Here is a 66924-nt window from a genome sequence, read left to right on the forward strand (position 1 = left end):
ATTTTCTTCCAGACAAAAAAATGTGAACCATATGGGGCTGGACCCAGCCAAGTGATATTACATAAGTTGTCTTTAAGCAGATGTGGTGGAAAATACAAGCATGTGGACTCTAGTCTTCTAAGAAAAATAAATATAAAACTTTTATGGTTTTGGAAGGACTAGATCAATGGTAAAGAGACAAGGTTCCTTCCCTCGTTGAATCAGTGTCATCTGCTAATAATCCAGACTGCTTATTTGACTAGTCACACTTTGTACGGTGCAAAAGTATAGTAGAAAATCTTGCATCATGACTTTTGTATAATCAATGGGTTGAAGAACTTATTTTAGAAACTATTTTTTGGATGTTTCTATTTTTTGGATATCCCAGTCCAAGAGTAGCCCCATCAAGTATAACGGGTTGTTGTACATCAAGTAAGTGGAAACTCTATTTGAATTGTCCAATCAATCGATCTGAACTGTTCATTAAATTCAAAACACATTTTATCAGCTAACATTTAAATTTAAATTATTTAAAAAAAAAAAAAGACACTGATTTGACGATCCAATACATCCTTGATTTGGCCTTTTTTTTTATAGCCATCTATGAAATCTGTTTTTTTTTAAATGATCCATCCATGATTGAATCATAAGTTAGATGGTCCAAATTATCAAATAACCATTGTCCATATCCAATTTAATGGCTGCATGTGTGCTCCACCAAACACCTATGTATCGTTCCCAACATGCTTACAGAGACGGGCGTGACTCGTGGCGTGAATAGGAGCAGGAGAATCGACTACCGTTGAAGCAGAGGGAACGGCTTATAAACGTGAGATCCAATCCGTCCATCATCGTGAGTTCCAGTCCAACAGTATACAAGGGTCACTTAACAAAGCAATTATGATGACTTGAAAGATCAGACCAATCCATGATGTGAAGTTGGAGAATTTTGATTTTCAGCAATAACAGATTGGGAGTGCGGCGGTTCCCCTTTGAAACATCCTGGGCATTTGTTTTATAAGCGGTTAATGAGATTGTTAGTATAATATATGAGGAGTATACGGAATCTTTATTAAAGTTTTCTTAAAATGAATCCATGATTGATAGCAAGAAATCTTTAAAATGTCACTTTCTTTCGTTTAAGCTGTGGATGACATGCTTTCCATACACATGGTAAACGGGCACAAAACTTGAAACTCAAAATAAAATCATATCAACGTGTTCTCACTTTGGATAATGAGCTCGTAAGATTAGTTGGTCCTTACTCTTGCTCCGTTGGTATACTCTTTAAGGAGTTTCAACACTAGGTCAAGGGTTCCAGTATTCATAGGTGGTGAAATCCCACTATTATGTGAGTGTGTGGGGTGTGTGTGCATGTGTAAAAAATAAAAAAATAAAAATAAAAGCTCATAAGATTAGTCTCACACTTTTTTGTGACACGTAGTCCTTTCAAAACTAAAATATCCAGACAAGCTTTACCTCTCGGAAGTGATCCGGCCCAACCCTTCCAGTATGATGTGGATCAGGTACTACCCCACCTGTCTCTAGTTAGGATCAGATTAGGGCTCTGTGAGGCCACTGTGATGTATGGGTTTTATTCTCACCATTCATCCAAAAATGAGGTATATCCAAGGCTTAAGTGGACCACACCACAGGAAGCAGCAGTGATAGTGGCAATCATCATGATAATTGATTACCATCTTACCTGTTTGTTCATAAGACTACATTATAGACCTGGATGAAAAGAAAATAAAAATATCAGCTTGATCCAAAACTCTCTAGCTCCCAAAAAGTTTTGGAGCATTGGAATTAACTAATGTTTATGTATTCTATATCCACTGGGGTCACTCGTTTTTCCAGATTATTTTATGGTTTAAGACCAAAAATGAAACATATATAAATCTCAAGTGGAGTACTATATCATATGAAGCAATGGTAATTGGCTCTTAAAATCTTCTCATGGAATATAGAAGTTTGAATCAATCTGATACTTATTTATTTATTTTCTTATGATCAACAAGTTGGATGGCAAATAAACATTACAAAAAATTTATGGTTGTCCTAGGAAGTTTTAATGGTGAAACATTCAATCACCACAATTTCCTATAGTATGGTCTACCTGAGATTTAGATCTGCTTCATTATTGGACTCATGTCCTAAAATGATCTGGCTAAACAGATCAACAACATCAATATAAAATACATACATCAAGGTGGGCCCTATGTTAAGGGCCACACTATCTTTGCTCCCCTTGTATTGCATATAAACTTCAAATTTTAAATATGTATTAGTTACCACCATTTTAAAGTTCTAGTGAATAATTATTGTAATCTTGACATGGAAGTGGTGAAAATAATTGTAGTGAGAGTGAAAGTTTAATTTCACACTATTTGTAATTTCTACCATACTCTATTCAAATGAACGGTCTACTTTCCAAAATCAATGTCGGCATTCACATAGGTATAATTAGAGGTGTACATGATCTGAGCTAGCTCGCTCGACTCGATTCGACTTGGTTCGAAGCTAAGTTCGAGCCGAGTCGAGCTGATTTTTTGAGCTCGAAAATGAGTTCGAGCCAAGTTCGAGCTGGCCCCAGCTTGACTCGACTCGGATCAAACCAAGTTCGAATTGAACTCGGAACAAACCAGTTCGGTGGCTCTGTTACTTTGATATTGATGTTGCTCACCAAGTGTTTGATGAAATGACTCAAAAAAGTGTGGCTGATGGCAAGGAAGGTATGTATATGAAACCAACACCCTTTTTTCTTGATTTCTATTTTTCTTAAAAGGTGTTTGATAAAATACCTGTAAAACCATTGTTGCTATCTCAAATACAATGAGATTTTGAAGGTGCAGGTGTTTGTGAAAATGTTGCAATGGAGAACTCGGCTTGAACTGGCCCGAGCTGCTGACCGAACCGAGCCGAGCTAGCCAGCTAGGCTTGAGGACCGAGCTGAGCCAAGTTCGAGCTAAGGTCAACTAGTGGCCGAGCTGAGTCGCGGTTCAACTCGATGTACACCCCTAGGTATAATCCAATTACTTGAATGAGAAGCATGCAATTTCTAAGGTCCAGCGCATATCAACCATCACCATCTGCCAGAGTATTAAAGTTTTCTTCCAGACAAATAAATGTGAACCATATGGGGCTGGCCCACCCTAGTGATAACACGTGAGATATCTTTAATTTAAACAGAAGTGGTGGTTTCCACAGGGAATTACAAGCCGTGTACTACAATCTTCTACGAAAAACGGTTTTCATATTAGGTGAAAATTGGTTTTGATAACAGGTGAGTTGTCTTTTAGCGAAGTGTTGGTTTCCACAAGGACTAACAAGCCGTGTTCTAGTGTCTTCTACGAGAAATATAATTTTGATAGTACATGAGTTGTCTTTAAGCAGGAGCAGTGGTTTTCACAAGGACCTACAAGCCGTGGACTAAAGTCTTCTATGAACAAAATGGTTTTAAAGAGCTGGATCAATGACCAAGACACGAGACTCCTTCCCCATTGAATCTACGTCATCTTCCAATAATCCAAACCGTTCATTTGAGTAGTCTCACTTTGTATGGTGGAAAGGCAGCGGAGAAAATCTTGCAGTTGGATAATTTTAACGCTTTGATAATTTAATTACTTTAAACATGAACAGCCATCATTACATTTGTATAATCAATGAGTTGAAGTACTTATTCTAAAAACTATTTTGTGGAGATATCCAATCCAAGGGTAGCCCGTCAAGTAACGGGTTATTATCCATCAAGTACATGATAGCTCTATATGAATTGTCTAATCAATGATCTGAACCATCCATTAAGCTCAAAACACATTTTATCAGCTAACGTTAAAAAATCACACTGATTTGACTATCCAATACATCCTTGATTCGGCTTTATTTTTTATAGCTGTCCTTGAATAGCGTGCATCATTTAACACTGGTTACTTGCTCACAACGCGACGTTTGCCAGATGTGACTGAAATCTTCTTCTTCTTTTTTAGTGATCCATCCATGATTGAATCATAAGTTGAATGGTCTAAATTATAAAACAACCATCGGCCATGGCCAATTTAATAGCTGTGTATACTCCACCAAACACCTAAATATAGTTACACGTATTGGACGGTTAAAACTGAAAAACTTCTGACAGTTTTATTTCAAGAAACAGTTTCCATGAATCACAGGTTGGGGTTACTAAACCAATCCGATTTTTACAAGGTAACTTAGGGCCTGTTTGGGCAGTGGGATTAGAAGGGATTAGGTGGGATGGGATTCATCCGGTCGTGTGCCAATTCCACTCCATGTTTGGGAAGAATGGAATTAGATTAGGCCGGACCAAAAGGCCAATCTCTGTCCAAGCCCAGCTTGCATTGTTGACAAAAGAGCTCATTTCATGTGTGCCGAAGCCCATGCTGAATATTTCTTAGGCAGATCACAGGCTACAAATAAATAAGTGATACTCAACATGGTAAATAAATATTTTTACATATTGTGCATATTACAAAATTGTCTTTAAAAACTCTAATGGGCTAGGCGGGCTGATAGGTACATAATCCAAGCACAATACAATTAAAAAGCAGGCCTAAATTTTAAGCTTGAACCTTGCCCTCAAGCTTGATACTTCAGCAGAACCCGGGCTCCAGGGGGCAGTTCATAAAGCCCATCGGGCCAGGGTGGCCCAATGATAGTCGTAGCCAAAGCTGAGACAATAAGTGGCTGCTTCTGAGCGACAGATGAGAGAAGCCGATTTGAGGGGAATATTTTCCAAACTTGCAGTATAAGATCTGAGATTTGTTTCATATACTCTGGAAGAGTATGACTTTGATACTCAGGCACTCAAAAGTTGTACACCTGGCATACATTAACTCAAATTAAACCAAGTAAATTTTTTAACACTTGTTAGTAGATACAAAACCATTGAATTTTTTTATTTTTAACGGTCTAACAAATGACAGCCAATCAAAAATCGGATAATTAATTATAACTTTTGAATCCAGATGCATCCAAAAAAAGACCTGTAAATTGGACAGTTTAATTTGAATTACTTGAACGTTAGGAATGCAATTTCTTGAGTCCTTACTCTTGCCCGGGTGGCAGACTCTCAGGAGTTTCAACTCCCGGTCAAGGGTTCGAGTACCCATAGGTGGTGAAATTCCACCAGCGTAAGTGTGTGGGGTGTGTGTGCGTGTGTTAAAAAAAAAAAAAAAACGTATGCAATTCCTAAGTGCACACGTATCATCCATCACAATTTGCCTCAGTAATAAAGTTTCCCTCTTTAAAATTAGCGGACCAAAGAATAAAAGATAAATAAAATTTGCCTCAGTAATAAAGTTTCCCTCTTTAAAATTAGCGGACCAAAGAATAAAAGATAAATAAGTATGAACCGTATGTGGTTGGGGCCCACCCAAATGACATCAGGCAGGTGGTACCATAGTAGAGGGGGTGAGAAGGAAAGACCACAAGCAACTATTAAAGAATATAAGACTTTCATGATTTCTAAAAGACCGAGTCAAGAACGAAAACACACAGTTCCCACATCCGGATTTGATGTTAGACTTTGAATATAGGTCATCTTTGGTTGACTTAACTGTTTTTACACAGGCACACACACCCACGCCGCAGTGGGATTTCATTGCCTATGGATACTTGAACTTTGACCGGGTGTTGAAACTCCCGTGAGCCTGCCACACCAGAGCAAGAACATGATAATTTGCTTAGTTTCCTTAGAACATGAATAGTCACCATAATCTTTTATAATATGAGTCAAAGTACTTAATCTAAGAATTTATTTTGAGCATCCCTCATCCAACAGTAGCCAAATCAAATAGATGGTTGGCACCTGGAAATGGTTCAAATCCAATAGTTGAATATCCAAGCAAACCTAGTATTTGAAAAAAGATAAAGGAAGAGAAAAACTTCGGAGTGTGATGGATGATGCACAGGCTTAGAAATTACATTAAAATCACATACTTGGCATGCAAGTAAGTCAAAATAAAGTGCCAAATTTATAATTGGATGCATTATAAATAAAATATTGAGCTTCTTTAATTATTTGACTATTAGATTGACAGGGAAGGATGTGATGAGGTCGATCACCATCTATGTCAAGCGATAAACACCTTGAATTTATAAGACACTTGAATCCACATGAGTTTCTCAAAACTGCAGGAGAAACTAAGAGTTCCTTGATAAGTTTATTAATTGAATGATAATTGCTTTTAAAAATTAAAAATAAATTTTTTTTTTTAAAAAAAAAAACAAGTTTAACATTCTTAAATAATTCTAAACAAACTCTAAAATACAATTAAAAAAGTCATAATCAAATAAGAAAATAAATTCTAAAAAATGGGCATATGTTTGCATTTATCAATTTATCGAAATGGCCCAAAAATGTTCAATGACTCGAACTAAAATTTTGTAAATTTCAACTTATTAATACATTTGTCAACTTGTTGAAGAGTATTTTGACCTGTCGACAAATCTATCACCCTGTCTAAGGTGTTTGTTTTCTTATTTACGACTGGAATTAGAAGTAAATAAATCATCATTATTTCCCATGAAAAATACAGCGCAGCTGCCCATACACAATGACATTTGATTTGACTCGACACTACTACCAAGGAAAAAGTTCAAAAATTTATCGAGCCCACCATAATATATATATGTCTGATCCAAGCCATCCATTCATTTAAATAGCTCATTTTAGGACATAAATTGAAAATCGAGGCAAATCCAAAGTACAAGTGGACCACAACACAAGAAACATGGGAATTAAACACCCACCATTGAAAACCTCTTGTGGGCCATAGGAGTTCTGTATCAAGCTGATATTTGTGTTTTCCCTTCATCTGTATCTGTGTGATCATATAAACAAGTTAGATCATAGATACACATCAGTGTGGGACCCACAAATGGCTTCATATTTCAATAATGGACATCAATATTCCCTTGTCTATTGCGGCGTGGTCCACCTGAGCTTATAATCTACCTAAATTTTTTGTAGAAAGCCCTAAAATAATCTAATAAAATAGATAGACGGTGTGGATTGATCACATACATCACAATGTGATCCACAAATATCACTCAGTCATTCCCACCCGTTTTTTCAAAAAGTAAATTTAAAAAATCGATGCTTAATTATCCTTTGTATTTCCTTTCTTCCAAACAACGAGAATAGGTGATAATTACCTATTTACCTCCATTTACAATGGTTTTACAATGGTGAATAGGAAAACAAACACCCTATAAACGGGATTCGACGTTTCAACCACATCTATCAACCCGTTGAAATTATACTGAATTTTGTCGATTTTTTACACATACACACACACCCCTACACACTCATGCCATAGAGGGATTTCACCACCTATGGATACTCAAACCCTTGACCGGGTGTTGAAACTCCTGAGAGTCGATCACAAACAAGTGACTTGAAATGGAAGTTAGTATATATTTCAACTAACAAGCCATGAATAGGATGTGGGGATAATTGAAACAATCGTTTTTCGAGACTGAGTCAGCAAGCAGAGGTGTGTTCCACAATTTAATTGTTTTAAGTTGAGTTTATATATGCCACGCGTACAATTTCTCATGCCCGCATATCAAGCGTCACGTGATACCTGAGTATCGTGTAACTCCCCATGAAGGATTACCCAGTTGTCATGTGGACGTATAAGTTACGGTGCTCTTACTTTCATTGTGACCCTTGGACTGTTGAAATTGACCCGTGAGGACTGTCCATCTGGTCCGGTAAAAATTACAGGGGCCACCTTGCAAATTTTAGACTGATGGATGATTGGATGATCTAATCCATACGTAAGTTGTATTGCTTGGAATCCTGATCAAAAACTTTTGTGACCTATGAGAAGATTTTCAATGGTTGATTACCACTTGTTTCCTGTTTTATGGTTCGCCTGATATTTGGATCAACTTCATTTTTGAGATCATACCCTAAAATGAGTTTTTAAAACAAATGTGCGGGGTGGACATATGGCACATACATCAAGATGGCCCCACGGATCAGCAGATCTACCGAAGCCGCGCCCGGAAGACACGAGTTTCGGAAACGAATTGGCTACTCCCCTGCCACCAGCCAATGGCTGTGGTCGGTTCTCTGTGGGCCCCAACATGATGTATGTGTTTCATCCATGCTGTCCATCTATTTTTCTAGATCATTTTATAAAATAAGACCAAAAAATGAGTTATATCACTATGTCAAGTAGACCACATTACAGGAAACAGTGTTGATTGATGTTCGACCATTAAAAACTTTTTGAGGGCCATAAAAGTTTTGGATCAAGCTGATCTTGTTTTTTCCCTTCATCTAGGTGAAGGTCTGTATGACCTAATCAACAGATTGGATGTCAAATAAACAATACAGTGGGCCACATGAGGATTTTAATGGTGTATATCCAATCATTATTATTTTCCTGTGGTATGTTCCACCTAAGATTTATATCCCTCTCGTTTTTGGGATTAAGCTTAAAATAATACGTAAAAATGGATGAACGGCACATACATCATTGGGAGCTCACGGAGCACCGACCACAGCCACCGGGCTAGTGGCAGGGAAAGTAGCGAATCCGTTTCGCGAGGTTGCTGCCCGTATCGGAAGGGGATTGCGTGGTGTGCAATGCGCAAGGTACCGCCGACATTAGTGGTGTGCTAACAAGTTCTCGTAGGCACCGCCCCGTTGTTTGTGCCATATCCACACCGTCCATCTATTTTTCGACGTCACTCATGTTTTTTTTTTTTTTTTAAATTTCCTTCTAAGAAAAATAGTTAGAAGTCTTTGCTTGGTATTCTCATCCAAGGGTAGCCCTTTCAAATGACCCGTTTTTATTCGATCAAATAGATGGTAGTCCCATCTGAATTGTCCAGCCAATCAATCTGAACTGTTCATTAAGTTCAAAACACATTTTATCAGTTAACATGAAAAAAAAAAAAAAAAAAGCACGTGATCCAATGCATCCTTAATTTGGCCTCATTTTTCATAGCCGTCCATAAGTAATCCACGTTGTTTAACACCGGATATTCACAGCACCACGTCATTGAGAGAGGAGTGAAATCTGTTTTTTTTTCTTTTTTTATAAATGATGCATCCATGATTGAATCGTGAGTTGGATGGTCCAAATTATAAAAACAAGTATCGGACGTGTCCAATTTAATGACTGCATGTGTATTAACCATCACACTACACCAAACACCTAAATATCCCAGTTTTGGAAATCCCATCATCATAATTGTGTGGCTCACAAACATCACGGTGGGCCCCACCTGAGTTTCCAGCGCAGGAACTTGCGCAAGGCGAAAGGCTTATGCAGGATACCGGCGTCCTAATTTCGTGATCAGCCTCGACTGCGTAGAGACAACACATTCGACCGCACCATAGAAAGCAACGATCAGCAATTATTACCGACGCCTGCTGAATGTGTGGGCCCCACGTACGCATGCACGAATGGACGCGGATTGCATCCTACCCCGCCCGTCTCCAGCTGGGAATGGGCAGGAGCTTCGAGTGGCCACCTTGATTTATGGGTCTTATCCTCACCGTTCATTCATTTTTTTCATATTATTTTAGGGTTTAATCTCAAAATTGAGGCGGATGCCAGGCTCAAGTGGACCACACCACAGGAAGCATAGGTGATAATGACTCTCTCCTTTGAAACTTTTCTAAGCGCCCACTGTGGTGTTTATTTGCCATTCAACCTATTCATGAAGTTCGGTATACCTGGATGAATAAAAAACACAAATATCTGCTCCATTCAAAACTTCCGTGGCCCTCAAGAAGTTTTCAACGGTAAGAGTTTAATCCCCATTTTGTATTCACCCTGCATGTGTGCCACGTGTAAAAAGATATAAGTTGGTGCAACCTTCATAGTTGTGCCAGACGTGCATTGGATACCCGCTTCCTCGTTCTCGTTCTCGGCGGATGATATGATAGGAAACGGATTGGCTACTCCCCCTGACACCAGCCCTGGAGCTGGTGGTCGGTGCTCTGTGGGCCCATCATGATGTATGTGTTTCATCCATTCCGTCTATCTATTTTTCTAGATCAATTTATGGTAATACACAAAAAATGAGATATATCCCAATCTCAAGTGGACCACATTACAGGAAACAGTGTTGAATGAACTTCGACCGTTAAAAAATTTTTGGGGGCCATAAAAGTATTGGATCAAGTTGATCTTTGTTTTCTCCCTTCATCTGGGTCTTTATGACCTAATAAACGGATTGGATTTCAAATAAACAGTACATTAGGCCTTAGGAGGATTTAAATGATGGATATCCAATCACTATTTTTTTCCTGTGGTGTGATCCATTTGAGATTAAAATCCCTCTAATTTTTGGGATAAAGACATAAAATGATATTTTAAAATGGATGAACGGAATGGATGAAACACATACATCATTGTGGGGCCCACAGAGCACCGACCACCAGCTCCGAGGCTGGTGTCAGGGGAGTAGCCAATCCGTTTCCGCTCAGATTGCTCCTGCACGAATGCGATTTCACGTGAGCTAGCGGGGGACACGGACGCTGATTTCCTTCAAAAGTCTTTAGCAGGAAGTTCCTGCGCTGATGACCTAAGTGGGGCCCACTGTAATGCCTGTAAGAAATCGATGCCGTCCATCCGTTTTGTGAGCTCATTTTAGGACGTAAGGCCAAAAACAAGCCGGATCCAATACACAAGTGAGCTGAAATCGTGACGATTGCATGTCCACAGTTGAAATATTCGTGTGGCCACTTGAGTATTTGATCTGCTCACTTTTCGCCTCAAGTCCTAAAATGTGCTCACAAAACAGATGGACGAGTGTATTTCTCACAAACATCACGATGGTCCCACCTGGGTTTCTAGCGCCGCAATTAGAAGGAAATCGGCGTCCGGGGAACACGTCAGCAAATAGGATTTGCTACGAAAGCGTTTCGCACTGAGTTGCTGCGCCAGGATGTTAGGTGGGGCCACCTTAATGTTTTTGAGAAATCAACCCCGTCCATCCACTTTGATAGATCATTTTAGTATATGTGGATGAAAATGAGGGGATCCAAAACCCAAGTGGACCATATGAGAGGGAAAATTGGAGAAAGAGTTTTCTACTGTTGAAACTTTCCTGGGCTCAACTTTGATGTTTATATTCCATCCAAACCATTTATAAAGTAATTCCCACAGGGATTAAGTAAAAACACGAAGAAATTAGTCTCATACGAAACTTTTGTGGCCATAAAAATGCTTCAACGATGCTCACTGAATCCCAACTGTGTCCTCTCGTGCGGTCCACATGAGTGTTGTATCCACCTCATTTTTGGTCACATGTACTGAAATGATCTCTCAAAGCGGATGGACGGGGTGGATTTCTCACCAACATCACCTTGGCCCACCTAGCAACCCAGCGCAGGAACTTACTGCGAAAAGGCTTTCGCAGGAAATCCGCGTCCCTTCCGTTTGCAAGGAAGCACGCAAAAGGAAATTGCCGGTCGGAAAACTTGCCTATATATAGAGAGGACTCATGATTCTAGCAGCCAAGAAAACACAAAACCTAGGGAAGCTGATAAGAGAGCATGATGATGGAGTATCTGTGGCCAGGGATGGGGTCCACTCTAGCCAGCCTCATGATCTTCTGGGCCGTCGTCCGCCAGTACCTGCCGCATGGGCTCGATGACCACTTGATGAAATACGCCAACACTTTGTTTGCATATTTCTACCCCTACATTCAGATCAATATCCCTGAGTACACCAGCCATCGCATGAAGCGCAGCGAGGTCTACATTGCAATCCAGACGTACCTGGCATCCACCACCACCGGGTCGGCCAAGAGGCTCAAGGTCCAGATGGGCAAGAACACCAAAAACCTTACCTACAGCATGGACGACTACGAGCAAGTCACTGACAATTTCCGTGGAGCCAAGCTTTGGTGGTCATCCAACAAGTCGGTCCCACAGTCGACGAGCATATCTTGGTACCCCGCACAAGAGGAACCACGGTACTACACCCTCACATTCCATCGGCGCCACCGGCAACTCATCATGGATTACTACATGAGTCATGTTATGGAAGAAGGGAAGACAATCGGGGTGAGAAATCGACAGAGAAAGCTGTATACCAATGACCCCAGTTGCAACTGGGATAGCTATAGGAAGACTGTGTGGAACCATGTCGTGTTCGAGCACCCAGCAACGTTCGATACACTGGCCATGGACCCAGAGAAGAAGCGGGAGATCATGGAGGACCTTGAGGCGTTCCGAGAGGCAAAGGATTACTATGTAAAGATCGGCAAGGCATGGAAGCGAGGATATCTCCTTTACGGCCCACCTGGCACTGGAAAATCCACGATGATTGTCGCCATGGCCAATTTCCTGGATTACGATGTGTACGACCTCGAATTGACGGCTGTGAAGGACAACACAGAGCTGAGGAAGCTCCTGATCGACACCACCAGCAAATCCATCATGGTCATCGAAGACATCGACTGTTCTTTAGATCTGTCCGGTAAGCGGAAAAGGAAGTCTAAGAAATCAGACGATGACACAGATGAGAAGAAACTTCCACCTGGGGCAGACGAGGATGAGAATACTAGCAAAGTTACTCTCTCAGGGCTACTCAATTTCATCGACGGACTATGGTCAGCTTGCGGAGGAGAACGGATCATTGTCTTCACCACAAACCATGTGGAGAAGCTGGACCCAGCTCTTATACGGAGAGGTCGGATGGACAAGCACATTGAGCTATCATAATGCAGCTTTGAGGCTTTTAAAGTGCTCGCAAAGAACTATCTCAACCTCGACTCGCACCCTCTATTCGAGACTGTCCAGCAACTGATAGAAGAGATTAACATCACCCCAGCCGATGTAGCTGAGAACCTGATGCCCAAGTCATCCAAAGCCACTGCGGCCGATAAGGCAAACACCTGCCTTGAAAACCTGATTCAAGCTCTCCACGAGACCAGGGAAGAAATGAAATCCAAGGAAGCTGCAGTTCTGTTGGAGGAGAATGGCAGTGGGGAGAAGGCGAAAATCGACGAAGATGATTCTAGCAGTGAAAGCGATTCTGGCAGTGAAAACGATTCTGTAGAGATTAAATGCCACGACTGGTATAACAATGCGGTCATATTTCAGACTACAATAAACAATTTTGGTTTTCAGCAACAATAGATTGGGAACATCTGCACTTACCCTTTGGAATTCTTAGGCATTTGTTTTGTAAGGGTTAGTGAGATCATTAGAACAATGTACGGGAAAGCATGGAATCTCTAGCAAAAGTTTATTTGAAATTTTTATTTTTAGAAATTAGGATTTAGAAGAGTTTTATTAGAATTAGGATTTTTGTTAGAGTTCGAATTTTATTCTTTTTGGTAATTATGAATTTGGGTTTAATTTTTTTCTTCATTAATGTTGTAATAGAGACAATTATCAATGAATTTATTTTCGAATTTGTTAGAATTTATTTCTAGTTTCCTATATTCCCTCATGGATTCGAGTAATCTCTGTAGGAGTCCATAAAAGCTCTGTGGATTTGGAGTAACTATCCCCTTTGAGGAAGACTGTACCCACCTCATCATGTCCATCCCTCCATTAGAATTTATGTGGAAAAACCCTTGCAGGTAAAAATCACAACCTAAAGAGGGACTGCACTATGAATAACAAAGATACAAGAGATGGAATCTTACCGATCAGAGCTCTAAGAAGAAAACCTACCTCTCTCTCCAAAATCCTCTCAACCTTTAAGCACATTTTCCTCCTTATCCTAATTTGCACTCTCTTATTTAAGTAAAAATGTAAATATAAACAATATGAATTTTTGTTTGCGCTTCTCCTTCGGAATTCTTAGGCATTTGTTTTGTAAGCGGTTAGCGAGATCATTAGTACAATGTATGGGAATTGAATGCATGATCAATATCAAGAAATCCAAATAAATGCCACTTTCTTTCTGTTAGTGACCTGCTTTCCATACACATGGCAATCAGATACTAGATCTGAAACAATCATTAAGAGAAAGCCCATCCCTCACTTGCCTTTTTATGCCCCCATGTTTCCACATGGGAGGGAGAGAGACCCTATCAACTTGTGCCGACTTGTTATAATAAGCCCACAGGCTTGGTCTTGCTTTATTGTAGAAAAACGAAAGAGGACTTCTATCTCGAGGCTTAGCTCAAACCCAAACGTGTAACTCTCTTCTTTGGGGGGCGAAGTCATGTAAAAACCAGAATACTCAACAAGCATTAACTCTCCTTGAAGAGGATGATCCGGCCACACCAGTCACTAGCCCTGCCTTTGACATCCACGGCCCTCCTTGCTATGCTGCTTTGCATACGCATGGCAAGCGGGTTCAAGATCTGAACCGATCAGCAGGTAGGTCCAACCTACAATGACCCATATCCAAAATTCACACAGACTCATAGACCCTTTCTGATAAAAAGTTCCCATCAAAGGAATTCATTCAACGAACTAATCTTTAAAATCATCCATTTTCTTTTGCCCAAATCCTCCAAACAATTTCAGATCAGTGTGATTTTTGGGTTTTATGATCAATTCCAAGTATAGACTACCTGATGATTAGTTAGGGGTCTAGTACACTTTTGCGACATGTAGAGAAGCAAGTCATTGACAAGTCATGCTAAAGAAGGTCACAACCGTCACAATATAGCCGATCCATAGCCAAAACAGTCTTTTATGTTAGGTTTACAGCCATTTCTAGTGAAGAATCACCTCATTTATGAAGACCACAAAAAATTTTCTCATCAAACTAATTGTCACAACATGGAAATGCAACAGAAGCACTGCACAAGCAATTTCAACATATGCACCTCTTTCCGTATGATATGTTGTTATCACAGTTTAACTGGACGACAGAAATTTCAGACTGCAAAGTTAAATGAATCTAACAATGCTGTTGTTGCTATCGAATAAAAGAGACACAGTTTACCTCTCTAGGGGGGGCTGGATACACTTCCATGAGAACAAGCAATTGGGTCTCGCCATTCTACTTCCCCCAAAGCATCTTAGGAAGCAGACCAATGCAAAGCACCCAACAGATAAAACTAATTCGCACATTTGAAATGCCACATTCCATATCAGATTGTATGGGGTATTGTACATTGGTTAAGCAAGAACATACCGGTAGAGGGACTCCCTATGACTTGCCATCCACTAACGGATTGTTGACCATGGTAAAACATCAATGTGAAGACTACCCTATCTTTACATTCACAAACCCCATTGAAATCGGATTGCGTACTGAGTTACTCAGTACGCTCTCAGTAAGCTCTTATCGTACAGGGTAAACTCAGTTGGGCCCACCGTGAATGTATTTGCCTTATCCACTCCGTCCATCCGTTGTTTCAGATCATTTTAGTGGTTGAGCCCAAATTTTAGGTATATCCAAAGCTCAAGTGGACCATACCACATGAAATAGTGGGAATACTGATTTCCACCGTTGAAAACTTTCTATGGCTCAAAGTGATGTTTATTTGTCATCCAACCTGTTCATAATATCACAAAAACATGTATGAAGTGAAAAACAAATATCAGATTGATCTAAAACTTATGTGGCCCCCACGAAATTTTCAATGGTAGGTGATCAATTCACACTGTTTCCTGTGGTGTGGCCCATTTGAGGTTTGGATATGCTTAATTTCTGGTGTAATGACCTAAATTTATCTGCTAAAATGAATGGACAGAGTGGATAAAATGTATGAATGACTGTGGAACCCACAGAGTTTACTCTGTACGCAATCCGCTTCCCTAGAAGGAACTCAATAACGGAAGCGGATTGGCTGGTGTACCACACATCAGATATATAGCTATATATCTGCTGTATTGACGCCAACAAGTTCCGTGGCTCCCATCATGAGGTATGTATTATATCCAAACCGTCCATCCATTTTACGAGATCTCCTAAAGGCTTCAGCCAAAAAATAAGATAGATCTAAAGATCAAGTGGACCACACTGCAAAAGGCAGTAGGGGATTGAATGTCTATCATTGAAACACTTTTGGGAGTCACAGAAGTTTTGGATCAATATGAAATTTGTTTTTCCTTTTAATCCATGTATTTTTGACCTTATTAACAGATTGGATGGAAAATAAACGTTATGGTTGGGCCTACGAATTTTTTAACAGTGAAAATCATTATCCTCACTGTTATTTTTGGTGTGTTCCATTTGAGCTTTGGATATTATTCATTTTTTTTCTAATACTCTAAAATGATCTCCAAAAATGGATGAATGGTGTGGATATAATAAATACATCATTGTGGGGCCCATGTAACTTTGATCTCCTTTCAATTTGGAGCTCGGGGAGCGTTGGCGGTCGTCTTCACACGACACGTACCTACACCAGCTATATAACTGTGTGTGGTACACCAGCCAATCCGCTTCCCTCAATAACCCCTTTCACGAGCTTACCAAAATTGGAATTATTGTACACCTCTCGTAGATAAGATGTTAACCTTCACTTTGGGAAAAGTGATTTTGGCCATACCATCATTGTGGTATGGTAAAAATATCTAATTCCAATGGAAGTTCCAAGTATTTTTAAGTTAGTTATTTGACGGGTCTGAAATGTTTTTCAGATTAAATTACTCATGTCCTTAAGATAGTAGTTGTACAGTGAATAAAAAGTTAAGTAATACTCAATCTAAAAAAAGTGACCCGGTGGAAACCCTTTTTGGTCATTCAGGTCCATAAATCGCTGTTTTGGTACAACATTTCCTTACAGATTGAGGCTGTGCGCTTTGTCAAGGGAAAGGCTCTGCTCTCCATCTACTGTCTCGACACGCTCCTCAACTAGTCCGGAATCTTTCATTTCCTGGTCATCTTCATCATTCCCAGAATCTTGACTTTCAGAAGAGTAATCCACATCATTGTTCGCATCTGAATGCCCATCTGATGCATTAGACTTGTCGAGTTTCGTTGAGTCAGCTTCTGAGTCGTGGTAATTAATACGGGTCCGGCTGGCCCTCTTGCTACGTCTGAGACCTGACTGAAGTTCGTCAACAGATCTCAACCTTGTTCCCCTCTGACTGCGACTTGAAAATTTCTTAGACTGTCAGGGATCCTCAATATCTTCACTAATGCTCAAAGAATCTTCTTCATCTTCGGCATTTTCTTCATCCCACCGGTATTCCTCGTCTCCCTCAGAGCTGCTGTACACCGTCCTCCTTTGTTTGCCTCATTATCTGAAACAGCTTTCACAAATTCTTTTGCTGAGTATCTTTGAGGCCTTTGCTTACGCAGATTGCTACATGATAGTATTAGGAATTCAGCGAGCATATAGATGAGAAACTCAAAACCAAGGGAAATAGAAAGGAATGTTGAGAAGATAAAAACATACGGGCGATCCAGAGGCTCGTATTTATGCTCCCCATCAGTTTCGTCATAATCAGTTGACTTTGGGGATGACGTATCGTTGGAAACTTGAAACCAAGGAATATTTCCTAAACACATGAAACATATTAATTAACCAAACACAATCCTATGATGATGAACAGAGCATAATCTATCCTACCCAATTCGATCAAAGCTGGCCCCATCCAGGCATGCCTTGAAACTATGTAGTATAGAAATAATACCATGGCCAGAGATAAAACAAAAACAAAAGAAATGCACTGAGGTTTTGCTATATAGCCACAGCAATGTGAGGTACCATATGTGAGGAAAATGCCTACCATCCCTTCTAGAATTTAAACATTTTGTTTATCCATGTGAAAGGAGAGGAAAATGCCTGTGGCTCATTTGTTGGCTAAGGTAGTGTACTTCAAAATTAAATTAAATTTAAAATTAAAAATTAAAAAATTAAAAAATTAAAAAAAATAAAAAAAAACACGCACACACACTCACAAGGTGGTGGGATTTCACCACCTATGGGTATTCAATCCCTTGACCAGGTGTTGAAACTCCTAAGAGCCTACAAACGGAGCAAGAGCAAAGACCAAGGTCTTTGGATCTTTGGTGTTGAAACTCGTTGGATCTTTTATTTTATACGTATCTTTTTGTTTTCTCACCATAATAAACAGTATTTCTAAAAGAAAATGTGCATGCAAGACGGAATGTTCCCAAGAAAGTGCATGCAACACATAGATCTGCCTCATTTTTGGGATAAAGCTCATTTTTGTGATAAAGCTCTAAAATTGTCTGTAAAAATGGATGGAAGGCGCCGACCACTAGCCACCTGGCTAGTGGCAGCATCACTAGCCAAACCGCGTCTTCCCTCACTTTCATTTTTATCCAATGTGATGTAAAAAAAGAAAAAGGTTCAGCTTTTAAAACATTTAAAATTTCAAAATATTTAAAATAACATTCTTAGTTTTTCTGTCGCTGTACATCCCGATGCCTGCCATTGAAATCGGACTCGGTAAGCTCTTATCTAATTGACTAAACTTTGTTAAGCCCACCATGAATATACGTTGGTTTGTCTATGCCGCTCTCCGTTTTTCTAGCTCATTTAAGAGGTTAAGACCAAAATTGAAGCATGTCCAAATCTCAAGCAGACCATACCACAGGAAAATGCGGGACAATGATTTCCACCGTTGAAATCTTGCTAGGCCCTGAAGTAATGTTTATTTATCATCACAAAAACATGGATGAAGGGAAAACACAAATATAAGTTTGATTCAAAGCATTTGTGTCCCTCAAGAATTTTTCAACGGTAGACATTCAATTCAGATTGTCTCTCGTGTGGTTGTCCATTTGAGCTTTGGATATGCTTCATTTTTGGGCTCAACCCATAAAATTATCTGGTAAAATGAATGGAAGGAGTGAATAAAATATATAAATCACTGTGTACCCACACAAAGTTTACACTCACGAGTTGCTCGCTACTTAATCCTCTCTTCCTGGCATTGTATGGCCTTTGAGTTATACACGAATTAAGATCTCTATTTTAAAAATAACAAAACTGCCCTAAGTGCCGTTTGCATGACTTTACATTGTAAAAAAAGATTACAAGGGCTATTTGGATGCACGTATTTTCCTATAAAGGCTTTAAAGCAATAAATAGATTAGCTTTTAATTGTAATATAAAATCTGAGAAAAAGCATGTTTCATACTACCGATAAAGTCTTCCGAGCTAAAAAAGTTTTATAAATATTAAAACACAATGGTTAATATACACTCATGATATGTGGAGCCCACCTTACTGTGTATGGTACATCCAATCCATCCTTAATTCATGTACATTCCTTGATGCTCTCCTGGCCCTAAATAAATAGCTCATCCATTATCAAATGGACCACACGAGAAAAGGATGAGACGTTTACCATTAACAACTTCTAGATTGTATTTGGGGCCCACTGTGATAGGTGGAAGACATCCAATCCATTTGATGTGCCTATACTTTAATGTTCTCTTAAGTCCCTAAAAAAAATCAAGTCCTTATGTGATTCACAAATTTTGGCTCCATGGTATGAATACCTACTTTATTCATTGTAAACACTTTACACGCTGCCCAAAGACAAAATCCTTTAACCCAAATGCACAACCTCTTTACCTGTAAATAAATTACTGCTTAAAAGCCAAATGAAATTGCATGTAAACCGAATGCACCTCAAACTCTTTTTAGGTGAAATGCATTTACAACTAAAAAAAAATTGCATGCATCCAAACAACCCCTTAGTTTATGCAACCCAGCCACTATACCAGAGTTACCATCACACCCCCTCTCCTCGTTCTCTCATCCCATGGGACTGGACTCGAATGACTTCTCTGCGTCTTGTCTTGCTCTGCACGTATAGTAATGTGGGCGACTAGGCGATTGAGTCAACGACAATAGGGCCATGCTTGTCACCTCCAAGTTAGATTTTGCATGCATTGTGTCCACGGATACATTACTCAAGATTTTGAGAAGAGAGAGGGAAGGGTTGGTGTGGGTAAATGGAGCGGGAGTTATTAGTTTTAGGATAGTAGTGGTTCAAGGAGGGTTGGAGGACAGGAATGGACGCGGATTGCGTACTAACCCGCCTGTCCCTAGCTCCGAACGGGCAGTTCTGTGGGCTGGCCCACCGTGATACATCTGTACATCCAAGCTGCCTATCCCTTTTGTCAGATTATTTTAAGGCAGAAAAACAAAAATGAAGCAAATCCAACGCTCAAATGGACCACACCACAGTTGAATCTTGCATTTAATGCAAAACCAAGCTTATTATTTGGTGTGGTCCACTTGAGCGTTGGATCTTCCTCATTTTTGTGCTTATGCCTTAAAATAATCTGAGAAAAGGAATTGACGGCTTGGATGTACAGATACATCACAGTGGGCCAGCCCACAGAACTACCCGTTCGGAGCTAGGGACGGGCGGGTGTAGTACGCAATCCGCGTCCGACAGGAATCCTGTCCAACACCTATTTTATTAGCCCAAGCTTGCAGGTCCCACCATGTTTTTCTAAAATCTATTTTGTTCATCTGGCTCTATGTGACAATATATAAGTTAGATGGTAAATAAACATCATGGTAAGCCTTAGGATTCTTTCAACGGTGGTCATCATTGTGCCCACATTACTTTCTGTGATGTAGTCCGCTTAAGCTTTAGATCCCTCATCTTTGGGCTCATGCCGTAAAATGATCTAATAAAATAGATGGACGGTGTGGATATAACGCGTGCATCATGGGGCCACATCAACATAGTACCAACCTGGGTGTTGCCAGGGGGAGCCGATCGTACCAACATCGCGATTAGGTGTTACCATCATTGCGATTAGGTGTTACCCTTACCATGGGCCCACCTTAATGGTATGTTGTATATCCGTGCTGTCCATCCGATTTTCAAGTCTAGGATGTGTTCTCTAAAAATCTCAAGTGGACCATACCACAGGGAACAATGGTAATTGAATGCCCACCCTTAAAAACTTCCTAAAGCCCACAATAATACGCACCATAATGTTTCTTTTCCATCAAACTCACTCGTAAGGTTAAATGTACATGGATGAAGGAAAAATATAAACATCAGCTTGATCTAAAACTTTTGTGACCAACAAAAAACTTTTAATTTTCTAGTGTTGTGGTCCACTTAAGATTTGGATCCACTAAAGTTTTGAGATCACGTCCTAAAATAATATGGGAAAACAGACAAACAGCATACGTGGATATATTTAAAAAAAAAAAAAAAAAAATCATCAAAGTGGGCCCCACACAATAAGGGCAACACCCACTACTCACTCCCTTTGTGAGTAGGTTGAACTGGGGAGCATGTTAGGTGAGGCCCTTACCATGGGCCTCACCGTGATGTATGTATCCTATATCCACCTGGGTCATTCCCTTTTCTAGATTATTTTATGGTTTGAGACCAAAAATGAAGCAAATATAAATCTCTAAGTGGACTATACCATAGGAAACAATGGTGATGGGCCATTAAAATCTTCTTATGAGCTACAAAAGTTTTGAATCAATCTGATATTTATTTATTTTTCTTTTATCAACAGGTTGGATGGCAAGTAAACATTACAAAAATATTAGGTGGACCTTATGAAGTTTTTAATGGTGGAACATTCAATCAGCACTGTTTCCAATAACATGATCTGCATTAGATTTAGATCTGCTTGGCAGTTTTGGGCTCATATCCTAAAATGATCTGGCTAAACAGATTGACAACATGAATATAGAATACATACATCAAGATGGACCCCACAGTGAGCGCCAAACTATCTTTGCCCTAGTTGAATAGCATATAAACTTCAAATTTTAAATAGGTATTAGTTTACCACCATTTTTAAGGTCAAGTCAATAATTATTGTAATCTTGATGTGTGACTTGTGGAAATAAGTGTACTGAGAGTGACATTCTAATATCGTGCACACTGATTTGAAATTATTTCTACCATGCTCTTTTTGAATATTCAAATGAAGTCTACTTTCCAAAACCATTGTATGCGTTCACATAGGTATAATCCAATTACTTGAATGCCAAGCATACAATTTCTATTGTCCTACATATCAACTATCACGGAATATTAAAGTTTTCTTCCAGACAAATAGATGTGTGAACCATATGAGGCCACCCAAGTGATAGTACGTGAGTTGTCTTTAGGCAGGTTTCCACTAGGACTTACAAGCCGTGGACTAACTCTTCTAGGAAAAAATGGTTTTAGAAGGGCCGGATCAATGACGAAGACACGAGGTTCCTTACCGGGTTGAATATATAAGGCAGCGGAGAAAATCTTGCAGTTGGATAATTTTAAACCTTTAATAATTTAATTCTTTTGAACATGAACATTCATCATCACTTTTGTATAATTAATGAGTTGAATTACTTATTCTAAAAACTATTTTGAGGATATCTCCAATCCAAGGGTAGCCCGTTAAGTAGCAGGTTATTATCCATCAACTAAATGGTAGCTCTATATGAATTGTCCAATCAATTGATCTGAACCATCCATTGACCTCAAAACACATTTTATTGACTAACATTTAAAAAAAAAAAAAAATCATACTGATTTGACGATCCAATACATCTTTGATTTGGCCTTATTTTTTGTAGCAGTCTTTGAATAGCACTGGATACTTGCTCACTACACGACGTCTGCCAGAGGTGACTGAAATCTTCTTCTTCTTTTTTTAAACGATTCATCCATGATGGAATCAAAAGTTGGATGGTCCGAATTATAAAACAACCATCGGCCATGTCCAATTTAATGGCTGCATGTGTACTCCACCAAACACCTAAATATCATTCCCAATATGCTTACAGAGGCTAGCACACGTGTCATGAACCGAAAATTGCCCTTACTGGACATGTATTTGGACAGTTAAAAATGCAAAACATCCAACAGTCTTATTTCAAGAAACAGTGTCCATGAATCACAGGTTGGGGTTACCAAACCAATCTGATTTTAATAAGGTAACTTAGGGTCCATTTGGGTAAGCTAGGACCCAAGAATAAGACTGCTTTATTTGAATTTTGAATTACTTATAAGTAGTCTCAGTTCCCGCATATCATCCATCCCATGCTGCCAGCTTATGCCGGACCAAAAGGTCAATCTCTGTCCAAGCCCGGCCTGCATTGTCGACAAAAGACCGAGCCTATTTCATGTGGGCAGAAGCCCAAGCTAAATTTTTTTTAGGTGGATCACAGTCTACAAACAAATAAGTGCTACTCAACATAGTAAATGAAGATTTTTACATATTGTGCATGTTACAAAATTTCCTTTACAAACTTTAATGGGCTATTGGGGCTGATGGGTACATTATCTAAGCCCAGTCCAATTAAAAAACAGGCCTAAATTTTAAGCTCGAGTCCTGCCCTCGAGCTTGATACCTAAGCAGAACCTGGGCTAAGGGGGCAGTTCCTAAAGCCCATGAGGCCAGCCTGGCCCATTGATAGTCCTAGCCAAAACTGAGACGACATTTGGCTGTTTCTGAGCGTCAATGAGAGAATCCGATTTGAGATCTGCGAGTTATTTCATACTCCGGAAGAGCAAGATTTTGATGCTCTGGCACTCTAAAGTTGTACACTTTACATGCATTAACTCAAATTAAACCAACTAAATTATGGACCCACTATGGTATAGTCATTGTTTTTACACTTGTTGGTAGAGACAAAACCATTGAATATTTTTCATTTTTAACCGTCCAAATGACTGTCAATAGGATATCAGATAATTAAGCAAGCGTAACTTTTGAATCTAGATGGATCTAAAATACGACCTATAATTTAGACAGTTTAATTTGAATTACTTGAATGCCAAGTAATTGCATACGTATCATCCATCACAATTTTTCAGATTCGTGGACCAAAAGAATAAAAGATTAATAAATATGAAGCATATGCAGTTGGGCCCCACCCAAATGACATCAGGCAGGTTGCCCTACAGTAGAGGCGGTGAGATCGACGGACACTTCACGCATGCGGATTACACCCTATATATATTTATATTTTAATAGAGGAGGAAAGACTAGCAACTATTGAAGAAAATAAGACTTTCATGGTTTCTGGAAGGCCGAGCTAAGAATGAAAACACAGGGCTCCTTCCTATACAGAGGCTTAATCAAATACATCCCAATGTGACGTTAACCTTCAAATATAGGTCATCTTTGGATGACTCAACTGTTTAGTCGATGAGTCTCACTTCAAAGGCAGCAAAGAAAAGCTGGTAGTTGAGTAGTCTCGACCCCTTGATAATTTGATTATTTTCCTTAGAACATGAACAGTCAACATAATCTTTGTATAATCTATGAGTCAAAGTACTTAATCTAATAATTTTATTTTGGGCATACCTTATTCAAGAGTAGCCAAATCAAATAGATGGTTCGCATCATTGGAAATGTGATGTAGAGTGGGTTGTGGTCACTTTCATGTCCAAGATGGATCAGATAAAGCTCGATCGGACGCAAAGGTGATCCGTACTCGAAATCAGAATGAGTTACTCGATATACCATATATGATTTTGGGATAGGATAAGCTGCTTTAGCCAACCAACCCGGCTATTCTGGGTTACTCATGCCAATTTGTGAGATTTCACCGGATCAATGATCGAAAATCCATTTTATTTACGTTTTTAATATTTATGTTAAGTTTTACTTTGAATATAACTCTTCATCCTTTGTGCTTTAAGAGTTGTGTCCAACATGAAAAGTGCTTAGAAAAATTAGGAGAATAACGTGGCTAATCCAGTTAGGACACTTACTATAAATAGTAAATTTACTATTTGTAATAAGTTATGAATTTTAGGGAGTTTGATTTGGAGTTTGATTCTGAAATTCTTCTAAGGTGTGTTATCATAATTTAAAGGATTGTAAATTTATTTTTATTATCTATTAATGAAATTTTGAATATTTTAAAATTTATTTTTATTTTCTTATTTTCCCTCATGGATTCGAAGTATCTATGTGAGGAGTTCAAAGAAGCTCCATGAATTAAGAGTAGTTATCCCCTTAAGGAAGACGGTGATCAACCTCAACACGTCCTTCTCTACGTCAAAATGGCTCAAATCCAATGGTTGGATATCCAAGCAAACCTAGTATTTGAAAAAAGATAAATGAAGAGAAAAACTTTGATACTCTCTACTAGAGTGTGATGGATATTGATACCGGGCACTTTGAAATTACTTTAAAATCACATAATTAGCATGTAAGCAAGTCAAAATAAAGTGCCAAACTTATAATTGGATGTATTGTAAGCAAAATATTAAGCCTCTTTAATTGTTTGACTATTAGATTGGCAATGAAAGATATGACAAGGTTGATCACCATCTTCTTCAAGCAATGACACCTTGAATCCACAAGACACTTAAATCCACAAGGGATTTTTGGAAACCATAAGAGAATATGAGAAATTTATAAGAAGTTGATTGATTGAATGATAATTGCTTCTAAAAAATTAAGTTTAACGTCCTTAAATAATCCTTAACAAACTCTAAATTGCAATTAAAAGAGTCTTAATTGAATAAGGAAATAAATTTTGAAAAATGTGTAGATTTCTATCACCTGTCAACTCGTTGAAATGTCCCAAAAATATCCAACAACTAGAACTGAAAATTATATGAATTTCAACCTGTTGATAGGATTTGTCAACCTATTAAACAATATTTCAACTTATCGACAAATCTTAGGAGTTTCAACACCTAGTCAAGGGTTCGAGTACCCATAGGTGGTAAAATCCTACTACAGCGTGAGTGTGTGGTGATGTATGTGCATGTGTTAAATAATATTAAAAAAAAAATAAAAAAAAAGCTTGTCAACAAATCCATTGACCTATCTAAATTGGTAGAAATCAACCAACAAGCAATCTGAAATTTCCGTTGGGATTTCGACCAATGAATCCATGTGTCAACATGTCAAAACTATGTTGAATTTTGTTGATTTCTCCCATAACTTCTTTCAGTTCATGTGTTAAAAAATGTGTTTAATCTACATCCTACATCATAAATTTAGACTATTAAAAGTAAAACACTACTCAACAATCTTATTTCTACGGGTTGTTATCCACAATTTCTCAGTGCCCACTTATCAAGCATCATGTGATACATGAGTATGTGTGACTTCCCATGAAGGATTACCCAGTTGTCCCGTGGACATAGAAGTTATGGTGCTCCTACTTTCGTTGTGACCCTTGGACGGCTAAATTTGACCGGTGAGCAAGGGTGTACACTAGTTGAACTGAGTCGAGCTTGGCACAGCTTGACTCGGCTCGGCCACTAGCTAAACCCAGCTTGAACTCGGCTCGGCTCGGCTTGGTCCTCGAGCCTGACTGGCCAACTTGGCTCGGTTCGGTCAGCAGCTTAGGTTAGATCGAGCCAAGTTCAAGCCAAGAACAAGCATCTGTGGCATTTTCTCAAACACGTGAAGTGCACCTTCAATTTCTCACGGAATGTAAAGCGGCAGCATCGGTTTATATAGGTATTTCATTAAACACTCAGTAGACAACATAAAAATCAATATACAAAGGTATTTGTTTCATATCCATACCTTCCTCGGCACCAGCCGGTTCGATTCGAGTTGGGGTTCGATCCGAGTCGAGTCAAGCTCTTGAAATTTTTTTAAGCTAAAAAAATCAACTAACTCGGCTCGAATTCAATTTTGAACCGAGCCGAATCAAGCTTTTACGAGTTGAGTTGAGTGAGCTAACTCAGTTCGTGTACACCCCTACCAGTGAGGACTCTCCATCTGGTCGTCTGGTAAAAATTTCAAGGGCCAGCATGCGAAATTCAGACTGATGGATGATCGGATGATCTGATCCATTCGTAAGTTGTATTGCTTGGAAACCTGATCCAAAACTTTTGTGGCACACGAGAAGCTTTTTAATGGTTGATTACGACTGTTTCCTGTTTTATGGTCCACCTAAGATCTGCGTGTGCTTCATTTTTTAGAACATACCCTAAAATGAGCTTTTAAAACGAATGGACGGCGTGGATATAAAGCACATACATCAAGATGGGCCCATGGTCAGGGATCTACTCTCCCTGCCACCAGCCAATGGCCGGTGTTCAGTGCTCTGTGGGCCCCACCATGATGTATGTGTTTCGTCCATGACGTCCACATATTTTTCTGGATCATTTATGGTATGAGACCAAAAATGAGGTATATCCCAATATCAAGTGGACCATATTACAGGAAACAGTGTTGAATGAAGATCGATTATTAAAAACTTTTTGGGGGCCATAAAAGTTTGGATCAAGCTGATCTTTGTTATTTCCCTTCATCTGGGTCTGTATGACCTAATCAATGGATTGTATGTCAAATAAACAGTACAGTGGGCCTTAGGAGGATTTTAGTGGTGGATATCCAATCATATTGTTTTACTGTGGTGTGGTCCACCTGAGATATATATCCCTTTCATTTTTGGAATAGAGCCCTAAAATGATCTGTAAAAATGAATGAACGGAATGGATGAAACACATACATCACGATGGGGCCCACAGAGCACCGACCACCAGTCACCGGGCTGGTGGCAGGGGAGTATCCAATCCATTTCCTATAATAATCGTACTGCGCGGTGTGCAAGACATCGCCGACATTGGTTGTCTGCGTGGTGTGAGTCACCGCCGACATCGGTTGTGTGTTAGCGTAACTACACCTAACCTAACTACACCAGCATGATGTATATATTATATCCACACAGTCCATCCATTTTTCGAGATCATTTTAGATTTAGATCAGTCCATCCATTTTTCAAGATCATTTTCGATTTAGATCGATGGATAAGTGGTAACACTGAAGTCATGGGTTTTTAAAAAAATAGTTAGAAGTCCTTGCTGGGTATTCCCTTTTCAAATTGCCCGTTTTTATCGATCAAATAGAATTGTCCAGCCAGTCAATCTGAACTGTCCATTAAGTTCAAAACACATTTTATCGGTTAACATGAAAAAGCACGTGATCCAACGCATCCTTGATTTGTATTCATTTTTTATAGCTGTCTTTGAATAATTCACATGCACGATACGATTTCATGTGAGCTAGTGGGACGCGGATTTCCTGCCAAGTTCCTGCACCAGAACCCTAGGACGGGCCACCGTAATTTTTGTGAGAAATCTACCCGTCCATCCGTTTTGTAAATTAATTTTACGATTCGATCAAAAGTGAGCAGTATACAACACTCAAGTGGGCCGCACTAAAGGAAAAGGTGGATAGAGAAATTCCTGCCTTTGGAACCTCCCTGGGGTCGACAGTGATGTTTACATGCCATCCATACCGTTAATAACGTCATTCCTACTGGGATGAACTGGAAACACAGATGTTAGACTAATTCCAAACTTTTGTGGTCCCACAAATATTTCAACTGTGGACGTTCAATCCTCACTTTTTCGGCACACTTGAATCTTGGATCTGGATCGGTTTTGGCCCCCTGTCCTAAAACTAGCTCAAAAAACGAATGGATGGGGTGGATTTCTAACAAACATCACGGTGGGCCCCACCTAAGTTTCCAGAGCTAGTGAGGAACGCGTCACAAAAGACTTTCGCAGGGCATCCGCGTCCGAGCTAGTGAGGAACGCGTCCCAAAAGACTTTTGCAGGGAATCCGCGTCCGAGCTAGTGAGGAACGCGTCAGCCAAAAAAAAAACATATACGACTATGTTTGTAATAATAAATAAAAAAATAAAATAAAATAAAACTACTACGCTTGCCAAGAAGCACGCCAGGAAATTGCCGGTTGGAAAACTTGCATATATATAAAGGGAAGGAATTATGATTCTAGCAACCAAGAAAACACAACACTAAGGGTAGCTGATAAGAGGGCAGGATGATGGAGTATCTGTGGCCAGGGGTGGGTTCCACTCTAGCCAGCCTCATGCTCTTCTGGGCCGTGGTCCAGAGGTACCTGCCGTTTGGGCTCGATGACCACTTGATGAAATACACCAACATTTTGATTGGATACATCTACCCCTACATTCAGATCAAGATCCCAGAATACACCGGCCATCGCATGAAGCGCAGCGATGTCTACATTGCAATCCAGACCTACCTGACCGCCACCACCTCCGGGTTGGCCAAGAGGCTCAAGGCCGAGATGGGCAAGGACACCAAAAACCTTACCTACAGCATGGACGACTACGAGCAAGTCACTGACAAATTCCGTGGGGCCAAGGTTTGGTGGTCATCCAACAGGTCGGTCTCACAGTCGTTGAGCATATCTTGGTATCCCGCACAGGAGGAACCACGGTACTACACCCTCACATTCCATCGGCGCCACCGGCAGCTCATCATGGATTACTACATGAGCCATGTTGTAGAAGAAGGGAAGGCAATCGGCGTGAGAAACCGGCAGAGAAAGCTGTATACCAACAACCCCAGTAGCAACTGGGATGGCTACAAGAAGACTGTGTGGAGCCATGTCGTGTTCGAGCACCCAGCAACGTTCGATACACTGGCCATGGACCCAGAGAAGAAGCAGGAGATCAAGGACGACCTCGAGACGTTCCGAGAGGCAAAGGATTACTATGTAAAGATTGGCAAGGCATGGAAACGAGGCTACCTCCTGTATGGCCCACCTGGCACTGGGAAATCCACAATGATTGTCGCCATGGCCAATTTCCTGGACTATGATGTGTACGACCTCGAATTGACGGCCGTGAAGGATAACACAGAGCTGAGGAAGCTCCTGATCGACACCAGCAGCAAATCCATCATGGTCATCGAAGACATCGACTGTTCTTTAGATCTGTCCGGCAAGAGGAAAAAGAAGGCTAAGAAATCAGAGGACAACACAGATGAGAAGAAACTTCCACCTGGGGCAGACAAGGATGATAGTACTAGCAAAGTTACTCTCTCAGGGCTACTCAATTTCATCGACGGACTGTGGTCAGCTTGCGGAGGAGAACGGATCATTGTCTTCACCACAAACCATTTGGAGAAGCTGGACCCAGCTCTCATACGGAGAGGTCGGATGGACAAGCACATCGAGCTATCATACTGCAGCTTCGAGGCTTTTAAAGTGCTCGCAAAGAACTATCTGGACCTCGACTCACACCCTCTATTCAAAACTGTCCAACAACTGATAGAAGAGATTAACATCACCCCAGCCGATGTAGCTGAGAACCTGATGCCCAAGTCCTCCAAAGCCACTGCTGCCGATAAGGCAAACACCTGCCTTGAAAACCTGATTCAAGCTCTCCACAAGGCCAGGGAAGTAATGAAATCCAAGGAAGCAGCAGTTCAGTTGGAGGAGACCGGCAGTGGGGAGACGGCGAAAGTCGACAAAGATGATGCTGGCAGTGACAAAGATGATGCTGGCAGTGAAAGCGATTAAATGCCACGACTGGTATAACAATGCAATCATATTTCAATCTGCAATAAACAATTTTGGTTTTCAGCAACAATAGATTGGGAATAGCTCCACTTACCCTTTGGAACTCTTAGGCATTTGTTTTGTAAGCTGTTAGTGAGATCATTACAATGTATGGGAAAGCATGGAATCTCTACCAAAGATTCCTCAAAATGAATGCATGATCAATAGCAAAAAATCATAATAAATGTCACTTTCTTTCTGTAAAGCTACAGGTGACCTGCTTTCCATACACATGGCAAGCAGGTACGAGATATGAACCAACCATCAAGAGAAAGCCCATCCCTCACTTGCCTTTTATGCCCCCATGTTTCCACATGGGAGGGGAATGAATGCATAAAAAATAAAATAATATATATATATATATATATATATATATAGAGAGAGAGAGAGAGAGAGAGAGAGAGAGCCCCTATCAACTTGTTCTGACTTGCGATAATAAGCCCATGGGCTTCGTCTTGCTTTACTGTCGAAAAACGAACGAGGACTTCTATCTCCAGGCTTAGCTCAAACGCCCAACTCGCTTCTTTTGGGGGTGGAGTCATGTCAAAACCAGAATACCCAACAAGCATTAACTCTCCTTGAAAAGGAGGTGATCCGACCACACCAGTCACTAGCCCCGCCTTTGACATCCCCCTCCTTGCTATGGGTGACCTGCTTTGCATACGCATGGCAAGCGGGTTCAAAATCTGAACCGATCAGCAGGTAGGTCCAACCTACAATGACCCATATCCAAAATTCACACAGACTCATAGACCCTTTATGATAAAAAGTTCCCATCAAAGGAATTCATTCAACGAACTAATCTTTATAATCATCCATTTTCTTTTGCCCAAATCCTCCAAACAATTTCAGATCAGTGTGATTTTTGGGTTTTATGATCAATTACAATTATAGACTACCTGATGATTAGTAGGGGTCTCATACACATTTGCAGCATGTAGAGAAGCAAGTCATTGACAAGTCATGCTAAAGAAGGTCACAACCGTCACAATATAGCCAATCCATAGCCAAAAAAGTCTTTTATGTTAGGTTTACAGCCATTTCTAGTGAAGAATCACCTCATTAATGAAGGCCACAAAAATTTTTCTCATCAAACTAATTGTCACAACATGGACATGCAACAGAAGCACTGCACAAGCAATTTCAACATATGCACCTCTTTCCGTATGATATGTTGTTATCACAGTTTAACTGGATGACAGAAATTTCAGACTGCAAAGTTAAATGAATCTAACAATGCTGTTGTTGCTATCGAATAAAAGAGACACAGTTTACCTCTCTAGGGGGGGCTGGATACACTTCCATGAGAACAAGCAATTGGGTCTCGCCATTCTACTTCCCCCAAAGCATCTTAGGAAGCAGACCAATGCAAAGCACCCAACAGATAAAACTAATTCGCACATTTGAAATGCCACATACCATATCAGCCTGTATGGGGTATTGTACATTGGTTAAGCAAGAACATACCAGTAGAGGACTCCCTATGACTTGCCATCCACTAACGGATTGTTGACCATGGTAAAACATCAAGGTGAAGACTACCCTATCTTTACATTCACAAACACCATTTGCTCCATGCTGAAACCATCTGAATGAATTACATCGGCATGGTTGTTTGTGGGGCCCACCTCGTGTGACTAGAAGGAACTCAATAACCCCCTTCACGAGCCTACCAAAATTGGAATTATCGTACACCTCCCATAGAGAAGATCATACATAACCTTCACTTTGGGAAAATAGACACAGTTCCTGAGACAATATGTGCCTACACGAAGAAAACACAGTGGGATTCTCTTCTTGGGTAATGCCTATAACTTAGTCTGCATCTTCATCTTTCATTACTGTGCTAGGCCCATCGTCAAAACCAGTACCTGGGGCAAGCTCATTCAGGTCCAGAAATCGCCGTTTTGGTACAACCTTTCCTTCTAGATTGAGGCTATGTGCTTTGTCAAGGGAAGGGCTTTGCTCTCCATCTACTGTCTCGACACGTTCCTCAACCAGTCCAGAATCTTTCATTTCCTGGTCATGTTCATCATCACCAGAATCTTGACTTTCAGAAGAGTCTTCCACATCATTGCTCGCATCTGAATGCCCATCTGATGCATTAGACTTGTCGAGTTTCGTTGAGTCAGCTTCTGAGTCTGACATATCATATTGGCGGTAGTCAATGCGGTTGCGAGTGGCCCTCTTGCTCCGTCTGAGGCCTGACTGGAGTTCGTCAACGGATCTCAACTTTGTTCCCCTCCGACTGCGACTTGGAAATTTCTTAGATTGGCGGGGCTCATCAATATCTTCACTAATGCTCAAAGAATCTTCTTCATCTTCTTCCTCGTCTTCGGCATTTTCCTCATCCCACTGGTATTCCTCGTCTCCCTCAGAGCTGCTGGACACCGTCCTCTTTTGTTTTCGGCTTCTCAGATACTCATCATCATATACTGCTTCTCCAACTATATCATCATTGCTGTCATAGTCTGCCTCATTATCTGAAACAGCTTCCACAAATTCTTTTGCTGAGTATCTTTGAGGCCTTTGCCTACGCCGATTGCTACATGATAGTATTAGGAATTCAGTCAGCATATAGATGAGCAACTCAAAACCAAGAGAATTAGAAAGGAAAGTTGAGAAGATAAAAACATACGCGCGATCCAGAGGCTCATCTTTATGCTCCCCATCAGTTTCGTCATAATCAGTTGACTTTGGGGATGGTGTATCATTGGAAACTTGACGACGGTCTTGTGATAGACCATTCCGTCTACCATTGGTATACACCTCAGGCTTTGCAACAACTTCTCTTCTAGTAAAAGGTTCAGGAGATGCTTGCCTCCTTCTAAACATATAAAATCAAACAGTAAAATTGCAGCCATAGAAGCGCATCGGCAGCATAGTAAAAAAAAATGGCACTTATTTCCTACAACATATTACAGGAGTGAACAAGATGACAAAATGGCCCAATGTGATGAGTTCCATACTTGGTTTCTTTTATAGCCTCATTGATTGAACGGTCATAATCATCTACAAAATTATTTGATACAAAACCATCAGTAATCAAGGGTGACAAATAGAGCTTCTAGGTAAGACGACAATTGAGAACATAAAACAAATTGAGAAATGAAACCAAGGCATGTTTCCTAAACACATGAAACATATCAATTAACCAAACACAATCCTATGATGATGACCAGAGCATAATCTATCCTACCCGATTCGATCAAAGCTGCCCCAACCAGGCATGCCTTGAAACTATGCAGTATAGAAATAATACCATGGCCAGAAAGAAAAAAACAAAAACAAGAGAAATGCACTGAGGTTTTATCTATATAGCCACAGCAATGTGAGGTACCATATGTGAGGTACTGGATCAAAATCCTATCAGATACAGGTGTCTCAGTGCGTCTTGTTGGGTATTTTCGAGCACGAGTTCAGATTCAAAATAGGGTTTGGATCCATAATTGGGTATAGAATCAGGTCCAAACTAGGGTTCGACCATATCCTGTAAAAATGCCTTCTTTTTTTTTTTTTTGAGAAAGAGAGAGAGAGAGATAACAGAGACTTCATTAAAAAAGAAAAAGAGGGGATTAGACCGCTGAGATAGCAGACTAATTAACCTCCAGGATACAGCAGATTACAATGGTTAAGGCTGACTACATTAGAGGCCCACTCGATGATATACCCATAGGCTCTGGATAGAACAGAAAGAATTGAATTTGTCACATTGTTAAAAACCCTCCCATTTCGTTCTTCCCATACCGCCCACCATACGGCCAGCAGGGAGATTCTCCATACTATTGTTGTTTGTTTGCCTAGGCCAGCACCGTGCCAAGTGTTTAGCAGACAGCCCATTGATTTTGAAAAGGACCATGAGACGCCGAAGGAGGATAAGACCGTTGCCCATATCTTGGAAATGAAGGGACAATGGATAAAAAGATGATCCACTGATTCTTCGTCAGTCATGCAAAACAGGCAGATAGTGTCATGCCCAAAAAGATGATCCACTGTAAAAATGCCTTTTATGTGGTTTTTAAATAATAAATATAATTAAATAAAAGATAAAACTAAAGTATCGCATATTTGGGAATCCTATGGGTACCTGACCCAAACGATTTCTAATCGGACTCAGGTCTGTGGCCCAGATCCAACCCGATCAGCAATAAAGGCTCGGTGTATGGGCTCCAGATCTGATCAAATCAATTCAGATACTTGAGTAACCATGGATCTGGCTATCCATTGACGGCCCTTCAAAGGGGACGGTAAGAATGTTGTTTCATGGGCAAACACGGATCTTTTCTTAGCCTTGAAAGCTCTCCTTTATTTTTGACAAGATCCCTAGCATCCCTTCTAGTTTAAACATTTTGTTTATCCATGAGAAATGAGAGGAAAATGCCTGTGGCTCATTTGTTGGCTCAAGGTAGTGTCCTTGGATCTTCTATTTGTATTGGGAACTCCTTTCTTTAATGTATCTTTTTGTTTTCTCACCATAATCAACAGTATTTCTAAAAGAAAAGTGCATGCAACACATAGAATGTTCCTGAAAAACTGCACTGGGGTTTCATATATGAAGCCTTTCCTTACTGTACAAAGTCATGAATGTATGTGCCATGCACTAAGTTTTGTTGTCAATTACTGCTAAAAGATTCTTTTACCATATTGATTGGAACAAAAAGATCAGTGCTACAATATATTGGGCACAGTTATACATGGTATAAAGCAAGAAACCATGGTTGCACGAAGCGTGAAAAGAAGCCATAGTAGATTTGGGCACGGGAGCTGGAAGCATCTGTTTTAAAATGTTAGCAACTATAAATAGGAAGTAGGAATGGGAGTGTGAGTCCGAATCGTGATTGAAAGTGGGAGTGGCACCTTAGTAGAAGGTCTGTACAATTAAGCAAGAAACTGCAGACTTTGGATTAATATTTTTTTTTTCCTTTTTACAAAGTATCCATAATTACTGAATTATGATCCTCAAAACAGGGGAATGGTGGAATAGGATTCGTGTAGCTGACCCCAATTAGTTGGGATAAGGCTTAGACGATGATCCATAAGTATTCACTGAGGCAATCTTTTGAAACATTAATTCTGTGAAGAAATAGCATTATAGCAGAAGCACTTGATAGGTTTGACTCCTGATAACAGGCGACTGTTATCATGCAGAGTACTCGAAATTGTCCTTACCAAAAGTATAGGTGACAGGTTTTCTGTCACGAAGGGAGCGTCCTGATGCAACCCCATCTGCAGTCAAATAGCTATCAAGAAGGAGAGCTTCTCTGTGTTGTTTTTTCAGCAACCTCTCTTTCCTCTGCATAAGTAGTAAACAGAAAATCAGCAATTGCTCCCACAGGAAACTCGCCTTCACTTGTAGGTTGCAACAGACAAACACAATATTCAAATGCATGTGCACACAGAAAAGAGAAAATAGTAGCCATCGAAAACAACCATGTTAAAGACCAACAGAACCTTATGAATTTTTTCAATCTCTGGAAGAATATCGAATTTTAATCTCTTTCCAAGTGCAGCCTCTGTCCTGTTTTTACTTGAGAGAAGCTTCTCCTGGGAACAAATGGACAAAGATCAAACAAAACATAAGGCAAGTACGGAGAAGAAAGGGAACAGGAAGTAAAGATGCACAAGAAGCTGAACTAAAAATAAAGGCATCTGGAATCTGTCTTTCAATTTCCAAAATGTTTGGCAAGAGATTTCAAGTCTACCAATTGTTGCAGAATGATTTTATTTGATAGCTTACTTCAGAAAGCTTTCCAAATTCAATGTACCTAAGAGGTTATTTGACAGCTTGCATTTGGATTTCTTAAATCCAGGATTTGAAATCCCCGAGATTTGGATTCTGTCAGGACCTAGAAGCTTATCACACTGGTACAATCTCAGGGACAAGGACACTACACATCTATGGCCAATGACCATAAAATTTCTCATATGTTTACGCTATTTAAATTCCCTTACGGGGGGGAATTCCAGAAGATTATCACCGCCAAGAACACACCATTAAACAAAATATTTTAAAAACAAAGACATCCTGAATCCTGATAAACTATAAACAGCAAACGCCAACAGAACAACTTACTGAAACTTCTTGGAATTCATCTAAATTGGTTGCAACCGTTTCCCATTGGCAAGATACAATAGGAATGGATGGAATCCCCTTTGCCTTCATCTTCTTCACCTCCACTTTTCTAATTTCACGGTACAATCGATGACCGATGATTGGATCATCTTCATACCTACACAGAAGACAAATAGTTGTTGTATAGAGCAGATACGCCATAACAAATGTAGAAAACACGAAAACATTGCAACAACAAAAAAATAGTGGATAGATTCCTCAGGTCAACTAAGAGAGGTGAATTTCACAGAAATAACTACACGGAACTCATCAGAACGGATAATTTATTAAGTTCATCTAGGTTACCAGTATGAAGTCCCATGCGAATCGCCCCCAATTCGTTCTTTACGAAATGCAGAGAGTTGTATCCCATGTTTTATAGAGTCATCAATATAGCTTCGAATGTCTTCTTGCTGCAAAAAGAACCTGGAGTGAACTTTTCATGAATTACATGGCAAGTAATGCTTAAGAGAAACCCATCTAACAAAGGCACAACACTTATTTCAAATGGAACCATGTCAGCACAAGTCCATGTCCATGTACTCAACACTCCTGGACACAGCTCAAAGTAAAAGACATTTTTTATGTGCAGTTATTATTATCTTTTATTTTTGCGATCCGTTTTAACAAATACAAGATCAGTCCTATATTTATAGGTGAAGTTATGGCCCTTAATGACCTATGGTCTAACTGAAGTTAATCAAGTTATGGCCCTTGATAGAGTGGGATTCATGTAGCCGACCCCAGTTAGTTGGGAAAAGGCTTAGATGGTGATGATGATGTCGTGTGTTTATAACTACATATAAATAATTGAAATATACTATCAAAATAAAACATTATATTATTTTAAGTTTTGTACAGATGTGCAAGCAAATCTGGGGTTCACAAGCCTCCATGTCAGACAACCCAATACTGGTGTCCGATAAAAATACACGTGTGCTTGTCCAAATTACATAGACTGAAATGCATAAAACCACAAACAAAGATTAGCATAAAATTTTAACTCAGATCAGATACCTACTATATCAGCTCTGAACAAAGGCTAACAGTTGGAACAATGAGCAACAAGAGGTTCATGATAACATTCATGTCCCAAGTTTTACAGAATTCTTAATGAAGTTCTGACCAAATTCTTGCTTCAAATCAAGAACACTATTGAATTAGTTTAACTTGGAAAATAAATATTGCCATCTAAGGATTCTTCAAGGGATTAAAAAAATTAAAAAATTAAAAAAAAAAAGTGATAAAAACTCAAAAGCCAATGGACAGTGATTGCCTTGAACAACCATTAGCACTAAAATTATATCACTAGATCAAGTCTGAGCATAAGGTAAGATTTAAAATGCTAAAGGTTGTGATAAATGTTCATGCCCTGTGCAGGTCGCTAAATAATAACTGCAGCACAAAACCGCAACATAGGTGTTAGTGACAGTGCATAAGAATGTTCAACATTAGCACTGAACCACTGAAAGAAGATTTCACAGATTAGTTTGCATCACAAAACTAGAAAATATGGCTGAATGAAACATGGAAAATATATGATATTTGGGACAAATGGAATCTGAACATCCAAACACAAACCAAGACAGATTCATCTAAAATGAGGAACAAAGATACTGACTGGCATAAAGATAACATAAGGGCAGGAACTGTCTCTGAAAAAGATTATACCTCGACACGGATATCACATAGCGCTTTCAAGATTAGTACCCGAGTCCCAGGATCAAGAGTCTTATATGCTTCAACCTCCGCTCTTAACAAGTTAACATTACCAACACATCAGTTCAGAAATTTCTTCAAAATGTTCATGGACTGCATGCATGAAAAGCTACTCACCCATGAGATGCAACAATCGGAATCTCCCCATCTGCAACCTGCAATATAATACCAACTCATGTTAGTTCCACTTACTAAAGACCCTATCATGTTGTGATGCATTAGAATAAAAAAGTCAAGAACTGCTAGAATCACATACCCAATGCCACCAGGCCTTCAACTTCCTGCACAATACTGTTACCCAAGTAGCACGTCCCAGTGCCATGCGGGCGATAGGAGGTATTGCCTGTAAAATAAAATTACAAAAATCAAAACTCAAAACAGGATTGATGCGCATGACAAGCAATCCTAGTCATGCTATAGACCAAATTACTTTGCATTTCCCATGCCACAATCATATAAATTAAAGCAACACTATAACTGAAAGTGAGACACAAATTTCAATCAAGTTCACTGAAAGACAACAGAAACCATCAGCAATTAAATGAAGAAACAGTTGATATCTTCAGATCATCAGGAAGGTGTAATGCCAAATATCCATGTTGCAAATCAGAATCCTTGAGAGTGGAGGCCATCCTGCTGACTATAAGTAAGATCCAGCAAACATGGGGAAGTAGCAAATTACAGCAGAGGGTGATCATGTAGCAATTAAACATTTAAACCTTTTTTCTCCAAAGAAGATTGAAAATGAAACACAATAAAACAGAGAATGAACCAGTGGAAAAATCCAAAGTAGCAAAGTCTTTCTGATAAGGTGTAGTAGCCCTTCAAAGTAGGTTGGGTATGTTAGAAAGACAAAGGTGGGTGATGCTATAAAAAGGGGATCAGATTTTCACTTAAACATGAGTTCCTTTAACCTTATAGAATACACGATGCGTTTAGTGGTTTCCCTATATATCATGCATATACATAGGTCTAGAAATGCCGCCAACCTCCAGCAATTTTTCCCTGTCAGCCTACATGAGACCACATTGCTAAGGTTGGGCGAACCCCCTTTGCCATTATCAAAAAATCAGAAAGGCTTCAAAGCGATATTTTATGGAAAGGAACGGAAGATGAACATAAGTTCCAATTGGATGAATGGAAGTGTGTTAACTTCTGAAGCTAGGAGGGGTAGAGATAGAGACGTTAAAGGTAATGAATCAGGTGGTTGTGGCAGTTTTGGGGAAGAATAAATAGTTTGTGGAGGCAAGTCATTTTAAACAAGTATCAGCTTCTTGATGGGGATTGGTATACACTGGCTACTCAACACGGTGCTTCAGAAGCCCGGAAGGCAATGCTTAGGACGGAGAGTCTTTGCAGCCAAAGCATTTTGTTTAGGGTGAGAGAAAAGTCAACAATTCGCTTTCAAAAGCCAGGAAGGAAATGCTTACAACACAGAGTCTTTGCAGCCAAAGTGTTTTGCTTAGGGTGAGAGAAAAGTCAAAAATTCACTTTCATGGAGACAATTGGTGCAGACAGAGTGTCTTCACACCTCTATTTCGCTTCCCTCTACCAGGTAGTGTAGAAAAAACATAGAAGTCAGTAAAAGCTACTTCCATGTAGAAGAGCAATAGTTTGGGTTACGCGCTTCCAAAGGGATCTATGGTCAGGTTTCTTCTTCTGCGGATTCTAGTAGTCAGTCCATGGCGAGATTTTCTCTATGGAAATTTTAGGAGAATGTCAGGTTAAAATCCTGATGCAAGAATTTGTTTCTATCACGGCACCAAAGAGTCATAATATGTGGTTGAGTGGTGGGCATTGTTGTCAAATAGCATAAGCAATTGTATACAACCCACAGGGGTGTGTACATATGCGATCACATAATCACATATGCCATCACACAGCCCCCCAAAATTTTTACATGTTTTAACCATATAAGTGACGGCATAATCGCATATGCAATCACATAATCACATAAGCCATCGCATATGCCATAGCATAATGCTCGATGGTCATAAAATCGCACATGCCACTATGGCATATGCGATATATTCCCCCAAAATGGCATATGCAATTGCATAAGCACTTACCGCACATGAAAACACTGGCGGTGAGAAAGGACAAAGCCCAACAGAGTAGATCAGCCCAGGAGTACAGGGATGGTCATCTTCCTCACTTGCAGGCATTGCCTTAGGAACAAAGAATCCCTTAACCACATATTCTTGCACTGCTTGTTTACATCAAATATAAGAGTGGCGATTCTTTAAGCTCTTCAGCATAGCCAGATTGATGCCAAAATCTGCCCCCAACCTTACAAGAGCTTGGCAATGGGGCCATGGGGATAAAAGAAAGAAGATTTTATGGTGAATGACCTTATTGACTATCCTGTGGTCATTTCTGAATAAAAGAAACGAGGGGCAAATAGTCTAGAAGGTCTTGAAAGTTCTCGGTTCGTTCCCTGTTCCTGCGTCTTTCTTGATCAGCGCAAGGGGCAGATACTCATCATACAATGTATGTCTAATGTACGGGGCTGCTCCTAAAGTTTCTGCCATTGCATGGCTCACTGGGAATTGCCCCCTCAAAAGCAAGAAGAGAAGATTGAAAAAGCTAAACTTCCATTCAATCTTTCAAATAAGAACTGCCCTATCGAAAACTTGCATCGGGCCTCTCATTTTGTTGTTGAAGCAGCGTTGGTTTCTTTCCCACCATAAAGCCAAAGGGTCACTAAAAAACTTAATCACCAGGCCCTTTTACCTTCTTTCCCTCTCCCCCCACCGTGCCAAGCAATGAGAAATTCCTCCATAGTCTTCGGGAACACCCATAGAACCCCGAAAGATTGAAGAAGAAGACCCCACACCTCCCTAGCAAATACGCAGTAAATGAATTAGTGATCCACAGATTCTGCATCTTTGAAGCACATCACGCAAACGTTTGGGAGAAACATATTCCGCTTACAAAGATTGTCTATTGTTAGCACTTTGTTCCTGCCTACTAGACGACCGAAAGCCGCCAGCTTCAAAGAAGCACCATAGTGCCATAGGAAAGTCGTTGCCGATAGGGTTGTACACGAACCGAGTTAGCTCGATTAGCTCGCTCGACTCGACTCGAAAAAGCTCGATTCGACTCAGTTCGAAACTGAGTTCGAGCAGAGTTGAGCTGATTTTTTGAGCTCGAAAAAATTTCAACTCGACTCGGATCAAACCCAACTCGAATCAAACTCGGATCAAACCAGTTAGGTGACTCGGTTACTTTGATATTGATGTTGCTCACCAAGTGTTTGATGAAATGACTCAACGAAGTGTGGCAGGTGGCAAGGAAGGTATGTATATGAAACAAATACCCTTTTTTTTCTTGATTTTTATGTTGCTTACAAGGTGTTTGATGAAATACCCGTAAAACCACTGTTGTTGTTTTACATACAGTGAGATTTTGAAGGTGCATTCCATGTGTTTGTGAAAATGCTGCACAGGTGAACTCGGCTCAATCTTGGCTTGAACTCGACTCGAACCGGCCCGAGCTACTGACCAAACCGAGCAAAGTTGGCGGGTAAGGCTCGAGGACCGAGCCGAGCCGAGTTCGAGCTGGGGTTAGCAAGTGGCCGAGCCAAGTCGAGCTGTGCCTAGCTCAACTCGTGTACACCTCTAGTTGTCGCCACCTCAGAATATTCGACCGACGCGCTCAGGAATCTCTAAAATGATCCAACTGAGAAAGATCTTGTCTTAGACTTGAACAATCCCAAGGAATCGACTTCTGATAAAATAGGAGAAAAGTTTGATAACAGCTCAAGCAAAAGTACCAACTTTTCAAATTCCCCATCCAAAAGATTCCTTCTAAAAATAGGCATCCACGTGACAAGTGTTCGAATTGTCAGTATCGTTACAAGTTTCGCTGGCTGGAGATAAAGATATAATATCTTTATCACCGATAAATTCGCCGATAACTGGAAATGCTGGGAAAAGGGGGGAAACATAGAGAAAATGGTGGAATTTTTTAGTGAAACTTCAGGACATGCCTAAATACACATATTTACATATTTAGGAATGAAAAATTTGCAAAAAGAATACATTAAATTAGAAGTTTCCATTTAATGGGGGTCAAAAGGCATGCGTTGTCGTAAGAAATCACTCAAATAGTAACCAAAATGAGTTTATATAATACAAATGCAGCTGGCATAAAGTAATTAAGACATGTAAAAGCAAATGAACTCAAAGATGTCAAATCAAGGATGGATTAGATTATTCAATCAGTATAGTATTTGATACTCAGGCTGCGTATGACACTTGATACCTAGCATTTGAAAATGGTACATGTGGCAAATTCTAACATAATCTATACCGTGTTTTCGCTTGATCAAGATCTGTGTGACCTAATCAAGAGGTTGGATGGCAAAAAAAAAACATTACAATGGCCCTATGAAGTTTTTAATGGTGGACATTTAATCACCACTATTTCCCTTAGTGTGGTCCATCTTAGATGCAGTCATGCAGATCTGTCTCATTTTGGATTCATGCCTTAAAGTTATCTATCAAAATAAATGGACGGCATTGATAAAATATTTATCATTATGATGGCCCCACATAACATCGACCCATCAATCCACGGATACAAATAAGTGACATGTGCGTGCCGTATAAATCAGTACGCTTATCGTACTAAGTCAACTGTGTGGGGGCCATTGTGATTTATGTATTTTATCCACCCCATCCATCCATTTTACAAGATAATTTTAAGGCTTGTCCCAAAGATGAAGCATATCCAATGCTCAAATGTACCACACCACATGAAACAATATGAATTGAACATGCCTACCATTGAAAAATCATTAGGGGCCTCAAAAGTTTTGGATCCATGTCATTTTTGTATTTTACCTTCATCCATCTTCGTGTGATCTTATGAACAACTTGGATGACAAATAAACACCACTGTGGGCCATAGCGCCTAGGAAGGTTTCAACGGTAGGAATCATTGTCCCCACTGCCTTAGCGGTGTGGTCCACCCTAACTTTGGACCTGCCACATTTTTGGGTTCACTACCTAAAATGATCTCACTAATTGGATGGACCATGTGGATATAACACATACATCGTGGTGGGGTCCACAGAACTTGGTGATGTCCAGACGCCACTGAAGTTGGCACCCGCACACCACGCTAAAAGTAAAAGGAAGCAGATTGCGTACCGAGTAACTCATAGGCTAAGCGTACTGAGTAAACTCTGTGGGGTCCACCGTGATTTATGTATTTTATCCACTCCGTCCATCCATTTTAATAGATAATTTTTGGGCTTGAGCCTAAAAATGAAGTATATCCAAACCTCAAGTGGAACACACAATGGGAAACAGTGTGAATTGAACATCTACCGTTGAAAATTTCTGGGGGGCCACAGAAGTTTTGGATTAAGCTTGTATTTGTGTTTTCTCTTCATCCATGTCTATGTTATCTTATGAACAGGTTGGATGAGAAATAAACATCACTGTGGGCCCAAGAAATGTTTCAACGGTGGAAGTTATTATTCCAACGGTTTCCAATGGTATGGTCCACTTGATCTTTGGGTATGCTTAAATTTTAGTCTCAACCCCTAAAATAAGATGGAAAAACGGATGGACGGCATGGATAGACCAGATACATTGACAGTGGGCCTAACAGAGTTCACTCAGTACAATAAGAGCGTACTGAGTAACCAATACGCAATCTGATTTCCCGGACGCGGATTAGATACTGACCGGTTGAGTAACGAGACTCGCTACACGTCACCAAGTTCTGTGGACCCTACTATGATGTACGTATTGAATCCACAACGTCCATTCATTTGGAGATATTATTTTAAGGCATTACCCAGAGAACGAGGCAGATCCAAAGCTTTACTGGACCCCACCACAGAAAACAGCGGGAAGATTGATGTACACCGTTGAAAACTTCCCAAGGCCCACCATGATGTTTTATCAAAATCCAACCTGTTCAAAAGTTAACAAAAACATTAAAGAAGGGAAAAAAACACAAATATCAGCTTGATCGAAAACTTTTGTGGCCTTTAGAAGTTTTTAATGGAGGTGTCACTCTCCCCACTGTTTTCTGTGGTGGGGTCCACTGGAGCTTTGGATGTGACTCATTCTCTGGATCTTATGCTAAAATGATCTCTCCAGATGGATGGGCGACGTGGATACAAAACATACATCATGGTGGGGCCCACAGAACCTGGTGACGTCACTTCAGTAGCAGTCTCGCTACTCAACCTATAAGTAGCCGATCCGCGCCCATAAAAACCCATCGCGCTATTTTCGAAACGAAAGAGGGTTTCGGAAGAGAACCCTCAAAACCCTAAAATTTCGAAAGAAAGTCTCTCCAAATCCCTAATCTTTAGAAGATTCTTCGCCGAAATCATCTTTAGGTTTGGAATTTTTGAGTATTCGAAGAAAAAAACTGGAAAGTAGAGACTGGATGGCACTTATGGCACACCGATCAATCAATTGGCCCACCGCACTTTCCGTTCACCCATCCTCTTCTACGATTGGCCCTCCTCTTCTACAGGTACAGAAATCCGCAAGTTTCCCCATTTTTTTCCTTTTTTTGGGGGATATTTTCCGTATTTACGCAACGCTCCAATGTTATCAGTCCTGTTATCGTTGAAAATGAGTTGTTTGCTACAGTTATCCCGCGATTTCTCACTGACAACTGGACTTTTCGCAAAAAATCGATAAAATCGCCGAAAAATCAGTGATATTAGGAAGAGAAAGGAAAAAATGGAGTTTCAATGTCAGAACTCCTGCGATACCGAAATTATCGGCGATAATTCGATAATATCGCCGATAATTTAAACACTGCATGTGACTTCCTCCCCTCTTATTGAAAAACAATTACTCACCATCTCCCCCTCCTCCCTAGCTAAGCCTTGCTAAAGATGGAAATCTCTCACTTAACCTCACATCTCCCACCCACCTATCATCCCAAAATCTAATTCTCTCACCATCTCCCAAATGAAAGTATACTCCCTCCCACACTCTCTTTCAAGGACCTCACCGATTTCCACAAGTAAGAACATCGATACAAGGATGAAGCCTTCATCCTCTACCCCGTATTTTTCACTATTACTTCCATCCACATAGCCTCTTCTTCCGACCCAAACCTCCATGCCCATTTTCCCAATAGAGTTAGATTCATCTCTTCCAACTTTAAGATCCCCGCTCCTCCTGGAACCAATGGTTTACAAACATCATCTCATTTCATACGAGATGGAACTTGTGCCTCTCCCTCGACCCTTCCCATAAGAAATCCCTTCCTTGTCTCTCCAATGCCTTCAGAATGGATTTTAGGCACTTGAAAAGAGACATAAAATAGAGTGGAAGATTCGACATAGATGATTTAATCATTACCATCCTCCCGCCCATAGATAAGTAACTCGATTGCCATTTTGAGATCTTTCTTTCACACATTTCCCACATGTGCTTTGCCGGTCCCCCTATACATAACGGTAGCCCCAAGTACGTTGTTGGAAAAGAAGCTTCTTTGCACCACCACCCGAACACCTCTACAAAAGCCCGCACCCTTTCTTTGGAAATGCCTACCCCTAAGATCTCACTTTTGGAAACATTGACTTTCAAACAAGAGACCACCTCAAAACTTATTACAATCGAGCGAAGATTTCCTACAAAAAAATCATCTGCCTTGCACAATAAAAAGTGTATCATCCGCATACTGTATATGAGAAATCTAAAAATTCATATTATCCACCTCAAAGCCTTTTACCAACCCCACTTGAACCTCTTTATCTAACATTTTACCGAGGGCCTTGATGATTGTGACGAAAAGGAAAGTGGATAAAGGATCACCTTGATACAATCCACGGGAAGCTGCCAAAAAGCCTTTTGGCGAACCATTCACCAATATGGAGAATTTTTCCGAGCTGACATAAGTATGAATCCAAAAATGCTATTTTGGGCCACATCCTAATATGCCCAACATACAACCAAGGAATGACCAATCCACATGATCGTAAGCTTTTTCCACATTAAGCTTGCAAACCATTCATTCCTCTCCTCTCCTATAGTAGGAATCAACACACTCATTAGCCAAGAGAGAGCAATCTACGATTTGCCTTCCATCCACAAAGGCCCCTTGAGATTCTGAAATAACATTGCCCAATACTTTCCTGAATCTAAAAGCCAACACCTTTGAAAAAATCTTATATAGACCCCCAACAGACTGATAGAACAAAAGTCTTTTAAACATTCTACTCCTTCCTTTTGGGAATCAATGTTATAAAAGTAGCTCCTAATTGTGTTGCAATTAAGCCCTTCTCGAAAAATTCTTGGATGATCTCGATGACATCACCTTTCACACATAGCCAAATTTTCTGAAAGAATGCCATTGGAAAACCATCTATACCAAGAGCCTTATGACTACCCAAATCTACCACTGCTTACTTGATTTCATCTTCTGAAAACGGTTTTTCCAACGAGTTCACCTCTTCAGCCGCAATTGCTTCAAAATGCATATTGTCAAGCGCCGGCCTAATTCCCCATTCCTTAGACAATAGGTTTTTACAGAACTGGACTACATAATAGCAAATTTTTTACTTCCCATTGGTCCTTTGACCATCCACCACTGACAAAGAGATCTTTTACGCGTGCTCTTACACTAGCCATTTCGAAAAAACTTGGTATTCTTATCTCTCACTTTCAACCAGATTGCCCTAAACCTTTGACGCCATTTGATATCCTGGTCCTCCCTCAACCTAGCATTGTTCGAAGTCCTCCAAGCCTTATCATCATCCGATAGATCCTCTTCCTCTTCTTTGGAATCTAACCTTTGAATTTGCATAAGGATTTCATCATTTTCCTCCTCCCGGCCAAAAAGAATCTCTTTTTCCAAATCCATATTTTCTGCTTTAACCGCTTTAATTTCTGGAATAGAGAAACACCGGCACCCCCCCTACCACTGAAAAGGAGTCCCACCACTCTACAATATTTGACCCCAACCTTCAACTTCAAGCCAAGCTAGCTCAAATCGGAAAGGTCTTGGCCCCCAATCCTCCTCGTCTTCTGGACACTTCCAGAAGAACTGGACAATGATCCGAGAAAGGTTTTGGAAGGCTCCATGTTGCGCAAAAAGGCCAGAACCAAATGAGCTTTGTCACCGTTTGGCAAATCCTTCATGGTACCTTGTAGTGAACAAAGTCATTGACATCATTCAAAGGTCAGATGCTCAATGCATGAATTATCAAGATAGGCATTGAAAATGCCTATGACAGAACTGCGTAGCACTCCCCAAGGTTTCACCTTCTTGGTATCAAATGGGGGAGAAAATTTTGGTGGTCCATTTCTATGATGCATATCTCAATTTTAATTAATGATGTGGCCCATGTAGGTTCTTGCATATCATTTGAGGATTGAGGTGAGCATCTTCCTCTCCTATTTTCTTTTCCTAACTACGAGGAAGTGAGGTGAGCAAATGAATTGTACAGGTTTTTCATTGGCCTACGACATTGGATGCATGTCTCGTATTCATCATGAAGGCATCTGAATTGTTGATATGATGGAAAACTATGAATTTGCTGGAACCACAATAAGTACTTGACATTTGCCCGAACTATAATCTAACTCCCTTTGCTCATTGGGCCTACTTCGGAGTCTCTCCTTGGATGAAGTGATAATGAATTTCCAAATGCTCGACAAAAATGAATGCACAAAAAAATTAATAAAAATAACTAGAAAATAATTGACAAAAATAAAAAAACCATCAATGTTGTAATCCCATTACCCAAAACAAACATCAATGTTGCAATCCAGTTACCCCATCAACAATTTAGACTTGCATGGAAATGATCCAGCAAAGACAACGTCAAGATGATTTTACTTTTTTTTTAAGCATCAAGTTCATATGAGGTTGTGATTCTTCAAAAGTATTTCACAACAAGGAAATGCTGGAATTTTTAAAATTCTTTCTATGAACTTCAACAACCATTTTTCCTATTTGAAAGGAAGTCCCATACAGTTATTCTTTTATTGACATAATTTACATGTAATGCAAAAAGACAACCTAAAATGCTTTCTACTTGGAACTAGTATCAAATTCGGCACATGGGGGATCAATGATGTGGAACAACATGGCTAAGCTGGGAGAGGTTACGAACAAGATGGGGCTAACCTTTCGGAGGGGTGAGGTATTCTTGAAGGATGCATTGTTGGACAATGAACCTCTATCACTTGGTTTTCCTCACAGCCATAGGGTGGCAAGCCAAAAGGAGGTCTGGGTGAAGGAGCACTAGGAGATTGGGGGAAGGCCCATGTGCAAAAATAGCTCAAGAGGCCTTCGGTGGGGTACCCAATATCACCTTTCTCTTTGTGATGGTATCGAAGCAAATGCACTAAGTAGGATGTTCAGAAAAGCTAGCATGGGGGAAGGCCTGTGTGCATTTAAAAATATAGCAGTGCTAGCATGGATTTTGCCATCCCTTAAAACGAGTCCACATGCATCAAATGGAGCCTAATGCCTGTTTAGTTCAGCTTTAAGTGCTCCACGCATATAGCACAGAAAGATTATTCAAAAAAACTCTACGCCAGGCGTAGAGCTCCTAGTGTCAGTCTACCAACACACAGGCGATAATGCCTAAGCACCAGGCACTTAGCTTCTTCTACAACAGGGGCTAGTCTGCCTAGTTCTTAAGATTCTACGGAATACAGCTCCTCTCGTCCAATGGGATGCCGAAACGTGTCCACAACTATGCAACAAACTTTTGGTGGGAAATCAAGACTCCCAATGACTAAATATTTCCTAGGGCATCATTTGTGGGACTCTCACTTCAACTTCAATTTCGACTTTCTTTCTCGGGACTTCAAACACTGAGTTTCATTCGGGTGAGTCTCACTTGACTGAACACTCTCACGCCCGTTGGAAAGGCTCTATGCCAATTGCAAACCTCTCAAAGGAAGCCTTAGGCAGGAGGTGAATCTCATTGAGAGATTTCACTCATTTGGCTGAAGGTTGAAAGCCAAAGATGAAGTTGGAAGGGTTTTCACCTCCCACAGAGTATCCCATTGGAGGAGGGAATTCTAGCTGGTGATCAAAGTAATGTTATACAAGTGATCTCCAATACAATAGGGATTGATGATATCCTTGAAGCAAAATCAAAGGTTCTCTGTGAAGGGCTCCAAATCATCTCCAACTCTCTCCAAAGGCCAATAATGGTGTAAGGATCCCCTTAGAACTAGTTGAATTGAGCATCTAACAAATTCTTGTAGCTATGGAAGTTGGATTCTATTTTTATGAAATTAAGGATCTTGTATCTGGGATAAACATTCTGTTTTCTATAGTCTCTAGGTTTCTTCAAGATTTCAACTTTCATCCTTCTTAAAGGGGAGGTACAACAGCCTGCATTGTATTATGGAAACTCCTTCCCGTTGTTGTAGCTCTCTCTCTCTCTCTCTCTTTGAAATAATTTATCCATTAGTAAAAATTAACCACTGTGTTGATAGAATGCAGGCTCACAACAATACTACCGAAAATCTCATCAATTGCTGACTGAAAAAGAAAAGAGAAGAATCATAACATTCTACTCTAATAGTTTCGGCCACTATTCAAAAGAGGAAAAAAATTGATGAAAAGCAATGGCAAGTTTGGATGCTCTATCAAATTGAATTCTAATTATTAGTCTAGTAAAGATCAACTAACCAACTTGCAATTTCCTTCCTTAGCATTCACATAAAGTGAATGGGCTCCAAATTGCAAATACACTACTTTCAAGTTCAGGTCAAAAGAAACATAATTGCAATTCAAGGGGCACTTCCTTACTATGAATACTATGAAAAATCATTATTTTCCTCCTCATCTACTTGATTATAAACCCCACTGTTCTCAATTCAGTTCACTCCTGCATCCAAACACAGCCTAACAAGATTTATAATCCAAAGCCGGACTTGACCAACCTTTAACAGTGGAATGTGAATATCACCCAACGTGTTGTTCGGCGTGATCAAGGCGGTCTCGAGCTCCTCCGCAGAAAACTCGACTCCGATATTTAAAAGAGGCCGGAAGACCTGCACAAATGCAAACAGCGGTGAGCTCAGAGAGATCAAGAAGGCAAGAAGAGGACCGTCGGTTCGTGCACACTCACGTGTAGGAGGTTGAGGAGGGAAGCCAACTCCCACATGGACCGTAGGCCCCACCGAGGCAGCTGCGACGGGGGCGGGGAGTGAACGAGCGGCGTGATGATCTTGCTGCATTGTGGCTGCTGGTCGTCGTCGCCAGCAGCGGTGGCGGGCTTGCGATCTGACCTGCGGTCGGGTCTGCGGTCGGGACGGCGATGGATGGGGGAGGTTGGGTAAAGATGAGTGGGAGGGCGGGAAGTGCAGGCGCGGGGGAGACGGGTCTTGCGACCCGTGTGATTCCGACGCGGCGGATCTTCCGAAGAAGATCCGTCGGGGTGGGTCGCTGTTGAGGCTTCTTCGGACATGGTAGAATCCGACAGTTAGAATTTTGAAAAGGGAGAGATTGAGAAGAGGATCGGACGGTGGGGAAAGGATGCTGAGTCGGAGAGCGAGTCGGGTAAAGAGGAATCGGGCCGAGGACGAAGAAGCACAAAAGAGGGAAATCGGGAGGTTTTAAAGCTGGAGAGAGAGAGAGAGAGAGAGAGAGAGAAGGTGAATACACGGAGTTCATTTTGGTATATGGTAGTTGATTTCAATAGGATTTCGGTGTACAGTGTCATTTGGTACTCTAGCAGATTGTGACGATCCAAACGAATGCGCTCAGAAATTATATACGTGTAATGTAATTATCTTAATCTAGACCGTCAAATTTGTATTATCTATTGTAGATATATATAAATTCTACAATTGTATGAATTTGAAGATAACATTTTTCTATTTTGGATCATTCATTAGATTTCATCCAATCGGAACCGTTTGATATCAAAGGAGTGTAATGATTACCCTATCATCCATCTATAGTGGGTCCCACTATTTTATCGGTTTAACTTGAATGTTGAATATTCCAATTATACAAGTCATGAGTGCATGCGTATGAAAAATCACTCTCTCCAACAGTATAAAAGTTTTTTATCTCCCACTATATATGTCCATGTGTTTGGGGGGAGGAATTTTTACCGCACGAGTTTGATAAAACCACACGCACCTATACACGCTGTACACGTGCGAATTGGCAGGTGTATGGGAGGAGTCCCCGTGCACGTGCGTCCTGTTTGACGACCGTTCATCTGCTTTGGCCCCTGAGTAGGTGGGTCCACTCCTCGCGAATGTGGGCTTTTCGTATTTTCAAACCGTCCATTATCTTCGAAAAAGTGAGCGAGCGTGCTGAACTGATTGTCCTGACTTTTCGGAGCATATGGCCCGCCAGATTTACGGCTAGGATGTCTGTTGGGAGTAGTGCGTGTGGTTAAGAAAAGCACAGCGTACCACACCACGCAAGTCTTTTCTTTTCGGGAAAAAAAACCTTTGATACTCTGGCAGTGTGTGATGGATGATACGCGGGTACTTAGAGATTACCTACAAGTTGCATACGTGGCATATATATAACTCAAATTAAACCATCTAAATGATGGATCCCATTATAAATGGATCATGATCTAAAAAACTACATTTATTTGATCATCTCACTTTCGGATTGCTGGACACTTGTTGGACGGTTAAAGATTGAAAACTATCCAGCGGTCCTACTGCAACAAGCAAGCATCCACGAACCACGGGTTGGGATTGTTCAACTAATTTGATTTTGGGACCGTTAATTAGTGACAGTAAGTTCTACAATTTAGTCGGTTAATTTGAGTTGGTGATGCCACGTGTACAATTTCTAAGTGTCTGCGCATCAAGCTTCACTCGCAGCCAGAGTATCAAAGAACTCTTGTTTTTTCGTGTTTCTTAACAGGAGGTAGTGGCGAGGGACAATGCTCGCTCCTGTGTCTGCTTTCTTCTGGCGTATTTAGGTCTGGATTTTGTTCCTTCGTACGCACGCGCGCACACCAAACCCAAAGCGCTGGTTGGTGGACTCACCGCCACACGTGCCAAATTCAGAGATCCAAGCCGTTCATCAAGTGGGCCCACCTCATAGCTACTATGGGTCTAAACTAGGCTGGGTCAGGTCAGCTAATGGGCCACAGATATAGCAGGGAAATTGAATGGTAGTGACATGGACCAAAGGTTCGTGCTCAGAGTGCTTCCCTGGCCCACCATAAGAGCGGTCGTGTCCGTCCTTTTTGGGCCTCTGAAGAGGTGAACAGCTTGGGTCAGAGTTTGTGCACGTGTGGGAATGTTTATCGCTGGCACTTTGCGTTTTTCTCCCGAGGAACATGCGGTGGTAGATTCGTGCGGAATGGGATAGTTGAAAGGCGAGAGGATCCAGGACAATCTTTGTCCGTCCATCTGTCGATCCCTGGTGCGGGTAGCCCAGAAGGCAAAAATCACAGTTGGTTGCTGATCTTCGCCGCCAATTTCAGAATTTTTCTTTCTCTTTTGATTGTCGACCGTTCATTGGGCTTTTTCTAACCTTTCATCCCAGATCATGTATTGGGTGGCTAGGGTCATCCAACCTGTTCGTGCGCTTCAATCAAACTCGAGTACACATGTATGAAGCGCTGAGATGGACTATTAATATCAGATTCTAAGATCCAGCCTCCCTTATCAGCCACCGGTTATATCAATGATGGGTCCTTTAGGTATGAATAGGGTTTAGACTTTCCCTATGAATTCTTTTGGCCTTGTATGATATTCTCTTGAGATTTATAAAAATATAATAACAATAAGAAAGAAAACAATGTTTATTAAAAAGCTTATTTCAAGAAATTACGAGAAAAAAAAAACTATTTTGTTTATTTCTTATTTTTATAGAAATTTAGAATATATTTTTAAATTTGTTATTAGACAAAAAAAAAATCTTTAAAAAAATAAAAAAATTAGTCAATAGCACGTGATATATTAGTACTTGAGACATATGAAATGTTTAGATATTAACAATGTTACATATGCCATAGGTGGCACATGTAGGCATTTTAACTCAAATTGTAGTACATGTACCACGTGTGACGCACTTGAAGTTGTACGCAAGACATGGATTAATACATTTGACATTTGGGCATCAAAGTTAGATGACAATACTTGGGGCTGATTGATTTTTCAAAGCTTGTGTAAATATCCTATAAATGGGTAATTATTATCATTTCACCTCGTTTAAATATTTTTGTCTTGAAAACCGATTCAAAAGAGCTAGTTTAAATTTGTGAACCCTAAGGTTATGTATATTATATATCCATTCCATCCATCCGTTTTGCCACAATATTTTGAGGCATGAGTCGAAAAATGAGGCAGATCCAACACTCAGGTGGCCCCACACCAAAAAGAAATAGTGACCCTAAGAGGTTTTTAACAATAAGTGTTTGATTTCCTTTTTCCCATGGTGTGGTCCACTTAAGCATTGGATATACCTCATTTTTTAGCTCATGCCATAAATTCAGCTGGCATAATGGATGAACGGTGTGGACAAGTAACATGCATCACAATGGGTAAAGGTGTACACGAGTCGAGCTTGGCACAGCTCGACCACTTGCTAACTCCAGCTCAAACTCGAACTTGGCTTGGCTTGGTCCTTGAGCTTGACTGGCCGGCTCGGCTCGGCTCGATTCGATCAGCAACTCGGGCCAGTTCGAGCCGAGTTCACCTATGCAACATTTTCACAAACACATGGACTACACTTTCAAAATCTCACTGTATGTACGTAAAAATAGTAGCAGTGGTTTTACAAGTATTTCATCAAACACCTTGTAAGTAACATAAAAATCAAGAAAAAATGGTAATTGTTTCGTAGACATACCTTCCTCACCACCAGCCACATTTCATTGAGTCATTTCATCAAACACTTGGTGAGCAACATCAATATCAAAGTAACCGAGTCACCGAACCAGTTCAATCCGAGTTCGATTCAAGTTGGGTTCGATCCGAGTCAAGTCGAGCTTGGGCAAGCTTGGACTTGGTTCGAAATTTTTTTGAGCTCAAAAAATCAACTCGACTCGGATCGAACTCAGTTTCGAATCAAGCTTTTTCGACTCGAGTCAAGCGAGCTAACCGAGCTAACTTGGTTTGTGTCCAACCTTAACGATCGGACCCATGAATATTTCACAACATTCTCAATTTTGTTTATCAAATCAAGCATCGGGAAGAGTGATGTAAATACCAAATGAAATAATTATTACCCATTTACAGAGTATTTACCAATAATTTAAAAAATCAAATAAGCCCTTATGCACATTGACACCATTGACATGTGTCATATTTGGAGAATTGAAGATGGACAATGGCATATGCTATATTTAGAGGTTTGAAGATGGACAACGGCACATGTGACACAAATAAAATGAATAGTTGCATATATGGCACAATAACACGTGTGGGGTGCAAAAGAAAATGGATAATTACACATGTGGCACATTAGGAGATCTTTACATATTTGGGGCACTAGATAAGATGAATGGTGGCACATGTGGGGTATGACCAAAGCTAGACAATGTCTCATTTGACACATGTAGTACATGTGAGGTGATTGAACACAAATAGAGGTGCATCTGAGCTTTAACCCCTTTAAAAAGTCATTTTCCTTCCACCATAGGAAAATGCATTTCTTAAGAGTAGGAGTAGAAAATATAAATTTATCTATTTTCTAATAAAAAACAGAAAATGAAAAATCATTTCCCACAATTTATCATGAAAAAAAAAAGGCTTAACAAATATCGAAAAATGAGTTTCATAGGAAACATTATTTCTCTTCAAATCCTTTCCATGAATCCAAACAAGCTCTTAAGGACTTATTCATTCACTAGTAATTGCAACCAATATATTTCTAGAATGAGTAAGGATGGACAAATAAAATATAAAGAGGCTAAAACAATGCCGATTTTATTGATTCATTAATATGCTCATTATAATTGACAGAGTATCAAATAAACTAAAAAATAAAACAAAACCGAGGATAAATACCTAACCCACTCATAAAAATAGATAATCTATGCAAATGGTCAGTAGGATATGACCAGAGTGTTTGATTTTTTAAATAAGAACTCAATTGATTGAAATCGACAGGTCATGAACATTTACTATACTCTTACGGTATTGTAACAGCTACACTAGACAGTGGCGATCTAAACTATGACTAGGCTAAGAAATGCTAAGAATGACAGAGGTAAATAGTATTTAGATAGATTGTGTTTAGCGTGGGCGCGTAGTACTTCATCACATTCTCCTTTAATAGCTTTTGAAAGCGACAAAACCCTCATTATGGTTCCTTATTTTAGGTCCTTCACAGTCACAACTTGTTATATGATCTTTCTACAAGAGACCCCGTATATCTAAAAATAGATCTAAAATCATTTTCAGATCTCTTGCCGGTGTGGCCATTACAATTTTCATATATCAAAAATCATTTTTAGAGCTCCTTTGCATCTAATCATGACTCGATTAAAGCTATCTTTAGAGATCCTTCATTGCGACCATGAATATTCATGGAACCGATCCTGCAAGATCCTATTTAGGTCTTTATCCATTGGTCCCAATGCACTCAAATATTGGTCTGTTGTTCAAATACTCAGAATGTTCATAGTCATCACGAGGGCTTCGAACATCTTCTTATGGCGGTGGAGACATGAGAACATCTCCTGGTAAGAGATGTTTTGTCTCATAGCTAGAGATGTGCTCCTCTCTCTCTCTCTCTCTCTCTCTCTCTCTCTCTCTATACATACGGATAGCGAAACCTACTTTCTCTAAGTTTTGCTATCATGCTTTTTTATTAGTATAGTTTATATAAGAAGAGCAAAGAGTAGAGAGATGTGTTTCATTGTATTCATCTTCTAGGGTATTCCTTGGTATGAAATTCTTTGTACAGGTGAGAGAGAGATAAGCCTCATATTTACATTATCTATTTTATAATGAAAATGAAAGTTTTGTATTACTATCCTATGGAGTAGGCATGTTATCAAACCACGTAAATTCATATGCCTCATATATTATTTTGGTTTGGTCCTCTTGGCTTTATTTGTCAATTTCCTTTTATGTTTTGACCTTACAATTATCATGAGCGGGTATTTTTCTGCAACAATTAATATTAAAGCAAAAGTTTTAGAAACATTTTATCACAAGCTCGATGTTGACGTTTGTTTTAGAATTTGTGTTTCAGATAGCTAGATCGAGTTCAATCATATTTGATGCACCAAAGTTCAACGTATTCAATTATACATTGTGAGAACTGAAGATGAACATGGTATTGGTGAAAGAATGATGTACAATTACGATTCAAGAAAAAAAAGTATGAAGAAATGAAATACAAGGTATTTGTGGAGAAAAATCAATTAGCCATAGCGAACTTTTTCTTGTTTTAGATGATTCGGTTTTGTTCAACATGTCCGATTAAACAAATGCAAAAGTTTTGTAAAATAAATTGCGGAACATATATGAAGGGAAATTAATGTCGAACAAGATATTTCTCCGACAACAATTGTACAACTTGAAGATGAAGTAAGGATCTTATTTGCAAGAATATGATATTGTTCACTGAAGAATCTTGTAGCAAAATACATGGAGAATCAAGTAGTGATATTATGATAGTTAGAGGAAGATCTACTGAGAAAAGTGTTGGCGTGAGTTATCAAATCAATCAATGAGTTGTCAATTAAGAGAAAATCTGAAAGATTATATTTGTGATTGTACAACTCATTGATTGATTATACAATATCTATGTATAGCCAAGAATAGGGTTACTAATCTCCCTATATATTTGTACAATATCTCTGTAAAGAAAGTATGAAAGAAATACGATAATAGAAATTCTAACATGGTATCAGAGCTAGTCGATTTCTGGCCTTTGGTTTACGTCTAACCCTTATTCATAGCCTTCTTCTGCCGCCATCTTCACATATGAGAGACACCGAAACCCCGACGAAGTCTGGTGACTCCTCCATCGACCATAATACGCTCCTCTCTAAAATATTCACCACAAAAATGGCCGAAGCTCTATCCAAAGCTCAGGCCCCACCATGCTTTCTGAACCTGCGGCTGTCCCGATCGGTATCAAGTTGGATGGTTCCAATTATGCTTTATAGTCCCAAGTTGTTGAGATGTACATCTCCGGCAAAGACAAGTTGGGCACATCAATGACAAGTTACCTCAGCCATTTTTGACCGATTTGTCCTTCCGCAAATGGCATACTGACAGCACCATTGTCAAAAGATGGCTGATTAACTCCATGGATCCGGCGTTAATCGATAATTTTATTCTATTTCCCACGGCCAAAATGGTTTGGGATTCAGTTGATATCACCTATTTTGATGATGGCAATACCTCTCAAGTTTATGATCTCCGGCGGTGTGTCTCACATCTCCGCCAAGCGGGTGGCTCATTGGAAAAATACTACACCGATTTGCAAGGCCTCTGGTGTGAGATTGATTTTCGACGTCCCAATCCGATGGAGTGCCCTGCCGATATTGAACGTTATAATAATCTTCTCCAAGAAAATCGGGTTTATGTATTCTTGAATGGTCTTGATGACAGGTTGGACAATATTCGCAGCGACGTGTTGCAGATGCACCCGTTTCCCACCGTGGAGCAAGCGTATGCCCATGTCCACAAGGAGGCTCTTCGCCAGGTGGTGATGAACGCTGGCGACCACGAACCACCTCCAGGGGCGGTGCTTACTTCGAAAGGCCTAAAGCTTGGACTGTCTGGATCGACTTCTCAACATACTGAAAAATCTTCCTCTAATGCCCGTACCTCATCCGATGGTCTTAAATGCTCTCATTACGGTAATACGAAGCATACACGTGAAAATTGCTTCCAATTGCATGGGTACCCTGATTGGTGGCACGGACTTCAAGCTAGAAAAAAATGAGACGGTACGGTTGAAGGCGTGGGAAAGGCTGCTGTGGAAGCAACCGAACCTTATCTATCTCTCATCCCGCCCACTACCTCACCTAAATCAGACTTCTCTCATGCGGATTTAGGTAACATCTGTCATGCCTTGCTTAGTTGTCGTCATGATGTGGACAATAGTGATTGGCTTCTCGACTTTGGGGCCACGGATCATATGACGTTTGATCCTACAGATTCATCCCATCACTCACCTCCAAGGCGCACCAGCATTGTGAATGTTAATGGAGTGACCTCACCTGTCAAAGGAGCCGGATCTGTGACCTTATCACCCTCTCTTCATTTACCCAACACTCTGCTTGTTTTCTCTTTATCTCACAAGTTATTATCTGTTAGCCAAGTTACTACAGATCTAAATTGTGTGGTACTAATGATTTTCAATTTTTGTCTTATTTAGGATATTCTCACCAAGGAGATAATTGGGCGTGGTACTAAGAGGGGGAAATTATACTATATGGAAGATTTCAGTTTGGGTTGTGCGCATCACATGTCTTCTACACTTGGTTCTAAGGCTCGACAAATTTGGCTGTGACATCGTCGTTTGGGACATCCGTCATTTGAGTATTTACGACATTTATTTTCTGATTTATTCTCTAATATGGAGACTTCTGAATTTCACTATGATATTTGTATTTTAGCTAAAAGTCATCGTGCTGTTTATCCATTAAGTATGAATAAAAGTGATACATCTTTTACTTTAATTTATTCTGATGTATGGGGACCCTCTCCTTCATCTACTATATCTGGTGTATGGTGGTTTGTGATATTTATTGGTGATTACACCCGGATGACCTGACTATATTTGATGAAACATAAGGATGAAGTGTTTCGTATCTTTCAGTCATTTCATGTTATGATTTAGACTCAGTTTTCCGCTCATATTCGGATTCTCCGCTCTGACAATGGTGTTGAATATGTTAATTACTAATTTCATTCCTATTTTCAACAACATGGTCTTATTCACGAGACCTCATGTCCTTAGACTCCTCAGTAAAATGGAGTCGCTGAACGGAAGAATCGGCATATTCTTGAGACTGCCCGGGCTATCCTTCTAGGCGCTCATGTTCCCACACGACATTGGCCCGATATTATTACCACTGTCGTACATTTAATCAATTGTCTTCCTTCTAAAATATTAAATTTTAAGACTCCATTACAGTCTCTGTCAGCCATGGTCTTCTACCTACGGCCCTAATGCTTCCTCCTCACACATTTAGGTGTGTGACGTATGTGCACCTCCCTAAGAACTACCGCACCAAACTTGACTCATGTGCCCTTTGGTGCCTCTTCTTGAGCTATGCTACGCATTAAAAAGGCTACCGCTGCTATGATCCTGCTACCAAGGGTACCTATGTGACTATGGATGTCACCTTTCTGGAATTCGAACCATTCTATCCTTCTTCGGCATCCACTTATTCTCTTCAGGGGGAGATACTAGATGAAGAGTTAAATTGGTTGAGTTTTGACTGGCTTGAAGATCGAAATGACACACTAATGATTGGTGAGGAATCGACAAATACATCTTCAGGGCCTGACATATCCTCTTAATCTATAAGGCCTTCGGCAACTGAGCTCACATCATCAGGAGAAGAACTCGAATCCCCCCATCTCTCAGTACCTGCAGACCCATCTCATGAGAATATTCCTGAGGTAAGCAATTTCACTACACCCTCATTTATGAATAACATAGATACGTCTGCTGGGTATACTTTACCTTTCAAGCATAACCGTGGTAAACCACCAAACAGATACTCTCCGTACATTGAAGAAAGAAGGTCGAGGTATCCAATTGCCAACTATGTTTCTACCGAAAAGCTACCTGAACCTCTCAAGACATTCTCACACGAGCTGTCCGCATGTCATATTCCCACTACAGTTCAGGAAGCTTTAGTTAATCTTAAGTGGACACAGGCAATAGAGGAATAAATGAGAGCACTACTAAAGAATCAAACATGGACCTTGGTTCCATTGCTGAAAGGAAAAAAAATAGTCGGGTGCAAATGAGTCTTCTCTATTAAATACAAGGCAGATGGATCAATAGAATGATACAAGATAAGGCTATTCGCAAAAGGATACACTCAGACATATGGTGTATATTATTAAGAAACTTTTTCGTCGATAGCCAAGTTAAATATAATCAGGGTCTTGTTATCTCTCGCAGCCAACTTGGACTGGTCATTGCACCAGTTTGATGTAAAGAACGCATTTTTCTATGGTGATCTTGAAGAGGAAGTCTACATGGATACTCCTCCAAGCTACACAACATCTTCAAAAGCTGAAGTTATGTGCAAATTGCAGCGAGCACTGTATAGATTAAAACAATCTCCTCGAGCATGGTTTAGGAGGTTCAGTATGGCAATGGAGAAATATGACTTCCACCAAAGTAATTGAGATCGTACATTATTTCTGAAACACTAATGGGGCAAAGTAACAGTTTTAATTGTATATGTCTATAATATGATCATCACAGTGGATGATAAGGAGGAAATCACTAAGCTTCAAAAATAATTGACGGCCGAGTTCGAGATGAAAAATCTAGGAGGACTCAAATATTTCCTAGGAATAGAGGTTGCTAAATCAAGGCGAGGTATATTTCTTTCTCAGCGAAAATATATATTAGACTTACTATGTGAGGTTGGAATGTTGGATTGTAAGCCAGCAGACACTCCAATCATTCAGAACCACAAGCTCAGAGAATATCCAAGGCAAATGCCAACGGACAAAAGAAGGTACCAAAGATTAGTTGGTAAACTTATTTACCTCTCCCATATTTGGCCAAATATTGCCTACACAGTGAGTGTAGTAAATCAATTCATGCATTAACTTAGTAAAGATCATATGGAAGCGGTGATCCGGATTTTACGATACTTAAAATCCTCTTCAGGAAAAGGGCTTATGTTTTCGACAAATAACCATCTCAGAGTTAATGGTTATACATACACAGATTGGGCGGGGAATACCACAGACCGAAGATCCACCTCAGGATACTTTATGTTTGTTGGAGGGAATCTTGTTACACGGAGAAGTAAGAAGCAAAAAAGTGGTGGGATTATCAAGTGTTGAAGTAGAGTTCCGTGGAATGGCTAAAGGACTTTGTAAACTTTTGTGGCTCAAAAGACTTCTAACTAAAATTGGGTTTGCTCCTATATCCGAGATGGACCTCTTTTGTGATAACAAGGCAGCTATCGCCATTGCTCACAATCCAATCCAGTATGATCGTACCAAACACGTGGAGGTTGACAAACACTTTATCAAAGAGAATTTCGAAGCTAAAATAATTTGGTTTCCATTCGTGAAGTCTGAAGACCAATTGACGGATATTCTTACAAAGGCCGTATTAAGTAAAGATTTCTATAACTCACTAAACAAGTTGCGCATTGAAGATTTGGATGCTTTCACTTGAGGGGGAATGTTGGCGTAAGTTGTTGTCAAATCAATTAATGAGTTGTCGTCAAATCAATCAATGAGTTGTTAATTAAGAGAAAATCAGAAAGATTATATTTATGATTGTACAACTCATTAATTAATTGTACAATGTCTATGTATAGCCAAGAATAGGGTTGCTAATCTCCCTATATATTTGTACAATATCTCTGTAAAGAAAGTATGAAAGAAATACGATAATAGAAATTCTTACAAAAAGTACTAGTGAGAGAGATTAAATTAGATCCAAGTCGAAAGGGCGCAAAACAGGTAAGTGTTGCAATTGTGGAAAAATGGTCACCTGCATAAAAATTATAAGTTAAAAAAATCAAATTATAAAAATTATAACCTGATTTGTATGATCAATCATCAGATTCAATGGGTTCTGAAGGAAATCTAGTTGAGAAATATAATTCATCAAAGGAAGGGAGGATTGCTATCTATAGTGCTTCCACGAGAGAATTTAAACCATCAATGGATATTAGATTTGGGCTCTTTGTTTCGTATGACTCCATACAAAGATTGTTTATATATATGTATCAATCATATGATGGCAGCATAATTTACATATATGATGACCGCGCATGTAAAATTGTGGGGGTTAGAGATGTCAGAATTATAGTGTGGGCACGTACCAAACATGTGGAAGATTTTCATATCATTAAAAAAATTTCGATGAATGTGGCTATAAATTTTTTAGTAAAAAAGAGTCGATTAAAAATTGTAAAGGAGATGGTGGTGGCAAAAGGAGATTTAATAAGCGATTTATTTCATTTAATTGGAGGTATCATGGTTAACGATGTTATTGTTGCTAATGCTATAACAGACTTTGCTACAATTTGGTACAGGCGGTTGGGCTAAATGAGCAAGTAAGGACTAAATGTATTTATTAATTGAAAATTACTTTTTCGTTTAAAATCCTAATTTTAAATTTTGTGAGGATTGTCTATTAAAAAAACTCCATAAAGCTTATTTTTCTTAATCCACTATGAAAAATAAGAATGTTTTAAATCTTATTCATTCTAATACTTAAGATGCTTTAGTTGAATTCTTGAGAGGTTTTAAGTATTTTGTTTTATTTATTGATGATTTCCACAAAAGGTATGTATTTAGATGTTGAAAATGAGAATTAATGCTTTTACTTGTTTTATCAGGCTAAAAGCATTAGTTGAAAATCAAAATGAAAAGAAAATTAAGTGTTTAAGAATTGATAACGGATGAGAATGCACCTCAAAAGAATTTAATAATTTTTATAGTGAGCATGACATTGAGAGGCACTACACAGTCTTTAGTGCTTCATAGCAAAATGGAATAAACAAAACGTTTATAAATCATGCTAGAAGCATGTTAAGTTCAGCTATCCTCGAGCATTGTTTTTGGGCGTAAGCCGTTAATATGACTCATTATTCGATAAATCAGTCTCATACAACTGCACTTGATTGCAAGATCCTTAAAGAAATATGGTATGAAAAAATTGTCAATTATTCATTCATTCATAGTTTTTGTTATGAAGCTTATTTATGAATTTTTCGAAGAGCACGGAACTAAGCTGGATGCAAGGTTTAGAAAACATATTTTCTTAGTTATGAGATATAATAAAGGGGTACAAATTGTGAGACCCTACTACTCACAAGTTAGTAATTAGTCGAGATGCTGTTTTCAATAAAGATTCATTGTGTGTGTGTTTGTGTGTGCGTGCGTGCGTGTGTGTGTGTGTGTGTGTGTGTGTATAAAACACAAGCTTAGAGATGCAAAAGATAATTAAATTGTAATTATCAAACGATGTTAAAAATTCACCTACTAATTTAGATGATCTGCAAGTTGATGATATCTTTAAAGATTAAACTAATAAAAAGCATACGGATGAGATACTATATGCTAAAGTTCAAAGTGATCAAAGTTGATTGAAGAGAACTACAAAACCTTATATATTGGCTTAAAGATGATTTTATGGCTTGCGTTTGTATAACAAAAGAATGCGATCCTTGTTCATACCGAGATGCATGTGAATTTGTTAATGTTAATCACTTGTGAGTGTTCATGTATAAGAAAATGAAAGCTCTGTATAAAAACAAGACTTTGGAATTGGTTGAATTACACAAATGGCTGAAGGCTTTTGGTTAGAGATGAATTTACAAGCTGAAAATGGATATTAACAGAAATATTAAAATATATATAGTCCAATTAGTGTTAAAAGGATATGTTCAGAAATCATATATTAACTTTAATGAAAAATTCTCTCCAATTGTCCATTTAAATGCCATTTGTATTGATTTGAGTATAACAACAGTGTTTGACTTAGAGCTTGAATAGTTAGATGTAAAAATTAAATTTATGCATATGAAGCTTAATGAATAAATTTATATGACTTAACTTGAAGGCTTTATTGAAGAAAATAAAATAGAAAACAATTCGTTGGGTAAACAGATTGCTTTACAGTTTTAAGCAGGCACCAAAGTGTTGGTTTAAGCAGTTTGATTCCTTCATTATGAGCTTATGATTTCAGAGATATAAAAATTATATATGTATGATATGTTAGCTACAAGTACCAGTAGAAATACTATTATAACATTAAAAGCTTGTTTGACCATAAATTTTGATATAAAGAATTTGAGTGTCGTTAATCAGAATCTTGAGATGACAATACCTAAATATAGGAAAAACATAAAAGTCTAGATAACCTAGAAGGGTTATATTGAAAGAGTTTTGTGCCGCTTCAATATATATATTCTAACTCTATTAGTATTTCATTCTCCATTAATTTTAAGTTGTCTTTAGATCAGTGTCCTATCACAAAAGCGGAGAAGACAAATATATCTTAAGTACAATATTCATCGGCAATAGGAAACCTTATATTTGCCATAGTATGTACATGACCAAGCATTGTGGAAGTTATGAGATCAATAGTTAGTAAATACATGAAAAATCTATATAATGATCACCGGACTACTGTGAAGTGGATCCTTTGTTACTTAAATAGTACCTTTAATGTGAGTATTTGTTATAGCGATCAAAATTTAGAGTTAGTAGGCTTTGTGGGTGCAGATTATGCAGGAGATCGTAATAAAAAAATATTTACCATATGTTATATTTTCTCTTTGATCGGCGGTGTGGTTAGATAGATGTTGACGTTGCAGTCAGTGGTGACCTTATATACTATAGATACATAGTACATGTCAGTCACACAAGCATGCAAGGAAGCTATTTTGTTGAAGAGATTATTAGAATATTTAAAATTTAAGCAACAAGTGGTAGTGATTCATTTTGACGGGCAAAGCGCATTACACTTGGTTAAGAATATGATATTTCATGTCCGGATTAAGCGTATTGATGTTTTTATAACATGATAGAAGATGACCAAATCTTATTACAGAAGATTCTCATTGACAACAAAGTAGTAAATACCTTAACGAAGCCTATTGTAAGGGAGAAGTTTGTTTGGTGTATGACTTCTCTCGAACTTGTTATTACCTAACAATTGGTGATGTTTGGGCAATTGTTATTGGGAGTATTTTTCATATTATATATTAGAGAAACTAGTCATTAAGTAGGAGAATGTTGTGGTGGTGGATATGTGGGAACGTCTCATAGTAAAAGACATTCTTTCTCCTCAATGTTTTGTGGTGAGAGATGTGTTCCTCTCTCTCTCTCCCCCCCTCCATATGTATGGACAACGAAGCCTACTTTCTATAGGTTTTGCCACCGTACTCTTTCTTGTGGGCAGGGTATATATAAGGAGAGCTAGGGTCGAGTGAGGTGTTCTATTGTATTCTTATAGGGTATTACTTAGTATGAAATTTTTTGTATAAGTGTGAAAGAGGTAAACTTTATATATTAGTTTTTCTTATTTTTAGTAAACAAGAAAGCTCTATATTACTGCCCCAATGGAGTAAGCATATTGTTGAACCACTTAAATCCTTGTGTTTTTTATTTCTTGTTTTGATTTGGCTCTTTGGCTTTTATTTGTCCATTTTCTTTTGTATTTTGATCTTGCTTATGTTGATCACATGCAAGTGTTTTTATACAACATGTCTTTAAAAAGATCTTTTATTTTTTAAGAAATAGGAGAAATAGTATGACGAGCACATTCGAAATCTATGATAAAATCCTTACCTTTTTTATAGACATGTTAGATATCCCACCCTAAGTCACGTGGGATACAAATTAGGACTACATATCCTTCAAAGCTTCGTTTCTTTTTAGGTGTACACATGATTCTATGCCACTGCATTTTGTCATTATTATGCAGGGATGATGCGCGGTGCTTATTGGCCACGTGTGTGTTTAAAAAAGGGGTGCAAACACAACCTGAGAGTGAATTTCTGAATTAGGCTTCTCCGTAGTGGGGCCATCAGATGAAAGACATGGATTTTACAGTTGTGTGACACGTGTCAAAAGATAGAGGCTTGACTACGAAAATAGACGTGAGCTTGGATTATTGACCATGTTGTAAGGCTCTGAGTAATAGGCCCCCACGGTTCTCGGATTGACCAGTGGGCCCCACCATCCTTGATGGGGCGATCATCGTCTGTCGGTGGCCTGAAAACACTCAGTGAAGGAAAAGTTTCAGCCATACTACGTATACACACGGAAGCAAGGCTGAGATTAGGCGGCTAGGATCTTCCAACCTGGGAACCATGGGGCATAATCCACCACAATGGTCCCATTGGATCAAGCACGTGATCACCGATCCGATTTTTGTCGGCCTTGTTACATGTGAGCCCGGTGTTAATTCAGGACCAGATTTCGAACTCGTCAAGTGGGGCCTATTAAAATGTTGATTTTGCCAGCCCGGCCCAGCCCCGTTTGGATGGGTCGAGGTCAGCCCAAGCCCAACCCACGTTTAACAGAACAAGAATTCTGGCCCAAACCCAACCCACACCCAAGCATCATCTGGTTCATTAAACAAAAGCCCAACCCAACGCGTTTAACTATAAATAGGTCCGGCTTGAACTACCCCACCCGACTCAACACAACCACTCATGGTTTAAGAGTGGAACACGAGGTTAAAGGTGAACCAGCCCAGTCTAGTTAATGGATACATACAAACATATATACGTTGTGTGAATGTCTCTACTCATCCGGGGAAGCCCATTGATGCAAGAATCCAACTGAGCCCAACCTATAAACGGTCCACATTTTATAACCTGAACCTGTCCATTGAGCATTTATCTTGGCCCAAACCCACCACAAAAGCTGGCTGGGCCAGTTGACCTGCAAGCTGATCCCACCCATTGTAACCCCTAGGTTGGGGTCCAACCACTGTGGCCCTGTTGTGTCTCAAACAACTTTTACGTTTGAAAGTGGACAACATGTCATAAATGTGTCCAATCCGTACACCCATCATCGTTGTACAAGTTTCTCATGGTATCTGATCCAAACTGTGTTAAAGGCCCACCATTATATGGGCCATGGATTCATATAGATTTGTAGCCCTAGCATCCTAAGCCTAGCCAACTCGAATTAAATCACTGAGCCGAAGCCCAGGCCCAATACAACAGCCTCAGCTCTCTTGACTTGGGCCCAAGGCTAGCACTAAGTGGGTTGGGCTTGGGCTAGGCCATATAGAGCAGGGCTATGATCGAACGGTTATATCATCATTGGTCTGTTTTTT

At 39.7% G+C, this 66924-nt stretch overlaps 2 protein-coding genes and 1 pseudogene across 3 annotated transcripts; 2 read left to right on the forward strand and 1 right to left on the reverse strand.

The window, feature by feature from the left end:
- Positions 1–11407: 11407 nt before the first annotated feature.
- LOC131222691 (AAA-ATPase At3g28580-like) lies at positions 11408–13282 on the forward strand (annotated as a pseudogene).
- A 15222-nt stretch (positions 13283–28504) lies between these two features.
- On the forward strand, positions 28505–30372 carry LOC131222692 (AAA-ATPase ASD, mitochondrial-like). The gene has a single exon (XM_058217854.1). It carries the CDS (start codon positions 28623–28625, stop codon positions 30126–30128), a length of 1506 nt encoding a protein of 501 aa, XP_058073837.1. The 5' UTR covers positions 28505–28622; the 3' UTR covers positions 30129–30372.
- Positions 30373–31302: 930 nt separating this feature from the next.
- On the reverse strand, positions 31303–50608 carry LOC131222690 (DDT domain-containing protein DDR4). Of its 2 annotated transcripts, none has more exons than XM_058217853.1 (12): positions 50084–50608; positions 49896–50006; positions 38255–38341; positions 38116–38153; positions 37951–38032; positions 36586–36692; positions 36241–36397; positions 35619–35711; positions 35337–35460; positions 33137–33179; positions 32806–32991; positions 31303–32712 (listed from the first exon to the last, which is right to left on the reverse strand). In XM_058217853.1, the coding sequence occupies exons 1-12, from the start codon at positions 50420–50422 to the stop codon at positions 31983–31985; spliced, it is 2097 nt and encodes a 698-aa protein (XP_058073836.1). In that variant the 5' UTR covers positions 50423–50608; the 3' UTR covers positions 31303–31982. The 2 variants fall into 2 exon arrangements, with proteins under 2 accessions (XP_058073836.1, XP_058073835.1); XM_058217852.1 differs by having other exon boundaries at positions 32806–32994.
- Between the last annotated feature and the right edge of the window lie 16316 nt (positions 50609–66924).

This window comes from Magnolia sinica, chromosome 13 (assembly GCF_029962835.1).
Source record: "Magnolia sinica isolate HGM2019 chromosome 13, MsV1, whole genome shotgun sequence".
NCBI lineage: Eukaryota > Viridiplantae > Streptophyta > Magnoliopsida > Magnoliales > Magnoliaceae > Magnolia > Magnolia sinica.

Excerpts from the sequence above, each read along its gene's own strand:
- LOC131222692 (XM_058217854.1), top strand. The coding sequence starts at position 28,623 with ATGATGGAGTATCTGTGGCCAGGGGTGGGTTCCACTCTAGCCAGCCTC.
- LOC131222690 (XM_058217852.1), bottom strand. The coding sequence starts at position 50,422 with ATGTCCGAAGAAGCCTCAACAGCGACCCACCCCGACGGATCTTCTTCG. Across the intron at positions 36,693-37,950 it reads TATGTGATATCCGTGTCGAG|CAAGAAGACATTCGAAGCTA; the intron begins GTATAATCTTTT and ends TTCTTTTTGCAG. Across the intron at positions 35,712-36,240 it reads ATGAATTCCAAGAAGTTTCA|GAGAAGCTTCTCTCAAGTAA; the intron begins GTAAGTTGTTCT and ends ATTTGTTCCCAG.